This window comes from Abramis brama, assembly GCF_963993115.1.
Source record: "Abramis brama genome assembly, chromosome: 2".
NCBI lineage: Eukaryota > Metazoa > Chordata > Actinopteri > Cypriniformes > Leuciscidae > Abramis > Abramis brama.
The window spans coordinates 14,734,312-14,806,400 of NC_139964.1; the positions used below are offsets into that span (position 1 = coordinate 14,734,312).

The 72,089-nt window shown below is 38.4% G+C and overlaps 4 protein-coding genes and 1 long non-coding RNA gene across 8 annotated transcripts in view; 4 read left to right on the plus strand and 1 right to left on the minus strand.

Moving 5' to 3' along the window:
* The first annotated feature begins 3,611 nt into the window (after positions 1–3,611).
* LOC311077750 lies at positions 3,612–4,399 on the plus strand. Its single transcript, XR_014604967.1, has 3 exons — positions 3,612–3,980; positions 4,137–4,217; positions 4,377–4,399. It is a non-coding gene; the product is annotated as an uncharacterized lncRNA (long non-coding RNA).
* A 2,018-nt stretch (positions 4,400–6,417) lies between these two features.
* LOC311077708 (B-cell receptor CD22-like) lies at positions 6,418–42,989 on the plus strand. 4 transcript variants are annotated; one of them, XM_084106308.1, is made up of 11 exons: positions 6,418–6,938; positions 19,910–19,978; positions 20,062–20,418; positions 20,508–20,756; positions 20,844–21,098; positions 21,212–21,460; positions 21,550–21,619; positions 41,287–41,332; positions 41,483–41,563; positions 42,374–42,433; positions 42,563–42,989. In XM_084106308.1, the coding sequence occupies exons 2-11, from the start codon at positions 19,918–19,920 to the stop codon at positions 42,581–42,583; spliced, it is 1,449 nt and encodes a 482-aa protein (XP_083962434.1). In that variant the 5' UTR covers positions 6,418–6,938; positions 19,910–19,917; the 3' UTR covers positions 42,584–42,989. The 4 variants fall into 4 exon arrangements, with proteins under 4 accessions (XP_083962434.1, XP_083962433.1, XP_083962435.1 ...); XM_084106307.1 differs by lacking the exons at positions 41,287–41,332; positions 41,483–41,563; positions 42,374–42,433; positions 42,563–42,989 and adding exons at positions 25,933–25,978; positions 26,129–26,209; positions 28,478–28,537; positions 28,667–29,244 and having other exon boundaries at positions 6,427–6,938; XM_084106310.1 differs by lacking the exons at positions 41,287–41,332; positions 41,483–41,563; positions 42,374–42,433; positions 42,563–42,989 and adding exons at positions 25,933–25,978; positions 26,129–26,209; positions 28,478–28,537; positions 28,667–29,244 and having other exon boundaries at positions 6,471–6,646; positions 20,345–20,418.
* A 5,003-nt stretch (positions 42,990–47,992) lies between these two features.
* On the plus strand, positions 47,993–54,600 carry LOC311077717 (B-cell receptor CD22-like). The gene is made up of 9 exons (XM_084106327.1): positions 47,993–48,315; positions 48,720–48,827; positions 48,985–49,332; positions 49,431–49,679; positions 49,767–50,021; positions 50,113–50,361; positions 54,122–54,169; positions 54,291–54,330; positions 54,437–54,600. Exons 2-9 carry the CDS (start codon positions 48,773–48,775, stop codon positions 54,456–54,458), a joined length of 1,266 nt encoding a protein of 421 aa, XP_083962453.1. The 5' UTR covers positions 47,993–48,315; positions 48,720–48,772; the 3' UTR covers positions 54,459–54,600.
* Positions 54,601–54,896: 296 nt separating this feature from the next.
* Positions 54,897–62,972, plus strand: LOC311077686 (B-cell receptor CD22-like). The gene is made up of 12 exons (XM_084106270.1): positions 54,897–56,860; positions 57,088–57,153; positions 57,607–57,951; positions 58,050–58,298; positions 59,010–59,264; positions 59,400–59,654; positions 60,090–60,344; positions 60,441–60,680; positions 61,559–61,646; positions 61,737–61,779; positions 62,023–62,231; positions 62,410–62,972. The coding sequence occupies exons 2-12, from the start codon at positions 57,096–57,098 to the stop codon at positions 62,456–62,458; spliced, it is 2,046 nt and encodes a 681-aa protein (XP_083962396.1). The 5' UTR covers positions 54,897–56,860; positions 57,088–57,095; the 3' UTR covers positions 62,459–62,972.
* A 7,576-nt stretch (positions 62,973–70,548) lies between these two features.
* metrnlb (meteorin like, glial cell differentiation regulator b) overlaps positions 70,549–72,089 on the minus strand; it is an 11,531-nt gene continuing 9,990 nt past the window's right edge. The window contains exon 4 of the mRNA XM_084106786.1: positions 70,549–71,075. Coding sequence (XP_083962912.1) covers positions 70,762–71,075 — 314 coding nt within the window. The 3' untranslated portion in view covers positions 70,549–70,761. The remainder of the gene's footprint in view (positions 71,076–72,089) is intronic.

Consider the following 72,089-nt stretch of genomic DNA (forward strand, 5'->3'; position numbering starts at 1 on the left):
CTGCTCATATTGATTATGCGTGTTGTCTGTCAGTCTCACCTCACCCTGTTGGAATGGTTGTGTTGCAGGTGTTGCTATGGTGATGTCAGTCAGAATGGCTCCTCTTCCTCTGCTCTTTCTCCTCGTGATTCAAGGTAAGTCTCTAATGTTTTTCTGCATGTTGTGTTCAGTGCTTTGCTGTCTCGTGTTTTCATTTGTTATTCTTTAATAAAGTGGAATGTTGTTCGTTGCTCGTTGGTATTTAAAATGTTAATTTAGTTTGATTAATTATATTCAAAAAGGAATAATAATGATTTTCCTGCCATTGGAGCAGTATAAGCATGAAGTATGTCCATCTTTGTCTTTCCTCATTTATGTAATGCTAAAATATCATCATTAATTGTAGCATAATATCTAATTAATTTGATTCATATTTTCATCTTTAGACAGTCCTAGTATTTTCACTTTCGTTGTTATGCTTCTGTATCAGATGCTACATTCTGCTTTTCCTCAAACACAAGACATTCAAAGACTGAGCAAATATATTCTATTGGTAACTGCTGCTTTGTTTATTATACATTTTGTTTTTAAGGGGTTTTCAGTGATGATGATGATTGGAAAGTGAGGTACAGTCCTTCACGCATCTGTGCACTAAAGGACTCAACAGTGATAATGAGATGCACTTATACATACGACAGTGATTATAAAATCAAGAAAGTGTTCTGGACCAAAACACTAGTAAAAGATAATGGAGAGTATCCAGATCTGTCTAAAGACCCTGAATACAGTCAGAGGCTTCAGTATCTGGGAGATAAACAGCAGAACTGCAACATCAGACTGAGTCATGTGACACTGAAGGATTCACGGATGTACTATTTCAGATTCATCACTAATAAACGTGATAAGAAATGGATTGGTATTCCAGGAGTGACTCTTACTGTCACAGGTGACTTTGATGAGGTTTATCTCTTCTTCTGTGCATTATGTTGAATAATAATCAGTGTATGACAGCAGCACTAGATATAATGTGTGTGTTGTGTTCAGATCTTCAGGTGGAGTCTCCTGAGAGAGTGACAGAGGGAGATTCAGTCACTCTGAGATGTAAAAGCAGCTGCGCTCTGACTGACAGAGCAACATTCATCTGGTACAGAAACTCACAGCCATTAACTGAGAGAAGAGACAGAAACAATGAACTCCTGCTGCAGTCAGTCAGAAGAGAGGATTCAGGCAGATATAGCTGTGCTGTAGACGGACACACTCACATCTCTCCTGAGGTTCAGCTCAATGTCATGTGTGAGTACAGATTAATTTGTTCTTTTTAAAATTAGGATAATGTGTTTGAATTAGATGATTTAAGGTTATTTTTTTTCCTTTTTAGACCCTCCAAAGAGCGTCTCAGTGTCCATCAGTCCATCTGGTGTAATAGTGGAGGGAGATTCAGTGACTCTGAACTGCTTCAGTGACTCAAACCCTCCTGCAGAAATCAGCTGGATTAAAAGAGGAACGATTGTAGGATCTGGAAGAATCTTCAGCATCTCAAAGATCAGCTCTGATGACAGTGGAGAATACAAGTGCAAGTCCATCAATGAACATGGAGAGAAATACTCTGATACTGTGACTTTAAACGTCATGTGTGAGTTTATTATAAAACATAAGATGCTAATTCTCTGTTTTGATTAATTTGGTTCATATTAGTCATTTTAAAAATGTGTAAGAGGTCTTAAATAATTTGGTGATTGTTATTAGACCCTCCAAAGAGTGTCTCAGTGTTGATAAATGGATCTGGTGTAATAGTGGAGGGAGATTCAGTGACTCTGAACTGCATCAGTGACTCAAACCCTCCTGCTCTGAACTTCAGCTGGTTTAAGGAGAATGAAACCTCAGCTGTTGGATCTGGACAGAGTTTCAGTGCACTACAGAGTGGACGCTTCTACTGTCAGGCTCACAATCAACATGGATCTCAGAGATCAGACGCTGTAACTGTCACTGTTAAAGGTAGAGCGGCTCATATACTGCCCAGATAGCAACATTGTTTCGGCCCGGATCTGGCACTTGTGGAATGCGGATCTGGCCCACATGCAGCGTGGAATGACAGCCCTTGGGTGCCACAAGCAGGCCATACACAGCAAAATCCCCAGTGTTAAATTAACACTCCTCAGTGTACATATGTGTCCACACTACAGGGTGTTAAAAATTAACACTGAAGCAGTGTTGACGTTAATGCGACAATTAAGTGATTAATTAAGTGATGATTGGCCATTAGTGGTGACAGTTTAAAGCTTTTATCAAACATGAGATAAAAAAAAATTAGCTTATGCTGACACACACAGATATCAACAATCAGCGTATGAATCTCAACAATGGTGACAATCACAAATATGCAGATAAACAGATCAATTCAGAACATCACTGAAAAGCTACTAATTCACAACAAAAACAACAGCAAAAAATAAAAGCAAATATTTAGAATCAAACAAAATTATAGGACAATTCAGCTGCATAATTTATTCATGTTGCAATGCATGCTGGGAGTTTTGTACTATGCTGGTACCCACCATGCATTACAGCAAAGTACTTTTGATTGTCACCATTGTTGAGATTCATACGCTGATTGTTGATGTCTGTGTGTGTCATCATAAACTGACTTTTTTATGCTCATGTTTGATAAAGTCTTCTAACTTATTGTTATTATATTGCCGGATCTCATGCTGCAGTAACACAGGGTTTGTGATGTGAAAATATTAATGGATCAACACAATTTTTAGATTCCAAAGACATCAGTGAAACAGGTTTCATGATGATTATAAAACCATCAACAGGTAACCATCTTCACCTGATCTCATTTCATTTTAACTTTCTTTGCTGCTGCAAATGTGTTTGACAAACACACTGTCACAGCGGCCAAAAAAGACAAAAGATATAATACGAGTTAAGAGCCCAACTAATGGAAACACTAATCACTCTTATGGTGACTTCAAATTAAACACATTAGAGTTAAACCTCTGATAATTCTCAATAAAACTTCTGTAGACGTCTGCCAGAAATAAAGTCAGTCTGGTTAGTAATAAGTGAAGCTGGTAATGCTGTTTGTGGAGTTGTTTAATCCTCCTCTGCTGAGATCTTCACAGATTTAATGTCTTCTTTTCTCTTCAGTTGATTTCATCTAAGACTGTTGAAGTCAGTTGTAGTTCTTGTGTTTCTCTCCTCTCCTTCAGCGATTCTGCTTGTTAACAGGTTATTAAGGCTGAGATGACTCCATATTTAATATACACAGACTTTGTGGCTCAGATAAGGTCCATTTCTGGTTTATTTCTTTGCTCTTGGCTGACATGTGGCATTGCTATGGCCTGCTTGTGGCCCAGATCTGGCAAACAGGAGTGGGCCACCCAAGGGCCGTCATTCCACGCTGCATGTGGGCCAGATCATCTTTCAACAAGTGCCAGATCTGAGCCGGATCCGGGCCAAAACAATGCTGCTATCTGGGTGTACTGTACTGACTCAAATGAATCTGTTCAGATGTTTTACTCTTTTGTCTCAGTTGTAGGACGTCTGGTGATATTATACATATTCATTGGAGGGGTTTGTGGAGCTGCAGTGATCATTTCGATGTTAGTGATTTGGTAAGATGTGTGTCTGTGGTACTCTCTCGTGTGTGTGAATGAATGACTGAGTTAGAAAGTTGTGAATTCAGTGAGACGTCATGATGAACGTGAACTGAGGCAAAATTTCCCATCCTATCTTTCCACACTGACAGCTACTCAGTTAGTTATTGAATAATGAAATCTGAAGCTCACATCATTACTGCAGTAAATCCTGAAGATAGACCAGATTTCATCACATTCAAAACGGCAGTGCCACGTCCTAGAGAAATACCATTGGTTCAAATCATATCTGTGTATTAATCATCAAATATGTTCTGATTGGGTGTAATTGTTTCAAATCATTGTCTTTAAAGGGGAACCAGGTGTTTGAAACAGAGAAATGACACACAGGAATCTCAGGTGAGAAAAAAATGATTTGGTTTTCAGTAGTTTACTAAATTCATTTGTAACTAAAAGTGAAAGTCTGAATTAGTGACTTTTTTTTAGTGAGTTGTTTATAGACATTATTTATTTTCTCTTTATTGTTTTTTTTTTTTTTTTTCTTTAATGGCAAAGATGAATCATCCCAGACCTGATCATGACAGACGCGACGCTTATGGTGTTGAATTGAATGATCCTGTGTATGAGAATGTAACGGTAAGTGTTGTAAGTGTTTCCTACAAAAGACTAAACTCTCTTCACCTTTAGTCAAAAGGAATTAATCGCTCAATGTCAGTGTGAACATATCTATATTGACTAAGAATATGGGAATTTAAATAACACACTCCTGTTTTTACTTTGTCTTCATTCATAAAGGCTGCTCAACTTGATGATTGTAAACCCGAACTGGACTCGTCTCTGTATGAAAATGTTTGAGCAAGTAAGAATACCCACTAGATAGAGACAAAACCCAATCTATTAGCCTTTCCTCTTGACACATGTTGTTGGTGCTTTTATTGACATATTTCAGTATTAAAGTTTTTACTTTCTTTCTTATTCAGACTAACAAGAAGAGGCTGTAGTGTTTTGGACACAGTAAATATTACAGCCTTTATTCATCTCTTTGTGGGAGGAGCCCTGAATGATTGACAGGAGTGCCATGATGAGTGTGACTGAAGTAATAAAGGGATCGTTTTATAGATGGATGTGTGATAATGAAAGTAAACGGTTAATGATTTATGTATGTTTCTCTTTATGCTTTTTTGTCATGTATGAATCATTGAGATTATTAATGTTTTTGACCGTGAGTATCTGTATTGTACATGTTTCCAATAAAAGGCAGAAAAAAATAAGGCTCTAGTGTAAATTTCCACACTTTTCTGTAATTCAATAAATCAAGAATAACAGCATAATAAACAAAGACCATTACACTTAGATATTGCTAGAGAGAAAAAAAAATAGATCAAACTACATAAGATTATTAATATAAGGATTACTGCACAAAATAACACTCGCAATCTTGCTGTTGTTCGGAGCAACAACATTTCTATAAAAAAAGTCCTTAATATACATCAACTTACGTTTCAACATATTCCTTCTACGATGTTGAAAACGGTTCCTGTGAGTGACTGCACGAGGGTCAAATGTTAATGGGGAATCAAAGATAACTCCTAGATTCCTTAATTTCTTCTGAAACTCAAATACAGAACCATCAGAACCACAGAACCAACCAAACAGGCGGCTATAAAAGTCATGTCATAAAAGTCATAAAGGCACACTTGTATTTAACGTTACTGTCGTAAATACCACTCACGCAGAGCCGTCGTTTTCTTTTCCTTGACTCTTTCCAAACGCGCTTTCTTCGTTTTCTTCGTCGACTCTGCCATGATTCACGTCTGAAATGTGTGCTAGTGTCTTCCATAGAGGCTGCTTCATATGTTGTTGATGTACGAGACGTCGTGCTGTAAAGCAAGTCGTGATTCTCGCGAGATTCGTCGGGGCGCCACCTCTCAAACCTGATACTGCATGATAGCCCCCCCCACACACACACACTTTGCTAACGGGATAATTCGCCCTAATAGTTCTTTTACCATCAAAATGATTTTGATGGTACAAATCTTGCATAGTGTGCCTTTAAATCATCCAAATCTAAATTTCGCTTCTTGAGTACAGGACTAACAGCAGCATTTTTTTATGCAGCTGTGACAACAGCAGTACTTAAGGATTTATTAATTATGTTAAGCACTGCAGGACACAAATTTCTGAAAACAGGGCACCCAAAAAACTTGCCGCACTAGCATTAGAACTAAAGGAGAGGAAGGTTGTTGTTATACAAAAGGAGCAGAGCGAGTATACTTGATTTCACGGACATTGCGAGGAGCAAATAAATCCAGTTAATAGCCAGCGCATTATTTAGCTGTGAGATGTCATCATCCAAGGGCGTTGAGCCCATTTCAGTAAGAGATGAGACAACAACAGTTGCAAATACTGTCTGATCAGTTGATTTCCACATTTAAACAAGCGCTTGCAGCAGCAAACTATGAGATCCAGAATTTATTTGTGACATGGCCTTCCTCACAGATTATATGACTGTGCATCTGAATTATCTGAACACACAGTTAAAAGGTCGGTCTCAGACTGTTTCAGACCTCTATGCACATATGAACGCTTTCCAATGTAAACTTAACCTTTTTCACAGCGGATTTTCGTCCAATCCGGCAAATTTGACACACTTCTCTGCCTGTGAGGAGATGTGCAAAGATGCTCCCAAATGCAAGATGTGTTTCGCCAAGTACAGAAAAGAAATTGAAAGTCTACAAGAACAGTTCAGAATTCACTTCCAGGTCTTTCACGTCATGCAGCCTTGCATGTGTCAGGGTATTGTAAAAGTTGTGTTGTTCTATCCAGCCCACCAGGGGGACTCAAGGAGAACTGAATGCACAAGTTACACACGAGTAAGTGTGTTCCTGATATAAACAAGCTGAATACAGTGTTGTTCCATGCAGCTCTTCAAAAAACCTCAAGAGTGATTTAATGCCTCCTTGTCAATGCATCCTAGAAAGCATAGACCTCTTCGCAGACCCTCTAAATGCAGCTGTCAGTGCAGAGCCTGAAGAGATGACGCTAGAACACTGGTCACACCAGTTGTAAGTTTGCAGCTAGAACTCTACAAACTTATATTGCGAGCCTTCGATCCCTCCATTACCATTACTCCAAGTTTAGAGGCGAGTATTATTGCTAGTTTTAATTTAACACGTATGCAGTGCAGTTGGCCTTCAGTCTAGATTATTGCCATATGTGCAGTGGAATGACAAATCCCTTTCCCAGTTGTAACTGTCACAGGTCGGGGTGGACACTTAAGTGACCGGCCGTCACCCCTGACTTACACACCACCGTGAGGAGCTGCACCGCAGGACACATCAGGCAGGACAACAAAAGGTAAGTGCAAATGTCTCTTTATTTAATTAAAAAAACCCTTTAAAACAATTACTGTAGTAGCTTTGACGTTCGCCTCAACAGGATTCGAATGGAAGAAGAGTAGGATATGCTTTGCAGCTTTAGCAGGCTCTTCACTAGACTCAGACAGAGAATGGAGGTGAGTATACCTTACAGCTTTAGCGTGCTCTTCACTGGACTCAGACAGAGAGGAGGGTACGCATACCTCGCAGCTTTGGTAGGCTCTTCACTGAACTCAGACAGAGAGGAGGGTACGCATACCTCACAGCTTTGGTAGGCTCTTCACTGGACTCAGACGGAGAGGAGAGCATGTATACTACACAGCTTTAGCAGGCTCTTCAGCAACTGGATTCAAACAGAAAGAGAGGTGAGTATTTTCAACCACGTCAACAGGCTTTCACAGCTTTTAGCATCTCCCGCAACGGGATTCAAACAGAGAGAGAGGTGGGTATTTTGACTAGAACCACCAATGCCTTCTGCAATTCACTCCCACACAAGTAATCACACATGAATACATAGTTCCCACATGACGTCACAACATACGGGCATTTGCCGACCCGGCGCCATTTCTGTGGGCATGCTGTGGGCAGAACATTAGACGAAGAAGCTGAAACGAGTTAATTTCGTGATAAAAAGTGAAAATGGTCATCTCCTGCTGGGTCAATGGATGTTCAAATCGTGCTGGAGGTTCAGTTAAATTTGGATTTTACAGTATACCCCTCATTAGACTTCATGAATGTGACAAGACGAAGCTTTTGTCAGAACAACGATGGAGGTTATGGCTGGCGAGGATAAACAGGAAAGAAACTCCCTCAAAACACGCAAGAATTTGTTGTTTTTTATTGCGAGTGTACACAAATATAAGTTAACACTTTGCAGTTTGAATGATGTCCTATATGTACAAAATGACGAGGTATTAAAAACATACAAAAACAACATTGTTTCCACTGTTCGATCGCGCCCGCGACTCTCTCACTCACAAACACAGACACAGACTGACGCACACACACACATTCCAGCCTTGCAATCTCAGATTATGTCCCTAAAGAACCCGCGTATAAAGTAGTTCCGCATTAACTGTTACATTAATTTGCAAGCGAGTTTTATTTATTTTCATACCGTGTATATTCATATTCATGCACATATTTCCAGGCTCGGAATTGCTTACATGTGTTAAAACTCCTAGCCAATACCAGATAATGGTACACATGGATAATACAGTATCTGAGCCAAAGCTGCAAAATCAGTGCTCAGTTTAGCGCATACGGATCCACACCATTTCTGACTGAAATTTTCGCATTGTACCTCTCTCTGTCTTGTGTTAATAGAGTGTCTTTATAATCTCTGTCACTTTGTCTCTTCATGATTTTCGTAACATTATAAATAGGAAGAAATCTTCGAAATTTGCTTGTAAAACTTTGTAAACACAGCAGCTTATGCCCTCAAAGATGGCGTCTCCGGGGAGGTCACGTGACATTAATTGGCCTGTGGGAACTATGTATATATATATATATATATATAAATATATATATATATATATATATATATATATATATATATATATATAAAACACTGCAAATCTCACAACTCACAGAGAAGGCGCTGTTGTAAATTTTTTTCTTTCTTCAAAGCAGAGACCAGGAGACGTTGTTGCACGTTCAAACAAAGTTATTCTTTATTGAGGACTTCGCGTTGACGTGGCTGCAGGAATCCAACATAATCTGACTCAAACATTATACATTGTAGGTTATATACCTTCCAAGAGGGAGGGACTTACATTGAGGTTGAACAAAGCATGCAAATGAAGTATACAGGTTTAGGTAAAACACCCTAGACTGAATGTCTGGCCAATCCTAATTCAATCAGCATAACAATCTATTGCATTGCAAATTGCATAGACGAATCATTCGTGTGCTAATCCCATCAGTCTGAGTGATACTGGGACTCAAAGAGCCATTAAAGACAAAAGGTGCGTCTTGGGGCTACTGGCTCGAGCCATTAACGACAAAAGGTGACTTATAATAGAGAAAACAGGTCTGGCAGAAACTGTTGATACCATTATCCTAACCTAACCTTAAAATGCTAACTTCAATATACTCAACTTTTACTGTTGCAAACTAAATTAAACATTTAATAAATTTGTAATCCAACATTTCTTCCTTTGAGGGTTCTAATAACTCTCACATAATATACAAATTTATACACTTAAAAGTTAATTCTTGTAAGTTACAGGCACATAGCATATGTTCATTCTTGTAACTTGTGTAAATTACAGGCACGTATAACTTATTCTGTGTTGTGTCCTTGATTTACATGAGTGTCATAGTTCTTCTCAAAACCATAACTGTTGAAACCTGTGACGCAGGGTGTAAAATGTCATATAAACTACATGATTACACAGAAAACCATGTAGCATAAGAGTGGAAGTCTTGAAAGTCCATGGCGCCTGAATAGCTGTGAAGTCTGTTTCCTGTAGAGTCCATTTCCCACGTAGAGTCACTCTGATGACTCGTCCCTCATGAGGCTTGTTCATGGAAATCTGAGGTGATGCTTTATACCAGTATGCCGCTTGTGATGACATCATGGCATACACACATACCTGTAACATAATAAAACAAAGAAACGGCAGACCAGCAGTATTCATGCATGGACTTCATTCTTCCATAAGTCGCACATGTTCTGTGTTGATTTTCTGTAATTGCATGTTGACACAGAAACAAACATGCAATTAGGGTCCGTGAAGTCTCTGTGTTGTGTATTTTTTTTCGAACCATGAAGAATTATCTTCAGCCATCTGGTGTAATTTTGTTGAAAGATCAAGATTACTTGTTGGTTAACCTGACATTAACCCGGTGCAGCACTCATGTAATGGTGCAGGTTTGTAGTCTTGATCATGTCGATGGATGACTGAAGGTTTCGTATGTGAGTCTCTGCGTTGTGTATTTTTTTCTTTTTCTTTTGTGATTGGCTCGTTCAGCAGTTGTCATCTTGAGGTTGTGGCTTCATATGCAGGTGAGACGGTCGTTGCACATGGGTCTCGGGACAAGTGTTTATCTGCACAGAGTAAGAAAGAAAACAAAACAGAGCAGTATTTCTTTAAACACTAGGGTTGTATGGTTTTTAGAGTCTGCTGTTGTTGTTTCATTCTTTCCCTATTTCTTAATTTATTTGACACCTATAGACCAGTGAGGTGGGGATAAGAGGGGGGATGAGGAAATCTTCACCACAAGGTTTTGCCCCCGATGCCTGTTGCACTTCGGTTCTTCCCTGGGCTCCGCACTGGTCTGTGTGTCCTATTCTGTCCCTGTTGTGTGTACACTGTACAGTGTGTGAGAAAATTGGCACATTTCCATTTTCCAGTGAAACATCAGTCTTAATATACATCATAATACTAGAGCATGGGTGTCTGACTGGAATATTTCTGTGGTATAACATTTAAGGCTGTGAGTTTACTGAATGTCCCCCAAAACAAAGGCTGTGACAGTCAATAAGTCTTTCATCTTTGTTGTAAGTTACTGGGGAGATTAAGCAATCACAGCCCAAATGGTTAACACCTCAAAAAGCTTACCCACGAGTCCAATGACGAGGGGAGGGGTTGCTTCAAAGTAGCCAACAAATGTAGTAAAAGCTGCATAACATTGTTAACTAATTGTTAACTGTTATTTTTGTTTTTTCTACATTCTTTTCCAAAATGTCCGTGCTTGCCACAGTAAGAACAACTGGCTTCTCTAGGACTTTTGCGTTTCTTTTGCTTCTCTGAGTTGCCCAGAAACTGCTGCAATTCTTACTCTCTTTTTGACATCAGAGTCTCTTTCCCAAGTAACTAAACTATTCAAGTTGTCTTGCAGGGTTCTCGTACACCATGTGATGTTTAAGTAAGGCAACGCCTTTCTGTGTTCTGGCAAAAGACAATGAAACCATGTGCGAACCAAAGGACCATTATCACCTAACACCTTCTCTGGAGTGTCTGCAATTCCACTGTATGCTGCAGCTGACTGACAGAATCGTTCTGTGTACTCACAAACAGTTTCACCCTTCTTCTATAAGCAATTAGTGAGCTTTGACCAGTCCACGTTCGGTCCAACAATGTTTTTTTAAATTTTCAAAACACCTTCTCTCAAATCACCTTTACTGGCCTGTTGCAGTTCAGAATTGCTTACAGCACTTTCAAAATCATTGAATTCTGACTCAGTCAAGATCTGTGATATTAGCTGAGTGACTTCAGCTAGAGACATATCGTAGAGCCGCATCTTTTTGGACAACTCTCTCCTAAACTCAGAAAAATGTATTTGCACTGATGGCAAACTTTCAGCAATTCTCTCAATATCTTTAGGACCTAAAGATGTTTTGACTGCTTGTGGCTGCAATATGGGGGTTGCAAATGAAATTGTATCAACACCTTTTCCCTGAGGCTTTTGTCTAGCTCCGCACACTTCAACTGCATTTACATCTGAACTCAGACGGAGAGGAGGGTACGTATACTTCACAGCTTTAGCAGGCTCTTCACTACACTACGACAGAGAGGAGGGTACGTATACTTCACAGCTTTAATCCAGTTAGTAGGCTCTTCACTACACTCAGACAGAGAGGAGGGTACGCATACCTCGCAGCTTTAGCAGGCTCTTCACTGGACTCAGACGGAGAGGAGAGCACGTATACTTCACAGCTTTAGCAGGCTCTTCATTGGACTCAGACGGAGAGGAGAGCACGTATACTTCACAGCTTTAGCAGGCTCTTCAGCAACTGGATTCAAACAGAGAGAGAGGTGAGTATTTTCAACCACGTCAACGGGCTTTCACAGCTTTTAGCATCTCCCACAACGGGATTCAAACAGAGAGAGAGGTGGGTATTTTGACTAGAACCACCAATGCCTTCCGCAATTCACTCCCACGCTCGTGCTTCACTGCAACCCACACAAGTAATCACACGTGAATGTATATATATATATAAAACACTGCAAATCTCACAACTCAGAGAGAAGGCGCAGGCATGAGGTCTCGTCCACCACTCGCTGATGTTAAGCTAGATGGAAAGCAGCTGTGAGGCACAAGTCTCTCAATGCAGTTACTGGTTCTCCAAGAGAAGTTTCAATCATCATACGATTCCATACAATTCACAGGAACGTCAATTGTTCCATAATCCAGTTAGAGTTCAACACTTATCTCACTTAAAGTGCTGACTCCACTTTAGCTTCTCCCTTTCTCCTTCAGCCCATCCTTCTCCTTGCCCATCCTTCTCCTCCTTCTTCCACACGAATAACTCGAACCCCCAAGTCTGACATAGTGGAAAAAGTGCAAATCTTCTTTTGGAAGTAGGCTTGTATGAGCCAGCAACTTGTAAACAGAGTGTGCACAAGTAGAACTAGGCTCATGCATGCTCTCTCGTGCACACATTTAAAAGGCGTTCACTCTCGGGAGCAGGTAGAGTGTTGCGCATGTGCATTTTTTCAAAAAGTGGAGAGGGCGGTTCTTTTCTAAAATTCGGTAAAATCCTCCACTATACCTTTAATTTGAAGAAAAAGGATCACGGTTGCATTTGTTCACTCAGCAGGAACTCAGTATGTGAACAATCCTGTCTGTGAAGAAATAAAAAGTTTCACTGCATGTGAAAATCACACACATCTGTGGACTGGTTTGTGTGGTTGTGGTTTTCTATAAAATAAACAGTAACAGATCACATGGTCAAGGTTTCTAGAAGTTCATTGGCTGAGGGAAGGTGCTGTGTATGCATGTGCCTCAAAGTACAGAAGGAGAGATTTAATAGAGAGAGGTTAGAGATAGAGCAAAAAAATAAAAAATAATTGTTTACAACTGCCCCTAGATTTCCATAAGGAAATATGTGCATATACAAAAAGGCTTCAATTATTTTATGGAGTTTACAATTACTTTTATCAGGAATGGCAGGTAATTGTATAAGGCATGCAACTGGATAAGTGTATGATTTTTCTCCCACCTGAACTTTTGCTGTCCTCACTCTGGTGTCAGTTACGGAGAATACTTCTAACACCTTTCCCACAGGCCAGATATCTCTGGGTAGCTGAGGATCCATGATCAGCAATGTAGGGCCAACTCGGATGTCATTTTTGACGACTTTTGAAGTCCAGGAAGGCAGAATTTGAGGTAATGTCTCCAGAATTGGTTGGCAAGGATCTGGCTGTGACGACATCGGCTGACCGGCTCAGACTGGGGGAATACTGTCAGGGGGAGTGAAGCATCTGGCCCCCCCATTAGGAGACAATTTGGAGAAATGAGGTCAGGATCAGAAACATCGGATGGTGTATATCCCAGATTCCTTCAATCTCCACCAGCACAGTCTGAAGGACCTCAAAAGTCACTGATTGAGTTCCTAGAGTATCCATCAATGCGTTTTTCAAAAAGCTAATTTCTCGCTCCCAGCAACATCCAAAGTGTGGTGAGTTGGGAGGGTGAAATGGAATTTAATCTGCTGTTTAGCCAATTGTCTCTGCAGATCTGGAACAAGAGCTGTAAAAGCTCAGCTGTGATAATACTGCCTCTTTGGGTGCTCTGAGTTTGGCCATGTTCTTGACAAGCAAGAGAAGGGTTGCATATCGCTTGACACCATCCACCTCGACTCTTATGGTCTTCCTTTCCAGGAGTTCCACAACATCCTGGTCCAGTCTGGATCTGATGCAAATCTTTTTATTGCGCCAGGGCAGTGCGTACATCTACCATTATATATCCATGTACTTAACTGCTACCTGACTGTTCGAAACAGAAGGTCTTCAGGTTGACCTTTGAGGCCCAACCGCTGAGCTGCACTGTGGAGGAGGATAGCTCTGTCAGATCCATTGTCCTGGATTGCATATGCATTCATTTTTCTCTTTCCATTTCTGAGAATCACTTTGCTTATTTTAAGCTGATTTCCTCTTGTGATGTCCCTCAGCGTCTCTCATTGGCATATGAAGGTCACGTGATCACACTGTGATGAGGCTGTCAGAGATTCACAAGTTTGGTTTTCTCACCCACAAAAGAGGAAACTGTATTTTTGACCATGTTTAGAGACGTGATCATTCAAGAAGAACAAGGCCACTGACTGAATAAAAAGCTTAGTCGTTTTCATGATAAAAACATTCAGATTAATGAATTCTGCTTTATCTGCATGTTTTAAGTTCTTCATTTAACTTCCAGATTGCTTCTAATAAATCAGTAAATTTGCACATTTGGCGATGCTGGAGATGAAATGTGTTTTTTGACGTCACTGCCACTGCAATTCCTTCCAGTGTTTTACAATCCCGGATCCAGCAGTTTCCATACCAGGATAGTTGGTCACCATTCCCTATATGTAGCCTTGTGTTTGCTGTGTTCATGGTCAGACCGTTCTGGTGTTCATGTCTTGCCGTCTTGCTTTCATCAGCACCTCTCTAGTCTACTATTCCTGCTCGTGTCTGGATTACTTACTGCCTGACTGTGTCTGTATTGCGTCGAGATCAATGATATTTCCTCTGCTCGATCTGCACTAGTTGAGGTGTCATAAGCTCATATTAAAGTATAAGGTACTTATAAGTATAAGTAACAATACTGGTTTCATCCTGATCATTTGTAGTGCTGTCACTGGTCACGGGTGTTGGTGAAACGGGTAAGAGCATGATTTTAAAACTGTTCTGTTAAATATCTTAAGTGAGAGGGATTAGTTGGGGCTAGTTGTCACAGGGCTGTGTCCGTAACTATATGGTTTAAAATCAAAAGTCCAATTGCACAAATTTGTTTTCTCAAGAAGTGATTTGTTGGCGAAAAACAAATTGATAAAAAAATCCTTTTTAATATTTTACACAACAGATAACTATATAATGAAGATAGATTATAAAGTCTTATACCCAAGACTTAAATATTAAAGTGGCTTTTAAAAATAATCCTGCATATTCACCAGAGTGACAACAAGCTCCAGAGTATGTTTTGTAAACATAAGCAATGCACTGATACAAAAGTCAACTAAGGTGCTTTATATTCCTGAACATATTCCTGTTTCGAATGCACATGCGTCGCGTCTGAACGCGTTGTTGTCTTTGGAGCTCCATCGATTGATTTATAATTCTTGATTTCTCTTTAAACTCACTTACAACGAACATTTTCTATTTTTCCTCACCTCATAGTTACAACGCGGACTGTTGAGCAGACGCGTCTCAAGCCTATTAGTGATCCAACGTCGGATACTCTTATAGGTTACTCCTGTGGATCACGGCTGAACGCGTCTTCTCCACACTCACTTACAAACAAACATTTTTTCGCCTATCGTGCGTCTACTCTACACCTGTACCACTAAAAAGACGGATTATATCCAAGACTTCAGTCATAAATTAGTATTAATATTGATAGCATCACTGGTAGCGTCGTTGCTAACTTAACTTACTGTCCATCTGTTAAAATGGCGAATATATCAGATGTAAGTAGTCTACCTTTTGGTGCAGGTGAGGACACATTTGAGCTACACGCGTTGCAGTCTGAGCTGGAAGCTGTTGAGAAACAGATCCACGACCTTTTAGTGAGAAAAGCCGAGCTGATAGACCGGCGGTTAGCTCTTGAAACATCACGCGCCGATGCACACAAATCAGTGATCAACGTTACTAACCCGCTGACTCCGACCTCGTCTACTCCGTGCGTTACTCAGCATCGGTCACGAGCGTCGAGGCCGCGATCAGCTATGGTCTCGTTTACGCCGGCTCCAACATGCCACCACGAAGCCTGGATATTTCCGCAGCGGAAGACGCGAGTCAGGTCTAGACCAAGAAAACTCTCTCCGACCCTCCCGGTTTTCGAGATATCCACACAAAACCGCTTCTCCCCTCTTCGCGAAACAGAACGCGATGCTGTGATCATCGGTGATTCCATCGTTCGACACGTACAAGCTACGTTAAATAAAAGTAAGGTGCATAGTCACTGCTTTCCTGGTGCTCGTGTTTCTGAAATCGCTGCTCACGTTCCCGAGATTCTGAACGAGCGCGTCGGAACTGTGGTCCTGCACGCGGGAGGGGCCGACATCAGGCTGCGACAGACAGAGGTTCTGAAGAAAGACTTCAGGAATCTGATCGATACGGTACGCAGCACATCGCCTGATATAACGATCATTGTGTCAGGACCGCTTCCCACGTACCGACTAGGTCATGAAAAGTTTAGTAGATTATTCGCGCTAAATGAATGGTTAATGTCATGGTGCAATGAGCAGAAACTGCTCTTTGTAAATAATTGTAATCTGTTTTAGGAGCGTCCTAGGCTTTACCGTGCTGATGGTTTACACCCAAGCAGATTCGGATCGGATCTTCTGTCAGATAACATCTCCAAAATGTTAAATACCTTTTGACTAGTAACCAAAAGTTCAAATCATAGTCTCTGCTGCACCAAATTAACAGATATAAATAGTGTAGAACATTGCATAGAAACTGTGTCTATTCCTCGTTTAGTGAGATCAAATAATAAATCTACTGCAGGATCTAGAAAAAATCTAATTGTTATTAAACCAGAAAATGTTGCTATTAGTAACCAAAAACAATTTCTAAAGCTAGGTCTTCTAAACATTAGATCACTCACACCTAAGGCAGTTATTGTAAATGAAATAGTCACGGATAATAGCTTCGATGTACTTTGCCTTACTGAAACCTGGCTTAAACCTAATGATTATTTCGGTCTAAATGAGTCTACTCCATCAGGATACTCCTATAAGCACGAACCCCGTCTGATTGGTCGTGGCGGCGGTGTTGCAGCGGTCTATAGAGATATTCTCAATGTTACTCAGAAAACGGGTTATAAGTTTATTTCGTTTGAAATACTTGTACTAAATGTTACGCTCTTAGATGTTAGAAAAAAATCCATATTATCTCTAGCCTTGGCTACCGTATATAGACCGCCTGGGCCTTACGCTGATTTCCTAAAAGAGTTTGCAGATTTTCTCTCAGATCTATTGGTCAATGTAGATAAAGCATTAATTGTTGGAGATTTTAACATACACGTAGATAATCCAAATGATGCGTTAGGGGCTGCGTTTATAGATTTATTAAATTCCTTTGGGGTCAAACAAAACGTCACCGGACCAACTCATCGTCTTAATCACACACTCGATTTAATTATATCATATGGAACCGATCCAACCGATATAGATATCATTCCACAAAGTGATGATGTCACTGACCATTACTTGGTAACTTGCATATTACGTACTGCTGTAATATGTCATGCGGCGCCGCGTTTTCGACCAGGCAGAACAATCCTTCCATCCACCATAGATAATTTCTCGAGTTGCTTGTCTGATCTGTCTCAGCTGCTGCCTGAACCCAAACAAACAGATGAACTAGAAGAACTAACTAGCACTATGAGCACCATTCTCTCTAGAACATTGGATGTTGTTGCACCCGTTAGATTAAAAAAGGTCACAGAGAAAATTAAAGCACCATGGTACAATAATACTACGCATGTTCTAAAGAGAGAAACCCGTAATTTAGAGCGTAAATGGAAACAAACTAATTTAGAGGTCTTTAGAATCGCGTGGAAAGACAGTATGTCACGTTATAAAAAGGCCCTAAAAGCGGCCAGGGCTGAGCATCTCCGCAAACTAATAGAAAACAACCAAAACAATCCTAGGTTTTTATTTAACACCGTGGCTAGACTAACAAATAAACAGACGTCACCCGAACAAAATATCCCGTTACAGTTTAGTAGTAATGATTTCATGAACTTCTTCACTGAGAAAATAGAAAACATCAGAACCACAATTGTAAACGTTCAATCCTCAATCGCACCTTATAATTCAGCCTCAATTTTCCCCCCGCAAGAACAATTACAGTGCTTTACAACTATAGAACAAAAAGAGTTAAATAAACTTATCACTTCATCTAAAACAACAACATGTTTATTAGATCCTATACCAACTAAACTACTGAAGGAAGTGTTACCTGTAGTGGAAGAGCCTCTCCTCAATATTATTAACTCGTCTTTATCTTTAGGTCATGTTCCAAGAACATTTAAACTGGCAGTGATAAAACCTCTCATTAAGAAACCACAATTAGACCCGCATAATCTAGCAAATTATAGACCCATTTCAAATCTACCTTTTATGTCTAAAATACTAGAAAAAGTTGTGTCCACTCAACTGGGCTCTTTCTTGCAAGAAAATGATATCTATGAAAAGTTTCAGTCAGGATTCAGGCCGCACCATAGCACTGAAACTGCGCTCGTTAAAATCACAAATGATTTACTCTTAGCTTCTGACCAGGGCTGCATCTCAATACTAGTTTTACTTGATCTAAGTGCTGCGTTCGATACTATAGATCATACAATACTCTTAGATCGACTACAAAATTATACTGGTGTTCAAGGACAAGCATTAAGCTGGTTTAGATCATACTTATCAGACCGCTACCATTTTGTCTATTTAAATGGAGAAAAATCGATCATAATTCCAGTAAACTATGGAGTGCCGCAGGGATCTGTGTTGGGCCCTCTGTTATTCTCAATATATATGCTGCCACTTGGAAATATTATAAGGAAACATGGAATTAGTTTCCATTGTTATGCTGATGACACTCAAATATATATTTCATCACGGCCGGATGAAAACGCTAAATTATCCAAATTGACAGAGTGTGTTAAAGATATAAAAGATTGGATGACGCGTAATTTTCTATTATTAAATCCAGACAAGACAGAGGTAATACTTATCGGTTCAAAAAACCGCCCACAGAACCTCTCACAATACAACTTTGACATCGTAGGATGTCCTGTTACTTTATCCTCTACAGTAAAAGACCTGGGTGTTATACTCGATTGTAACCTGTCTTTTGAAAATCATATTTCGTATGTTACAAAAACAGCCTTTTTCCACCTTAGAAACATTGCTAAGCTACGTAATATGCTATCAGTTTCTGATGCAGAAAAGTTAGTTCATGCATTCATGACCTCGAGACTAGATTACTGTAATGCTTTATTAGCCGGTTGTCCTGCATCCTCAATAAACAAGCTACAGTTAGTCCAAAATGCAGCCGCTAGAGTTCTTACTAGATCAAGAAAATATGATCATATAACACCGATTTTATCATCACTACATTGGTTACCTATAAAGTTCCGTATTAATTATAAGGTATTGCTACTGACTTATAAAGCCCTAAACGGCTTAGCTCCAGTCTATTTAGCGGATCTTCTATCACCCTATAATCCATTGCGCTCTTTAAGATCAATAAATTCAAGGCTTTTGGTCATACCTAGGATATCCAGATCAACCAAAGGAGGGAGAGCATTTTCACATTTGGCTCCAAAACTCTGGAATAGCCTTCCTGATACTGTTCGTTGCTCGGACTCACTCTCCCAGTTTAAAACTAGATTAAAGACGCATCTTTTCAGCCAGGCATTCATATAATATTGTTAATCTCACAGTTTCAAACTACAATCCGGCCTCTAGTTCATAAATGCCAGAGGAGAACTGGCCCCCGACTGAGCCTGGGTTCTCCCAAGGTTTTTTTTTTCTCCATTAGGTCACCTGATGGAGTTTTAGGACACCATTAGGCCGCTTGATGGAGTTTTTTCGGTTCCTTGCCACTGTTGCCTTTGGCTTGCTCAGTTGGGGATATTTTGGGGATATTTAATTTTATTCTATCAATCAATAAATTCCACTAGAAACAAACTTTGTTGTATTATTTTATTTTAATACTGTGAAGCTGCTTTGATACAATCTGTATTGTGAAAAGCGCTATACAAATATACTTGATTTGATTTTGATTTGATTTATAGCAGTTTCTCAGTATGAAATGAAAGGGCATCGTTCTGGCAGGGTCCTACTGTCTATGATGGGCTGTCAATCAAAATGGGGAAGTGAAAGACGTTGGACAGTTACAAACTCATGCAGTGCAAAAATGACTGTTGCTGTCATGTTCTTTGATAAATAAAGTAGCAGTTGTTGTTATGTTTCATGCTGACATTAAAGCTGAAAATAAGCCACTATATTTGTTGCAGATGTTGCTATGGTGACGTCAGTCAGAATGGCTCCTCCTCTTCCTCTGATCTTTCTCCTCATGATTCACGGTGAGTCTCTGCAACCCTTGCTCAGGAATTTTTGCATTCTGCAGTTTTTAGCAGCTAATTTGTTCAGGATTAACTTTTTTTAGGGGTTTTTAGTCAGAAAGAGGGTGTGATTTACAGTCCTTCACACATCTGTGCAGTAAATGACTCAACAGTGATAATAAGCTGCACTTATACATACCCTACTGGACATCAGATCAAGAAAGTGTTCTGGACCAAAACACTGGTAAAAGATAATGGAGAACATCCAGATCTGTCTGAGGACCCTGAATACAGTCAGAGGCTTCAGTATCTGGGAGATAAACAGCAGAACTGCACCGTCAGACTGAGTCATGTGACACTGAAGGATTCACACATGTACTATTTCAGATTCATCACTGATAAACCTAATGTGAAATGGATTGGCACTCCAGGAGTGACTCTTACTGTCACAGATGACTTTGGTGAGGTTTATCTCTTCTTCTGTGCATTATGTTGAATAATAATCAGTGTATGACAGCAGCACTAGATATAATGTGTGTGTTGTGTTCAGATCTTCAGGTGGAGTCTCCTGAGAGAGTGACAGAGGGAGATTCAGTCACTCTGAGATGTAAAAGCAGCTGCGCTCTGACTGACAGAGCAACATTCATCTGGTACAGAAACTCACAGCCATTAACTGAGAGAAGAGACAGAAACAATGAACTCCTGCTGCAGTCAGTCAGAAGAGAGGATTCAGGCAGATATAGCTGTGCTGTAGACGGACACACTCACATCTCTCCTGCTGTTCAGATCAATGTCATGTGTGAGTGCAGATTCATTTGTATTTTTTAAAATTTGAAGATTGTGTTTGAATGAATTTATTCAAGGTTTTAATTTTTGTCCTTTTTAGACCCTCCAAAGAACGTCTCAGTGTCCATCAGTCCATCTGGTGTAATAGTGGAGGGAGATTCAGTGACTCTGAACTGCATCAGTGACTCAAACCCTCCTGCAGAAATCAGCTGGTTTAAAGGAGGAACGATTGTAGGATCTGGAAGAATCTACAACATCTCAAAGATCAGCTCTGATGACAGTAAAACATACAAGTGCAAGTCCATCAATGAATATGGAGAGAAATACTCTGATACTGTGACTTTAAACGTTATGTGTGAGTTTATTATAAAACATAAGATGCTAATTCTCTGTTTTGATTAATTTGGTTCATATTAGTCATTTTAAAAATGTGTAAGAGGTCTTAAATAATTTGGTGATTGTTATTAGACCCACCCAGGAACGTCTCAGTGTTGATAAATGGATCTGGTGTAATAGTGGAGGGAGATTCAGTGACTCTGAACTGCATCAGTGACTCAAACCCTCCTGCTCTGAACTTCAGCTGGTTTAAGGAGAATGAACCCTCAGCTGTTGGATCTGGACAGAGTTTCAGTGCACTACAGAGTGGACGCTTCTACTGTCAGGCTCACAATCAACATGGATCTCAGAGATCAGACGCTGTAACTGTCACAGTTAAAGGTAGAGCGGCTCATATACTTACATTACTCTTTCTATAGTGAAGCAAATTATTATTATTTTTTTTATGTTTTATACATTTGTGCTATTAGGAAGTCTGGTGATATACATATCCATAGGAGTGATTTGTGGAGCTGCAGTGATCATCATGATGCTGATTTGGTAAAACGTGTGTCTGTGGTCTTATGTGTGTTAATGAGTCAGAAGGTTGTGAATTCATGCTAACAATTAATCAACAATCGCTTATTTGTCAATTATTTAGTTATTTAATCTGTAAAAAAAAAAGTATCGATGGTTGAATAAGCAAGTCGTCATTAGAGGTAAACATGAAGCGAGCCTGCAGTAGTTACATTTTCTAAATGTATTAATGTATTCAAGCCATTAAATGGGTTAGGTAGGCTAGGCGTTTATTTCAAAACATATTTAACCAGGGATAAACAAACTCTTCAAACAAGTGATTTTACTGAACATAAGATGTTTCTAATGTGTTTCACTGTGTGCTCCTATTCTATGATGTATATTAAATAAAGACCTGTCAATCTGAGTGACAAACCAATCTTAGCGTGCTCCTGCTGTAAAACAGTGTCTAATTGGTCTCTACTAGGCTTGCTCTGATTGTCGGTGTTACCGTTGTTTAGCCGCAACAGTCACATCACTTGCCCACAGCAGCACCGCCCCCCACGTCGTTTTGATGTTTTATAGTAAAAATCATTTAGTTCAGTTAGAGAACAGACACTACAATTAAAAACTGAACGTGTCTTCTCAATGCAGCGTGAGCCGAACGAGAATCTCAGCACAGATCAGCAGCAGGAGTCATTTATCACGAGAGTGAGGAGCTGACTGACAAGACGATGTCGGAAGATTTGGTTTCAAAGCGAAATGTAAAAGCGCCTATTTGGCAATATTTAGGATTTAAAGGAACACGCCGACTTTTTGGGACTTTAGCTTATTCACCGTATCCCCCAGCATTAGATAAGTCCATGCATACCCTTCTCATCTCCGTGCGTGCCCTAACTCTGCCTGACCACCGCTAGCCTAGCTTAGCACAAAGACTGGAGGTAAACGGCTCCAGCTAGCATACTGCTCCCAATAAGTGACAAAATAACGCCAACATTTTCCTATTTACATGTTGTGATTTGTATAGTCACAGCGTGTACGAATAACAAGGTCACATGAGACACAGCCATCTTCTAACCGTATACATACTGGGAAATATATTCTCAGAAGGCGAAGCACTGCTACTTCTGTGGAGTGATTTACTCCAACTCTGAGCGAACTCTCTGCTCCTCACCACGGGGCTTCACAGGTGTTGCGAGCAAATCACTCCGCCCAAGTAGCAGTGCTTCGCCTTCTGAGAATATAGTTCCCAGTATGTATACGGTTAGAAGATGGCTGTGTCTCGTGACCTTGTTATTTGTACACGCTGTGACTATACAAATCACAACATGTAAATAGGAAAATGTTGGCGTTATTTTGTCACTTATTGGGAGCCGTATGCTAGCTGGAGCCGTTTACCTTCAGTCTTTGTGCTAAGCTAGGCTAGCGGTGGGTGCGTCAGACAGAGTTACGGCACGCACGGAGATGAAAAAGGTATGTATGGACTTATCTAACTCTGGGGAATACGGTGAATAAGATAAAGTCCCAAAAAGTGGGCATGTTCCTTTAAACCCAATGCTAATAGGGAACCTGCAAAGGATTAGTTGCGTTTTTCATTAAGGATAATAATTAACTATTTAAAAGCGAGGAGCAAAAGAGGGAAAAACTCCAACATCCCCCACCCTTGTGATATTAACGGTGTTGTAACACGTCGATTAACTGATGGGAAAATGTCCTCACCGTCACATCCCTAGTCTTTACACATCATCTGTGTCCACTATACCCACCCACTACACCCAAGATCCAGTTTCCATTAGCTGAACTTTCAAATGCGTTGGAAAACACTACGTCATGATCGTGACTCGATCGGATCCCGGAAGTCCTATAGCTTTAGCCAAGCTGCATGTCAATCAATGTAACTCTGTGATCTACGCATTGTCTTATGTTGTGTTTGAGTTGTTAGAGATCACATGCTCTAAATAAAGATGTGTGATCTACTATGGTTTACTAATGTTTCATGAAGTTACAAACCAAAACGTGGCCCAAAAGAATCACGTGTATACTGTTTACATGTGCATCTGCTGCGCTTTTTCATACACATACTTTTGGACTCTAACTGAAACAAATATGCTTGTTGTATTCTGCTATCTGTTATGTACGATGATTTCAAAGATCAAATTTTCATGTAAAGCAATTATTTTTTCATGCTATGAAAATAGAGCACTTTTAATGTGTCAGCAAATTTAAAAGCACTTGTTAAGTGATAGTCATATTCCCTATATTCATTGTAAAGCCAAGCTTAAAGCCAAGCCAAGTTTTAGGTGCCTGCAAACGCAAACTTTTGAAAACGGGTTGAAAACAACAAAAACACGAATTTGTGAAGACGATGCGTATTACATGTTTAGTCTATAGTGTTCCATCGCCATCTAATGGCCTGGCAGCAGAATACAGCGTTTTTAGTCGTTTTCGCGGATCCGTGTGAATGGGGACCGTTTTGACAATGGTGCTGTCTGTACGTGGAAAACTCAAAGGAAAAACTTCTCCATTTTAAGCATATTGTTGTCGTGTAAACGTACCCATAGTAGCATTCCCAGCTTCGGAATTAAGAGGTCAACGATTAATCGATTAATTGATCATTACTTTAAAGTAATGATCTTAATTACTTTATCATCATTAAAGTAATGATGATACTTATCGGTTAAAAAAAACGCCCACAAAACCTCTTACAATACAACTTTAACATCGTAGGATGTCCTGTTACTTTATCCTCTACAGTAAAAGACCTGGGTGTTATACTCGACTGTAACCTGTCTTTTGAAAATCATATTTCATATGTTACAAAAACAGCCTTTTTCCACCTTAGAAACATTGCTAAGCTACGTAATATGCTATCAGTTTCTGATGCAGAAAAGTTAGTTCATGCATTCATGACCTCGAGACTAGATTACTGTAATGCTTTATTAGCTGGTTGTCCTGCATCCTCAATAAACAAGCTACAGTTAGTCCAAAATGCAGCCGCTAGAGTTCTTACTAGATCAAGAAAATATGATCATATAACACCGATTTTAACATCACTACATTGGCTACCTATAAAGTCCCGTATTAATTACAAGGTATTGCTACTGACTTATAAAGCCCTAAACGGCTTAGCTCGTTCTAGGATATCCAGATCCACCAAAGGAGGGAGAGCATCTTCACATTTAGCTCCAAAACTCTGGAATAGCCTTCCTGATACTGTTCGTTGCTCAGACTCGCTCTCCCAGTTTAAAACTAGATTAAAGACGCATCTTTTCGGCCAGGCATTCATATAATATTTTTAATCTTACAGTTCAAACTACAATCCGGCCTCTAGTTCATAAATGCCAGAGGAGAACTGGCCCCCGACTGAGCCTGGGTTCCCCAAGGTTTTTTTTCTCCATTAGGTCACCTGATGGAGTTTTTCGGTTCCTTGCCACTGTTGCCTTTGGCTTGCTCAGTTGGGGATATTTAATTTAATTAATCAATCAACAATACTATTGATCAGCATTACCAAACGTGGACATTTTCCACTAGAAACAAACCTTGTTGTATTATTTTAATTTAATACTGTGAAGCTGCTTTGATACAATCTGTATTGTGAAAAGCGCTATACAAATATACTTGACTTGACTTGACTTGACTTGACTTAAAGCTACAATATGTAATTTGTTTTCGCCGCTAGGGGTCGCTAACCTCTTACAATAACAAAGGCGTAGGTTGATGACGCAGTGATAAGCGGAATAATGGGACTTGCTGTCATGCTGATAGATCTAATAATGTTTATGGATGAGTGAATGCATTGATGTTTTTAACATGACTGTGGTATGAAGCAGGGCTCGATTTCTAATGAGAGACAGATATCAGCTCCACACGCGTCTGTCGCCATGGTTACTATGGCAGTACAAGCGGAAACCAGGGATAACGCGGATAATACGTCATTGACAGGCGACAAGTGAACAGGGACGGGCACTTTTTAAAATTGTGAATTTCTCTGAATTTACAAATTCTTGTACACATTTAGGATAATGGAAGTACACAATTTAAATATATAACACTGTGCAAGTGGTTTTCGGATATTTTGATACAAAATTCTTTCATATTGTACCTTTAGACAACAATCAATTATGGGAACATAATTTATTATAAAACATATCTAACGTGAGCCACGGCAAACTTTCCAAATTATTGAATAAGGAAGTCTGAAGCTCACATCATTACTGCAGCAAATCTTGAAGATACACCACATTTCATCACATTCAAAACAGCCCATCCTATAGATAAATCTCTTTACTCATAGCTGTGTATTAAACATCAAATAAATTCTGATTGGTTGTAATTGTGTCAAATCACTGTCTTTAAAGGGGAATCAGGAGGATGAAAAAGAGAAATGACACACAGGAGTCTCAGGTGAGAATAATTATCAGAAGTTTACTGATCAGGGAAATTAATTTGTATCTAAAAGATTGAAAGTCTGAATGTAGCAGAGACTTTTTCTAGTGAGTTGTTTATAGACGTTATTTATTTTCTCTTTATTCTGTTTTTTCTTTAATGGCAAAGATGAATCATTCCAGACCTGATCATGACAGACGTAACGCTTATGATGTTGAATTGAGTGATCTTGTGTATGAGAATGTAATGGTAAGTGTTGTAAGTGTTTCCTACAGAAGACTAAACTCTCTTCACCTTTAGCCAAAAGGAATTAAACACTCAAACACTCAATGTCAATCAGTGTTCATTCGTTCAGTCGTTTTTTTATTTAAAGGTGCTCTAAGCGATCCCGGGAGACGCAACTTCTTGTTGACGTTCGAATTGTTGTCAAACAAAACGGAGGCTAGCTGGACCCTCCCTCCTCCTCATCCCGTCTCCTCCCTCCTTCCCTCCCTTCCGACATAAAGGAAAGTCAAAGTAGTCACTACAAACAAAGTTAAGTTTTACTGATACTTCATTCAATGTGTAATGTCGCCAAGTTAGATAAATGCTTTTATATATTGCAGAACAGAATGCAGAAAAAGAGAAACATTATCTTAAAAACGTCTCGCCACCTGAGGTTATAACTATAGCCTCCCATACAAGGATGCAATAATAGCAAGATAACGTTAGCTTCGCGTTTCCCAGTCAGCATAAACAACAGCAGCGTCGTAAACAAATTTAGTCAAAGTTGTCAATAACCTATAAATGAACATTCAAATTCATAACAAACAGTGAAAACAATCATTCACATAAATTGTCGCCCTACTGTGAATTTGCTTGATCATTTACAATAGAGATTGATTGCTAACTGCTAGAAACATACATGTTGTATTCACCAAAGTTAACGCTGACTGCATAGTTCTAGCTAATTACATCCTTGTGTTGGTTTGGCGAACATGAACGTCAATTTAGAAAGAAAAATGGATTTACCCACCAGTTCTGCAAAAACAGAGCAAACTGAATGTCGGATTGGAAGCCCTTATGCCGGTGGAGTTCTCGCCACCTTTCGAAGGCTTTTCTGATGTAAATTCGGTACTTCGCGCGTTTCTTATCCTTGTCCCTCTTCTTTGCAATTTGTTCATCGGAACGTCGTCTCTTTGGTCGTGTGTCGCCCTAAAATTCAAACTTCCCTCTTCATGCTTCTCTCTCCTCCACACCCGCCTTCATGTGCACACGCACTAACCCCCCAGACCCCACCCTCAAATACTTCTTGCCAGTGATTGGCTGGAACACTGTTTGTTGTGTTTCGTGGTGCGGGTGAGCCCAGTTTGTTTTTGTTGCCGTTTGTGGAGCCTGTGGTGTCTAGAGAGACCGCGTTTTTTTACAGTGTGTTCAGGGGACAGGCAGCTAGCGGATGGTGAGGAGATGTCTGCTGTGTGTGACAAAAAATGTTTTGGCCTAAAAAACGCGTGACATCACTTAGAGCACCTTTAATATTGAAAGCAGAAAAATGAGAAAAGAGTTCCTTTTTCATTTTATAATTTTTTCCAAAAAAACGAAAAACAAGAATTCATATGTATTTTAATATCTCTGTTCTCCGGTTGTTAGATAGTCAGTCTGAATGACAGTTCATGCGTGAACGTTAGGCCTATTATATAGGCTAGTCAATGCATTATTATTTCCTTTTTGTATTAGTGTTTAAAATATTTAATTTACAATTAATTGTTATTTTTTTTAACTTACTGGGCGAGGGAGACCATGCTAACAGCCGTCATTTACCCTGCCATACCAAGCTGATGCAAAGCATAGGTGAATTTATATCTGAAGAAAGCCCAGTCTAGGCTCTTCCCCGGTACGGGTTGTGTCGAGCCATTCGTTAGTCTGGTTGTTTGATGAGAAAAAGATGAAATGTAGTTGCAATAAAACGAGATAAGAATCCGCACATCAGCAGCAGCAGCAGAGGACTCTTATTCTGCAGTGCAGAACTGAGGAACAACTGATGACGGATCAGTATGATCTTCGGCTGACAAATCAGAGGAAAGGGGCGTTTCATTCCCGCACACGTGTAGAAATCGAATATTCAAGCTGTTTATAATTCATTTTTCTACCTCAGAACAAAAAACGAAAAATCAAGCTGAATTCTTGGTTTTCATTCTTTTGGAAAAAACTAAAAAGCTTTTCTCATTTTTCTACTTTCAATATTAAATCAAAAAAGGACTGAACGAATGATACACGGATTAATGTCATTGTGAAAATGTCAAGTCAAGTCAAGTCAAGTGTATTTATATAGCGCTTTTCACAATACAGATTGCATCAAAGCAGCTTCACAGCATTAAACCAAAATAACACAACAAGGTTGTTTCTAGTGTAAATTTATTGATTGATAAAATTAAATTAATATCCCCAAAATATCCCCATGTAAAATGTCTATATTGACTAAGAATATGGGAATATAAATAACACACTCCTGTTTTTACTTTGTCTTCATTCATAAAGGCTACTCAACTTGATGATTGTAAACCCGAACTGGACTCGTCTCTGTATGAAAATCTTCCAGTAAGTAAGAATACCCACTAGATAGAGACAAAACCCAATCTATTAGCATTTCCTCTTGACACATGTTGTTGATGCTTTTATTTAAATATTTCAGTATTAAAGATTTTACTTTCTTTATTTCTTATTCAGACTAACAAGAAGAGGCTGTAGTGTTTTGGACACAGTAAATATTACAGCCTTTATGCATCTCTTTGTGGGAGGAGCCCTGAATGATTGACAGGAGTGTCATGACGTATAACTGAAGTATATTAAGGATCATTTTATAGATGGATGCCTTGGCGAAAATGGAAGTAAAAGGTTAATGAATTGATGCAAAGTTTGTAATCACTGAAGTGTATTTTTACTTTATGCTTTTTTATCACGTATGAAGCTTACTTCATTTAGAATGTTTTTAACCTTAATCATCAGTATTGTTTATGTTTCAAATGAAAGGCAGAAAAAAATAGGCTCTTGTACAAAGTACATGTCTTCCACACTTTTCTGTCATTCAATACAGCAGATTAACAGCATAATAAATATTAAAGTGCATTACATGCTAGAGAAAAAAAATATCTAGTCAGATTAAGCAAACTCTGAATCAACATGCACCAATGCTATATTTTCTTAATGTCATAATCATTTCTTCAGTAGTATTCATTACTTCAATGAGCTCATTGTATCTGCATTAAATGCTCTACATTGTTTAAATAAATAACACAAATTAAGCTAACTGTGGTTTTGTATAGGCTACATTTCTGAAATACATAACATAGACAGTTAGGGGAGAGTGGGGTGAGTTGTGCCAGTTTTTACTCAAAGTGACTTTAAAGTGAGGCCATGGCAGTAATGCCTTCAACTTAAGGATGTACATATATTTCAGGATGTGGTGCATCCCTGAGGTGCATCCAATAACTTTGGATCTGAAATAAATTGTTTCAGAAATATAGCTCTTGGGAAAAAAGTGGTCTCATGGCACAACTTGCCCCTGGTGCGGGGGAAGTTGTGCCTTTGGGGGAATACATTGGGGGTAAATTGTGCCAGTGATTTCTGAAGTAAAACAGAACATTTTAATGTTATGAACCGTAATGCTATATGAAAGCAAGATAAATTCAATACAAAATTACTCATTTAAGGTTTATTTAGATATTGTCACCCTGGAATACCATAGCATGCGTTTTTCCTACTATGGTCAATTGCATAGGGATTTTGTGTTGAACATAACTCTGGATCACAGTGTCATAGAGACAAGGGGGTGGGCTCATTTTACTCAGACAACCAATCAGTCTCTCAGGATCATTGTGAAGCTATCAAGCTACGCCCTAGCAACCATTTAGAGCACCATAGCAACACAATATATGATATTTGTGAATCATTTCAGGCAAAAAGGCTTTGGCAATAGATGCCTGTTGGCATAGCGCTGTCTGTCAATTATGTAACATATAAGAATAAAGTGACTAGGCTAATTTCTAAACATCCTATTGTGACATAGGCCACTTAAAAACGGAATAAAACTTCTCTTTAATAACATATTGCAAACTGAAAACTGAAATCAGTGTTAGCTAAATTAAACAAATAGCAGGCAGGCCTAAGTCAAACAATGATGAGGCATGCCCATCTCCTCACTTCTCAAGATTATCCCCTGTGAGTATGTAGGTCTAGGTGGTCTGGATCTGGCACAACTTAACCCAGGCCCTTTGACACAAATCACCCCAGACCCACAAGTTTGAAAAACTAGCATGATCCAGCAGTTAAGAGCTAACATCATGCTAACTGTATAGACTCATTGTGTAGCCTACTAAAGCAGTAAAACATGTGTGAAATGTTTTCAAACTTGTCTATAATTGTTCAGACACTACAATCAAAAAACCTTAATCATAGAAATTTTACTTTGAAAGGGAAAAAACATTTTTTTGCACTAAAATGTGCTTAACTCTCATGCCATGTGTCTCTCTTCTTTGGAGGACGAGTAAAAGTGTTTGCTTTTCAAAATTATGTGGTCACATGACCAATTTCTTCTATGGTTTTCCAGAAACAAGGGTGGAACTACTTCCCCCCCTGGCACAAATCACCCCACTCTCCCCTACGTGATAACAGAACACCTAAATTGTAATATGGACTCATGCACTTTCTGTGAAGCTGCTTTGAAATTCTGTGAAGCTGCTTTCCACCGCTCGAGCTCCACTTCGGGTTTTCAATCTCCCGCTCGGATCGAGACTGCAGCTCGCCAGAGAAAACGCGGGCGAAATTACTTTAAAAACACTCTTCCTACAAATACGAGTTGATTATTATCATATTTGTGGCGTTCGCGGGAGGAGGAAGAGGAGCACAGCTATGTAGGACGTATTATGAACGGTCAGTTATACAGTGTTGTTAATGTGCAACGGTCGTTATTCAGAAATATTATGGGTGAATATCACATTTTGCCAATCACAATCAAGTAAGGTATTCCAGCGACCCCTGTCATGATAAAAGACAAGATGCTGAGCTGGCCATTTTTGAAATTGAATACAAAACTTTTCAATAAGTACTTAAAGTCCAACTGAAATCAAAATTGAGCCTATTTACTTTGTTAGCGCATATTACTAGTCTTGCGGTGAACAATTAATCCATGCAAGTTAATACACAGAAAAAAATTGTTTGCCGTCGTAATCTTTAATCAAAGTCTGAAAAGTTACTTCCGGTCTGGAATTGCTGATGACGTAGGTTTGACGGCTTGGTTTGGGAAACGCTTAAACACTCCCCTCAAACCGTTAGTCTGCTATGAGTGAGAGATGGAGAGGAGGAGCGCTAGAGTAAAACCCTGCCCTCTGTTCAATATTCCGTTTCACTGGGAAATACGTCACAACACTGGAGAAAAGTCGTTTGCAACATCCGGTTCACGCGGACTTTAAAATCCACAACATACTTGACACTTCAATAATTTAGAAGACAAACTGTATCCAGATTCTAGAGATTTTACTTTATTCTGTAAATAAATTGCCCAATAAAATGAATATTGCAAGAACAGCTAACTAGTGGTATATCATTTACCATGATAATTGACCGTTCGCAAAGACCCGCCCCCCTTAGTTACTGTCGCTATGTCCGACAAGCTACACTGCTCTCACGCCACACCATGTTCTCACGCAGTGAAAAATACATTGCGGAGCAGAGAGGAGACTGACAACACGCTGACACACAGGACAGACCAGGTTACTTTTCGGTTACGTTTGATATTAAACATATTAAACAAAGTCTCACCTTTCAAATTTGGTCATTTTTTAAAAGAAATTTAAACAATAAATACCGTTTTGTGGCTCTTAAATGTGTCTGACAGATCGCTGTAGAGCCTCAGTTAAAGCTGCTCGTGAACCGATCATCTCTTCCTTCTAGTTCATTTATAGCCTCAAATAAACATGAACAAACATAAGAAGGAATGTTGTTTTAACCAGCTGGTTGAGATCTTTACAGGTCATCCCCTGTGCAGCTTTGGAGTCTGCCTGAATGAGCTCTCGTTGCTTGTTGGCAGTGAACAGTTCTGTGGTGAAGGCCTGTGACGTTTTGGGTTGTGGCCATTCACTTCTTTCCCTGTATGCCAGTTCTTGGATGGAGGACTCTGTGCTGCTCAGCAGGGGTGATGCTGAGGGAGGTCTCTCCCTTCTTGGCTCTGGTTTCTGTTGGAAAATGTGCTGGAGTTCATCTCTGACCGCGTAGAGCTCGTCGTTGGCGTCATCTCGCTGTTGGGTCAGATGGTCAGTGTCAGCACTGCACCTTTCCAGGTGGTCTTTCAGAGCATTCATTTCAGAGTTCTTGTCTTTAATGTCAGCTTTAGCTTTCTCTAGCTGATGTTCAGCAGACTGGAGTTGGTTTACCAGGTGCTTCTGGACAGTCTTTATTTCTTGTTTGTCACGTTCAGTGACTGCAAGGGCTTCTTGGAGTTTGTCAACTTGTTTCTTTGTTTCTTGCTCCATTTCATCGGGCACTTGAGCTTTCGCTTTGAGCTGGTCTGTGCAGTGTTGAGTGTGCATCAGCTCTCTCAGGAACTCAGTGGTCTGACGCTTAAAGTCGTCCTGGACTTTCACTTCCAGCTTGTCTATGCGGCTCTGGGCACGTGTCAGCTCCTCCTGAAGGTGGGTGATGTGCTTGTCGCTTAGTGTCAGCTGGGCTGTGAAGGCATTGCTTAAGGAACAGATAATCTTGATCAGTTCCACGTGGTTGTGGTTCTGGCTTGAATCATGTGTCAGAAATCTTCTCAGAATTATGATTATTATTAAAAATAATAACAGTTCAATTGTCTTTGGTGTGAGGCAGTCTGTAATGCTTCTGAGCAAGGCTTCCACGTCGTCCTTTTGGGCAGTGGGGTTTGTTGTCCACGACATGTTGGCACGCTGGGGTGAAGAGACTGACACAGATCTGTGAGGGGTGTAAGCCTATATGTGGTTGAACAGCTAAGTGTCGTTTCAGTGACTGTACACCAATAGTGAAGTGTCGCAATGTCTAAGTGTTGGTCTCAGTGTAGACAGGTAGGCTAGTGATGTGGACACTTCGTCACTCAACTAAGTGAGGGAAAGAGGGAAAAAGGTTAAAACAGATCTCAATTGAAAGGAAATTTCTTTTCAATGGGAGAAATATTTATAAATATTTTCTATCAATGAAAAGCTGATTTCAACTTGTGAGGTGAGGATTATGTCACTCAACTGAGTAAGGGAAAAAGAGAAATTTCAATAAAAACAAGAAAGAAAATTCTTAACTAGGAGAAATATTATGGTTCTTGTAAGTGCTTCCTGTCAATGAGAATCTGTTTCCAGAAAGGTAAACAATATTATTGTTTATGTTTACAAGGAAAAATAATACAATAATAATGCTGATACCTCTTTTCTGAGTTTGACAGGATTAACACCACACACACCGTCAGTTGGACCGCTTACAGCTGGGATGCTTTGAAGGCGACGGTTGCTCAACATTTGCCTCTGTTAATTGATCTTGGATAAGATGTCAAATTGTAAATTGCGTTTACAAATGCAGGGAGAGAGTATGGAGAACAAGAGAGGGTTTGATTACAAATCAAATACCTAATGATTGTTTTCTTTGGAAAGATTATTGATTTACTTCTTTTTTTAGAATCGATTGATGGTTCTTCCAGGTTTGTTCCCTACAAATGTGAAGAATGGGATGGAATAAAGCAGGACAGAACAGGAAAGAGGTGTAAAGGAGGAAGGAGATTGGGTCCACAAATGGCTCTGAAGCCTTTGTGTCGAACTACGAGTATAGAATTGATAGTTGCCAAACAACTAAACATCCAAAAATAAAACTTTGTAAGAGGATTAACTCTGATTTATTTGAAACTCGTAGTGAGATACCAATGTCTCCTATTGAGGCTCAGGTGTGTTACTCCCAAGCTAGAATAAAATGAAAGAAAGTAATAATGATAATGGACAAAAATAAGAAAAGGGAAATTAAATAAAGAGATAAAGAAGTAGAATAGAATGGTTAAGTTTATAACCACAACTTGAAAAGGAGGATACAACGCAGTAACAATAAATGAGCAAGTATGAGTCTAACAATATTTGTAATAGGGAAAAATGTTGGTGGAATAAGTTCTTAACTTTTACAGTTCAAGTCTTATTCACCTGACGTGATTAGATCTAAAAGAGAAATTTAGAAATTATGAAAATTATGAAATTATATTTATTAAAAATAAATCTAGAAATCATTAGAAATTACCTGTTTAGGAAAATAACTTCAATAATAAACTTCAATCTTAATTTAATCTTTCCTTTTTTAAAATTAAATTTGACAATTAATAATCATAAACCAGTATTTCCTTTTCAAGTAAAATGCAGGTAAACGAAATTAATAATTGTGAACCGAAATTTCCTTTTCACAGAAAAAAATGGGTAAAGTATAATATGAGACAGGTAAAATAGGAAAGAAGAAAAGACCAACAGGTGTAACAGTTGAGGTGTTTAAATGGTTAAATCACTTTAACGTTCTTCAAACAGAAACTGTATTTAACCACTGATGTTACTACTAATGATAACCGGAAATAATGCTTAAGGCTTTAGCATATAGACCTCAATAGATGGAACAATAGCGATCTCGGCGGATCGTCTCAGTGCAATTCTATCTGAGCACACAAAAACAACAGGGTTTCTAACTGTTGGTTAAGTTTCAATGTCAAGCTTTACTTGAACACGACTTTAAATGACTATTCAATTTAACTGTTACACTTGGACGCGCAGTGTTACACGAGAATAACATTATATGAACAGACACAGACAGATAAGCTTATAGTTTATTACGGGGATTGCAATGGAACACGCACTGTAATCACACCAATATAACTTGTATAACGTTAACTTAGATGAGGAACACGCCCATCAATCTATAAGGAGAATATTCGTCCTTGCAGTGGAACTCGCACTGGCAATCAGATAAGGACTAACGTTAGACGAGGAACACGCTCATCCGTCCTTTACATGGTTATTTTAATTACTGCAGTTTTAATTTCATTCAGCTCTCTGCCTGATACAAACACACATAACGTTATAGCTATTTGAAAGACTCTGGAACACGCAGACGTCTTAAGCTATAATTATGTCAGAAATTGGGGAACACGCCCAATTCTTACCTTATCGTTGTGTGAGATTTTATATCTTAACTTAATTTACTGCAGTTAAAAATAAACTAGAAATAAAATAGGGAGGCAGACTAGACTAGAGTAACGGCTCTGTGTTCACTCAAGCAGCAGACATTCATTCAAACAGGGCGCGCGCTGCATACGTCTCACACACAGACTCTCAGAGGTTCGGATCTCTCATCAGGGCAATAATGAAAAGATAAATTACTTCGTATATGCTTACAATTTAGGTTAAACTTCCCGCATTATCCTCCACCAATTAAATATGTAGCGTTTATACGCCCGTATAAATATCATTAATTATTATTCATAACGAATTATGATCAATAATTAATAACTTAATTATTTTCAGAATTTACTGTAGCAGAATCAATAGTATGATTAGTTTATCAGTTTATCCAATGAACAGAAAGCATAACCAATTATTAACTCTAGGAAATATAATATCTTCCTGGCCAAGGAAGAATAATCCCAGCTAACAGTAAATTAAGAAATAGCTAAATCAAGGGTAAAAGCATAGGTAACTTAGATCAAGACAATTAACGAAGTTCAAGACAATAAATTCGTAAGCAGATAACACAAGTAATCTCTTTTCAAATACAAACAATACTTTATTGATTATATAGGCTACTAACACATAAAACTAATATCTAACACAAACACACGCGCACACACACACACATTCATATGCGTTGCAGGAAGGGATAGAGTGAGGAAAGAGTGGGTTTAAGAGTGAGAGGATGAAATCTCAAGATTCCATATGCACTTAGACATGACCTGAACGAACCATCAAACATTAATTTAACCCTTCTATCGTTTTAAGCAGGTTATTAAATTTATATCAATACACCAGTTCAGCTTTTAGTCTGGAGGTTACTTGCTTGTCTTGGGGATTGCCTTCATTGCATAAAAGGGGTTTTTCCGGGTTCGTTGGCTGGTCTCCTTGTGCCTGGGTCTACGGCGGCCAGTCACGTGGTGTGCTGGAGCTGCTGGCGGATGGATGAAAGTCTTTGTCTGAAGCTGGTTTTGCGGTCGAATCGGGACCGAAACTTTGCCGCAAAACTTAACTTAGAACCGAGACTCACAACGGAAAAAGAAATGATAACTCAGAAAAGAAAGAAAATTGAGAATAGAGTAGGCTAGTAAGATGGCTTGAATAAAGCTGTTGAACCCGTTCTTCTGATCTTAATTTGGGTTCCTTCGTCTGCGCGTTTGTTACATGGTTACTAGCCTGTCTTAGATCTTCATCTCCCGCTGCATTTTTGTTCTGCACCACACTTCTTGAGAGTGATAGCAGAGAGTTTCTTGAGCGAGAACACAGAGAGCGAGAGCACAGAGAGAGAGAGAGCTTTGTTTCGTGTCTAAGATTTTAAACTCAAAGTTTGTCCCCCCTCCTGAAGAGATCGGACCAATTAGACACTGGCTTTATTTGTCTCATCGTAAATCATGCATTATCTGGGATCTCCTTACTTTCCAAGCTCTAGCAGAGAGTACAGAGGCCACAGTCTAGACATCATTTCTATTATAAGAATACGAAACATTTTACACAGATTTCAATCAAGCCATCTTTTGAATCACGAGCATACGATCCTACTGATATGAAACACAACTCACTTTCATTCAAACATCTAACAGTTATAACCATTAAATGACTTACATGGGATATAACCAAGTGTAGACACATACACACATATACTAGGTTGTAGACAACAAAGAATTATGTACGATAGTCTGATCACTGTAAAAAATTGCTGTAAAAAAACGGCCACATTTTCACAGTAAAATGCTGTTTTCCATTAAAACAGCAATATTCCGTTGAAAAAATGCATTCTGGGTGATATATGTCGTTTTCGAGAAAATAGCCTACAGGAATATACTGTGAATTAACAGTGCTCAAAGTCGACACTCAGAGGCTGTGTTCCAAATCACACCCTATACCCTCATTCACTATTCCCTACATTAGATCACTAATACAGTCCACTTGACTGAGTGAATAATTTCATAGTTAATTGAGTTCAATTTCGAAATTAATTCAGACACTGATGAACACCTGCTGTTTACAAGCAGAATCACTGAAGGAAAGAGGAACAACAAGAACAGACAAAAGATCAAATCAACTGAAGAGAAAAGAAGACATTAAATCTGTGAAGATCTCAGCAGAGGAGGATTAAACAACTCCACAAACAGCATTACCAGCTTCACTTATTACTAACCAGACTGACTTTATTTCTGTCAGACGTTTACAGAAGTTCTTATTAAAAGGTGAGAGAGGTTTAGATGTAATTTTATTTTAATTTGATGTTACCATGAGGGTGAACAGTGTTTGCTTTAGTTGGGCTCTTGACCCTTCACTTTTGATCATTAGTTTTTATTTGGCTGTGGTAGCTGTGTCTTACATTTGCTATTTCTAAAAAGCTGAAAGAAAACTGTATTAGATGACAGTGAATATTTGTTAATGGTCACAATCATCATCTAGTGGTCCGATGCACTGATCTTTTCATTGTCTAATGTATTTGTTTTGGTGATGTGTTGTATATTATCATATCATTGTGATTTTACATATCGAGAGCTATCGGAAATTTAACAATCAGAAAATATTTAGGATTTTAAAAAGTGAATAATTTTAGAATATTTTGAACTTCAATATCAGACAGACACACACAGACAACAAGAATCGGCATATGAATCTCAACAATGGTGACAATCAAAAAAAGTGTCATGCTGTAATGCATGCTGGGTACCAGCATAGTACAAAAAAATTGTGCGTGACTCCCAGCATGCATTGCGGCATGAATAAATTATGCAGCTGAATTTTCTGGTTATTTTCTTTAATGTTTACTTTTATTTTTGCTGTTTGTTTTGTGTTGACTTTAAATAGTGTGTTTTGTAATGTTCAGATTTGATATCTTTTTTGTTGATTGTCACCATTGTTGAGATTCATTGGCTTATTCTTGATGTCTGTGTGTGTCTAACTGAAACCGCAGTTCAAATTTTTTAGTGAATGATGAGTTCAAAAATCCTTCATAACTGATTGTGCAGGATGCTTGATATTTTGCTGTAGCTTCACAGTGTAGAAATATAAAATTAATCTAATAAAAAACACATTTTAGATATATGATTAGACTCCAGATGAGATTGGTGATCCAAACATTATGTGATGATGAAACATTCAAAACATAACCAGCAACACCTGATCTATGTTTTGTTGGGTTTGTTTCTGCTACAACAAATGTGTCTTAATAACACAGTTACAGCCAAAGAGAAACTAATGTTAAAGTCAAGGGTCAAGAGCCCAACTAAAGCAAACACTGATCTCCTCAATGGTAACATCAAATGAAACAAAACCACATCTAAACCTTTGTTAATTCTCAATAGGAATTTCTGTAGACATATATGAAAAAATAAATAAAGTCAATCCGGTTAGTAATAAATGAAGATAGTAATGTTATTGTTTTAGAGTTGTTTAATCCTCCTCTGCTGAAATCTTGAGAGATTTAATGTCTTCTGTGGCTGATGTCAGTTGTAGTTCTTGTGTTTCGCTTTTTTATCTTCTTGTTGTTTCTCTGTCCTTCAGTGATTCTGCTTGTAAACATCAGGTGTTCATCACTAATGCTCAATCATCAGTTAATTAATCACTGAATTATATCATTAACTTCAACACTGCTTCAGTGTTACTCCAACACTCTGTAGTGTGGACACACAAGTGTTCATTTAAAACTGAAGTGGGTTTGAAAGGGTTAAATGTGTCAAATAAAAAGAACACAGAGTGAAGTGTAATTTAACAGTAATCAACTGTAAATTAATTTACGGCATAAAACTGTAGAAAAACAGCAATTTACTGGCAACCCAGCTGCCAGTAGATTACCGTAAAATCAAGTAAAAACAGTAATATACTGTAAAATGCAACATTTAGATTTACTAAACAAAAGAGGATCATTTCACTGAAATATTAGTAAATGTTTATAGAAAAAAGTTAGGCAAAGTCAATAACTGATAAGGAGAGTAAATATTAAATTGAAGTGTTTTATGTTGTTTTGCACAAGATGATACAGAAGAGATCTGTTAGTTTAATTCATTAGTTTTGTGTGTCACCATTGTCCTGGAGAGTAGAGCCTGTGCTTCAGTCAAAGATGAGCACGGAAACACTGATGTTATGCTGCCGGTTGCTTTATTTAAAAGCAGTAACTGTGTATTCTTGATGCAGTGACAATCTCTTTGCTAAGTACTTTAGCACATACATGTATGCTAATGTTCGCTAAATGCGAACTGCAAAGATTTTAGTTAAAGTCATTTTTTTAATAAATTCACTATTACACATTAGGTGTTTACAGTTCAATATTAAGAGATATTAATTTTCAGTGGACTCAAATGAAGTAACTTCACAGTACTATCAGTATAAATAGTAGTTTTTAAACTCGAACTGTTTGAAGCAATCGGTTACCCAAATGAGTTACCTTCTTTGGTATTTTTACGGTAACATACTGTAAAAAAGGAGAGCTGTATATTAACGGTAGAGGGCTGTAAATTAACAGTACATTGCTGGAACCACAGCTGCCAGTATATTACCGTTATTTTACGGCGCAATTTTTTACAGTGTAGGTCAGTCAAGAATTGTTCTGGGATGAGTTTTATGCATTTTGATATGTAAAGTCTCTTGGTGTGTAAAGTTTATGGGGCTCACGACATTCCAATCTGAGGTCATGGACAGGGTTCGAATTATGATTTCATCTTTGTGGGGGTCTCTTTAAAAAAAGAAGAAAAAAAAGTAGCCTAAGAGCAGGCGCGGTAGCTTAATAATGTAATATAAAAATATAAAAATTTGTAAATATAATACAAATTTAATAAAAAAAAGCGTTGGTAAAACAATTCAATTTAAATAGTACATTTGGTTTAATTTGTCGTTTTTCACGTGAGTAAAGAGATAGATCCGACAGATTCGACCATGTACTTAAGTGGTCCAGTGGTAGAACATTTGTCAAACGCGTCAGAGTTTCTTGGTTCGAATCCGCACTTATAAAAGTTTTGTTTTTTTTCCATCAAATCCGATTATGTTTATAAGTGGTTCTATATCAGGCAGAGACACGTTTGTGTGCATTTTGTTTTGTAATTTTACTGGAACGAATAGAGAGTCTCCACAACGGATTGAAGCGCGCCTGAGTGAAGACTGTGCGCGAGCCACAAACAAACACAGTATCCGCGCCAATGATCGCAGCGGCACTTTTATCACTTGATTTAAGCATAAGGATGTACCGTAGTGTGATGACGATCCGAGATCCCGCGAGATCCATGTGTTTGGCATCTTGTCCTATCTTTTAAGTCATGCTACAGTAGTCTGAAGGAAAAAGTGCTTTATTTTTAATTTAAAATAATGGTGCTGATGATTTTTAGAGACCCCCACAGGTGTATGATTTTACTGATTTCATGGGAGCTCATCCTCTCTCTATGGGAGCTCAGCTCCCACTGGCTCCCACGTAATTCGAACCATGGTCATGGATAATTCCTGCTGAAAGTTGTTTTTGTTCATTTCTCATGGGACCTTGGTCTAGGTCATTCTCTTAACCCATCAGTGTTCGGCCACAAAGCTAGCATTGACCAGTTATTTCGTTAGTGCTGGGGGGGGCTCTTTTAAATAGCCAGACTGCCCGGCGCCTGGACCCCATGACAAGATTGATGAGGATACGAAGTCCTGACCAAATCTTCCCCTTTGTTCGGCAGGAAGTGGAAAGTTTGAACTAATTTTCTGGAAGAAGATTAGTTGGTGGTTGGTTCCTTCTCATTGTCGCTACACACTCCTACGAGTCTACATCCCTACCAGAAGCCTACGATCGGCCAACGAGCGACGTCTCGTGGTTCCATCACAGAAAGCCACAAAATCACTCTCCAGAACATTCTCAGAATTCTCATTCTCATCCGGAATGCAGAAAAAAAAAAAACATAAAATAATTATTTCCTTTTCCTTTAATCCTCCCTTATCGGGCTTATGCTACTCTGAACAATGCCTGAACTTCATATTTTAATCACTTCTTGCGTTGTGTTTGCCTTTTCACGATGACTCGCTTAATTTAGTCCTAATTTGTAAGTTGATTTGGACAAAAGCGTCTGCTAAATGACTAAATGTAAATGTAATTGTGTCAAATCACTGTCTTTAAAGGGGAACCAGGTGGATGAAAAAGAGAAAAGACACACAGGAGTCTCAGGTGAGAATAATGATCAGAAGTTGATATAGTATCTAAATGAATTGGTATCTAAAAGATTGAAAGTCTGAATGTAGCAGTGACTTTTTCTAGTGAGTTGTTTATAGACGTTATTTATTTTCTCTTTATTCTGTTTTTTCTTTAATGGCAAAGATGAATCATTCCAGACCTCATCATGACAGACATAACGATTATGATGTTGAATTGAGTGATGCTGTGTATGAGAATGTAACGGTAAGTGTTTCCTACAAAAGACTAAACTCTCTTCACCTTTAGCCAAAAGGAATTAAACACTCAAACACTCAATGTCAATCAGTGTATCATTCGTTCAGTCGTTTTTTTTTATTTTGTTTTTTTTATTGAAAGTAGAAAAATGAGAAAACAGTTCCTTTTTCATTTAATATTTTTTTCCAAAAAAACGAAACAAGAATTCAGCTTGATTTTTCATTCTGAGGTAGAAAAATTTATAAACAGTTTGAATATTCGATTTCTACACGTGGGCGGGAAGGAAACGCCCCTTTCCTCTGATTTGTCAGCCGAAGATCATACTGATCCGTCATCAGTTGTTCCTCAGTTCTGCATTGCAGAATAAGAGTCCTCTGCTGCTGCTGCTGATGTGCGGATTCTTATCTCGTTTTATTGCAACTACATTTCATCTTTTTCTCATCAAACAACCAGACTAACGAATGGCTCGACAAAACCCGTACCGAGGAAGAGCCTATGATCAGTTTGATCTTCGGCTGACAAATCAGAGGAAAGGGGCGTTTCATTCCCGCCCACGTGTAGAAATCGAATATTCAAGCTGTTTATTAATTTTTCTACCTCAGAACAAAAAACAAAAAAATCAAGCTCAATTCTTGTTTTTCGTTCTTTTTGGGAAAAAAGGAAAAAGCTTTTCTCATTTTTCTACTTTCAATATTAAATTAAAAAACGGCTGAACGAATGATACACGGATTAATGTAATTGTGGAAATGTCTATATTGACTAAGTATATGGAAATTTAAACAACACACTCCTGTTTTTACTTTGTCTTCATTCATAAAGGCTACTCAACTCGATGATTGTAAACCCAAACTGGACTCGTCTCTGTATGAAAATATTCCAGTAAGTAAGAATACCCACTAGATAGAGACAAAACCCAATCTATTAGCCTTTCCTCATGACAAATGTTGTTGATGCTTTTATTTAAATAGTTCAGTATTAAAGTTTTTACTTTCTTTCTTTCTTATTCAGACTAACAAGAAGAGGCTGTAGTGTTTTGGACACAGTAAATATTACAGCCTTTATGCATCTCTTTGTGGGAGGAGCCCTGAATGATTGACAGAAGTGTCATGACGTATAACATGACGGATAATTTTATAGATGGATGCCTTGGCGAAAATTGAAGTAAAAGGTTAATGAATTGATGCAAAGTTTGTAATCACTGAAGTGTGTTTTTACTTCATGCTTTTTTAACACGTATGAAGCTTACTTCATTTAGAATGTTTTTAACCTTAATCATCAGTATTGTTTATGTTTCAAATGAAAGGCAGAAAAAAATAGGCTCTTGTAAAGTACATGTCTTCCACACTTTTATGTCATTCAATACAGCAGATTAACAGCATAATAAATATTAAAGTGCATTACATGCTAGAGAAAAATAAAAACCTGTGAATCAACATGCACCAATGCTATATTTCTTAATGTCATAATCATTTCTTCAGTTGTATTCATTACTTCAATGAGCTCATTGTATCTGCATTAAATGCTCTACATTGTAAAAAAAAGAAAGAAAAGTAACTAACTGTGATTTTGTATAGGCTACATTTCTGAAATAGCCTACATAACTTAAACAGTTACGTGATAACAGATCACTCTAAATTGTAATATAGACGCATGCACTTTCTGTGAAGCTGCTTTGAAATGATGTGTATTGTGAAAAGCCCTATACAAATACACGTGAATTGAATTGATTTGAATCATTTAGCCTAATTAATATAATACTAAACTAAATTATACTCGCAATCTTGCTGTTGTTCAAAACAACAATATTTCAATTAACAAGTCCTTAACTTACGTTTCAACTTGAAGTTAGTTCGTATTCCTTCTACGACGACGAAACTAGTTCCAACTTCCAACAGAAGCAACTCATTATGAGAAACACAGACTGAAAGCCGGACTGGAATAGTATAAATTTGTTGGGGGAAGCGACTGATATTCCCCTCCCCTCTCAAAGCGTCATGTAATCCACCGCTCGAGCTCCACTTCGGGTTTTCAATCTCCCGCTAGTGATGGCAAAATCGAGGCCTCGTGAACCAATGAAACAGTTGAACCAAATGTGCCATATTGTTTCGAGGCTTCGAATCAATCCGACACCCGTCTCAACGGTGACACCTAGTGGTCACTTGCAGGTGTTGATCTGAAACAACCTTGACGAGCCATTAAAAAAATGTGTTGTTTTTTTATTATTATAATGTCCTAATATGTGAAGCTTGTAACCTATAGGCTCCTCACTGTGCATAATGTTATTTTGGTCATGAAAAATGAATATTAATAAAATAAATCAAGCCACAATGTCTCACTTTTTTAGAGATTTTTATTCAAAAATATTAATTTATCTGCTGTGGAAGGACTTAGCCTACTTCTTTTTTTACAGATAATTTCTCCAGCCTTTGAAAAAATCCTCTCACAAAAACCCACGAGGTCAAAATGCGTTTATTTCACTTTTATACAGATGTGCGATTGTGTGGTCTGTTCCCGACCGTTCCAATCAAACGCTGATTCGGCGGACCACACCTGATGAAACACTTAGTGAAACACTTCGAGGCTTCGTTTGGTCATAGTCACGTGACATGGGTGTTTCGAATCACGCTTCGGATCAGTGTTTCGACACATCTGCGCTTCGGGATCTCGCAAAGCTTCGGAACGACTGTTTCGCTTCAGCCATCCTTATCTCCCGCTCGGATCGAGACTGCAGCCCGCCAGAGATAACGCGGGCGAAATTACTTTCAAAAACACGCTTCTTACAAATACGAGTTGATTATTATCATATTTGTGGCGTTCGCGGGAGGAGGAAAAGGAGCACAGCTGTGTAGGACGTATTATGAACGGTCAGTTATACAGTGTTGTTATTGTGCAACGGTCATTATTCAGAAATATTATGGGTGAATATCACATTTCATGTAAGGTATTCCAGCGACCCCTGTCATAATAAAAGACAAGATGAACTGGCCATTTTGAAATTGAATACAAAACTTTTCAATAAGTACTTAAAATCCACAACATACTTGACACATCCTTGTAATGTTCAATAATTTAGAAGACAAACTGTATCCAGATTCTAGAGATTTTACTGTATTCTGTAAATAAATTGCCCAATAAAAATTAATATTGCAAGAACAGCTAACTAGTGGTATATCATTTACCATGATAATTGTGTACAAAAGTAAGTACATTTAGTAAGCTGCAAAAATGGAAATATTTATATAGTTTTTTATATATATACATAAAGTTAAGTAGTTTTAATATGTTACGTGAATCAGTGATTTTGTTCTCCATGTCTTTGCACCACCTGCTGGTGACACTTGTTTGCACTTCTTTTGACAGACGTTTCTTCGTCTAATGAGTGTGTATGTCTTCACATGAGCAGCAGTGGAGGTGTGAAGTGCTGGTGGAGGTCATGTTCCTGAAGTTTAGAGGAGACTTTTATTGCCAGGCCTTCAGTCTAGTTTATTCCCTCTTGCAGCAGGGGCGTGTCTACGGGGAGGCTGGGATAGGATATATGATAAGCCCTGCCTCCCCTGAGAAACGATCTGTCCATATGATGATAAATTAAAAAAGAAAAATGTTTGCTATTTTTTCGCTAATTCTGACCTAATGCTGGGTACACACCAAAAGATTTTTTACATCTTATAAGATTTTCAAAATGTGATAGACCACAAACATGAGGACAAAAAATCCTAGATTTAAGCGTTTTGCTCCTATAGTGTGTGGTGTATGGAAGGCAAACAGATTTTCAACCAGAGTCTCGACTGTGAACACAGGAAATCTCGCAAAATACCGTGAGACTTCAGAATAAGCATGACCGACGATATGCAGGAAGAAATTGCGAGTGTTTGGAATGATTTTCACAGAAAATTCACGTGAAAAAAACCATTGTACCCACCATTATAACCTATACAGAAATATATTCATTCTTTATTGTCTTTATTAATTCTTTATTGGATTTATTGTCTCTTTAGAAAAAGTTATTTATTCCCTCTATAGAACCTCACGGAACCCTTAACACTCAGCTTCTTCTTTTTTTTTTTATCTTTTTTTTATTTTTTTATTGATTTTAAGAATTACAATTACAGTCAGGGGGGTACAAAGAGTAAGCCGATAAACAAACATAAAAAGACATATACATAATCAGTGACAAACTTAAAAGTTAAACAAAAATTTGAAAATGTTTACGGATTGAAACGCACTTTGCAGCTTTCTTATTTTTCAAACCCAATATTGTGTTTCGGTATTGTAAAATTTCTGCTCTTAAAATGAAAAACAAAGGCTTGTTTCCTCCAAATTTACACTTATGAATACTAAATCTTAACACTCAGCTTCCTGTGAGTGTGTGTGTGTGTGTGTGTGTGTGTGTGTGTGTGAATGACCGTGTCTTCCATCATTTCGCTTTCTGATTGGATATTGTTCTGTTTCACGTGATAATCTCCAGAACGTGCGCACGTTTGTCCTCGGAGTTCCCCCCACACATCAGGATTTCTGATCGTAAATATTAAACATGTTGAATATTTACGATTCGTGATCGGAGCGGCTCCGATGTTCTTCCGAGCAGGTTTGGACACTCTTAACACACCTCACACCAAGGGAAAATCTGATAAGATAATCTGTTGAACCGTCAAGATAATCAGGACATAGCTAGGATTGTCGGAAGGGGGGAAATCGGCCCAAAATCAGCCCGATTATCTTTTGGTGTGTACCCAGCATAAGGTGATGTCTTGTGTTCTCCTTCAGATAAAGGTTCATAACCAAAACGTTCATTAAAAAAAATGTAGCCTATTGCTTTTCTATTGGCTGTTTTGAGTGGAGGTGTGTCAGCCACGTTTCCACTGTCGGGCCAGGGCCAGGCGTTTTAGTGCGTGCCAGGGCCAGTCGTGCTTACTCGGAGCCAACGGCCAGGATTTCTGGCCCGTCGAATAGCTCGGGCCAAAGCGGGCCAGCTCGGGCTAGAGGAGTGGTTACGAACAGAGGCGGAGTTTACCTGAGTCTGGAGACGGCAGCGCCGGATGATTCTGTCAGCATTAGACTTTTAAAATAATTTAACTCACTTTCATGTTTGAATGCCTTCTGTTTGTGATCCGATGTGGATTCTGATCACCGTATAAGGTAGAAATATTTATACGCGATTCAAAAGTCTGTGCACCCTAACCATTACCATAGTAAACATAGTAACGTAGGGCCTACGCTTGGATATATCGCATTGTAAAGAAACAGTGAACGCTTGAAAAAATCAGACCAATCATAATGGCTATCACAATCATGTTTTTATTGTATCTGTCAGTAGCCTACGTCTCGTCTCTTTATAGACTATCATAAAATAAAGCACTTTTTTTTCAGGAGCTTCCTCTGTTTCTCTGACTGAAAATATAACTGTACTGGGAGTCGAGAGAGTGCTAAAGCTCCTCAGGTCGTATTTTTGGTGGCATATATTTGTAGAAATGATCATTCTTTCTAAATGTGATGTAAATATGTCCTGTAACTACCAAATAAACAGAGACAGACGTGACTGAATAAGTAAGTGTGTCCTCTTTCTTTTTCTTCAATTCTTATAGTTTCACAAAAATAGCTTTGATCTCCTGACGCCCTGTAGCCTAATATGTTATGTTTCCTTTTATCTAGGCCTACTGTTTCCATTTCCATTTATTCATTTTGCAGACACTTTTATCCAAAGCCACTTACAACAAGAATTGCTCGTAGAATAACATTCAAATACTGTTCTCATTCTGTTCAAATGAGCATATCAAACTGGGGCACAAATAATCTTACAAGACGCTACAAGTATAGCTCCTAACTGGCGAATTTAAGAGAAACTCCTAAAAATAATGGGCGTGTCACTCATAACTTTAGACTCTTAATGTGTTTTACTAAGAGTATTCACGATATTAATCTGTCAGTAATTATAATAATAATAATATCATCATCATATTATTAATGTTGACCTGGTTTAACTAACTTTTATGTGATAGCCTTATAATGGGAATGCCTGTCTCTGGGTTACTGGCTTAGAAAAACATCTGCATTAAAACAGATTGTGTGTAGTATAGCTTAAACCCACACATCACCCCCCACCCCCCCCATCCCCACCCACACACACACACACACACACACACAAAAAGCCAAAAGCCCCCCCAAACATGACATCCTGGTAAACCCTCTACTTGCAACCAATCCCTTTTTTGGTTTTCATGAATTATAAAGTGGTAATGTTGTGGTTTTAGCGTTGTGGAACAAGGAAAAGTGAGTGTCTGTGTTGTACAGGATACAGCTTCTGCCAGGTCAGGATTTGCATAAAGGTCAAATGCAGTTTGTAGGCCTCTTGTCAACTCAAAAAAAGAGGAAGTGAGAGTCAAGGGTTTTAGTAAAGATGATCTAATAAAGTCCCATCAAACTCAATAATGTGTTCACTCGGCAGGAACTCACACACGTCTTAAAGAAATGCTTTGAAAATGTGTATAACTTTGCATGTTCTCGACTCTTTTCACTTCCTCTTTCTTTCTCCGTTTGGCTAATTCTCGAGCTATGAAGGATGCTGCTTCATTTGCCCTGTCCATTTTATGATGAGGTATTTTCTTATGTTACAGAAAGTATTATTTGAGTAGTTTTAATCAAAGCTAGTTTTGAAGCAGCAAGTAGGGGTAAAATGTAAAGAGGAAGATAAAGAGTTCGTCTTCAAGGCTCATCTTATGGTTATAAACCTCTGATTCACTGCATCGTTTCATCGCTGAAAAACGGTAAGGGAATTTCTCTGTTTGTAGTATGTAACATTACATTTTAAAAGTAAAATAGGAATTATCCTTGTTATCTGCATGTTTTCATACTGTATGTTTAAAAAAATGCAAAGGTTAAGACGGTGCATCAATAAAATATCAGGTTGGAAGTTTCTTAGATTTTTACTGATATCTGAGATGGAAACTCTGCCAGTATTTATCAGTATTTTTATTTGTTGACTATACTGATTAAATGACATCTTCATAAAAAAAAAAAATTAAAAAAAATTGTTTTACTCAATTTAGACCTGTAAGAGACCTGAAAGCAACTTGCACATAAAAATCTTGTTTTTAAAGACTGTTTTAATTTTTCTGTCATGAAAACTATCTCACAATAACCTGAACTTGTTCTTGCTAAATTTCAAAAGATTCGCCTTCACAGAAGCTAAAATAAGTGGCTTTGTGATTGTGATTCCTGCTCATGTCAGTCAGAATGGCTCCTCCTCTTCCTCTGATCTTCTTGCTCATGATTTCGGGTAAGTCATGCCTATTTCTGCTTTTCAACATTTGCAAGTATTCCAGATGCAGTTAATTTGAATAAAGAAAATCATTTCAGACTTTTTCAGTGAAAAAGGTTGGGAAGTGGCTGGTGATCGTGATGCTAAATTGTTCAGGATGAATTCTGTGTTTCAGGGGTTTCTGGTTATTATTGGGGTGTGAGTTACAGTCCTTCACACATCTGTGCACTAAAGGACTCAACAGTGATAATGAGATGCACTTATACATACCCTACTGGACATCAGATCAAGGAAGTGTTCTGGACAAAAGGCCCAATACTAAGGGGTGTTGAGCTTCTAGATCTGTCTAAGGACCCTGAATACAGTCAGAGGCTTCAGTATCTGGGAGATAAACAGCAGAACTGCACCGTCAGACTGAGTCATGTGACACTGAAGGATTCACACATGTACTATTTCAGATTCATCACTGATGACCCTGGTGGAAAATGGACTGGTGCTCCAGGAGTGACTCTTACTGTCACAGGTGACTTTGATGAGGTTTATCTCTTCTTCTGTGCATTATGTTGAATAATAATCAGTGTATGACAGCAGCACTAGATATAATGTGTGTGTTGTGTTCAGATCTTCAGGTGGAGTCTCCTGAGAGAGTGACAGAGGGAGATTCAGTCACTCTGAGATGTAAAAGCAGCTGCGCTCTGACTGACAGAGCAACATTCATCTGGTACAGAAACTCACAGCCATTAACTGAGAGAAGAGACAGAAACAATGAACTCCTGCTGCAGTCAGTCAGAAGAGAGGATTCAGGCAGATATAGCTGTGCTGTAGACGGACACACTCACATCTCTCCTGCTGTTCAGATCAATGTCATGTGTGAGTACAGATTGACTTAGTATTTTAAAAAACTGGAGATTGAGTTTGAATTAGATGATTTGAGGTTTTAATTTTTGTTCCTTTTAGACCCTCCAAAGAGCGTCTCAGTGTCCATCAGTCCATCTGGTGTAATAGTGGAGGGAGATTCAGTGACTCTGAACTGCATCAGTGACTCAAACCCTCCTGCAGAAATCAGCTGGATTAAAGGAGGAACGATTGTAGGATCTGGAAGAATCTTCAACATCTCAAAGATCAGCTCTGATGACAGTGGAGAATACAAGTGCAAGTCCATCAATGAACATGGAGAGAAATACTCTGATGCTGTGACTTTAAACGTCATGTGTGAGTTAATAATCATATGCACATTGTTTAAAATGTCCAAACACATAATTTTGTAATAGTTATTGTGAATTTTCATTTTTGTCTGTTTTAGACCCACCCAGGAACGTCTCAGTGTTGATGAATGGATCTGGTGTAATAGTGGAGGGAGATTCAGTGACTCTGAACTGCATCAGTGACTCAAACCCTCCTGCTCTGAACTTCAGCTGGTTTAAGGAGAATGAAACCTCAGCTGTTGGATCTGGACAGAGTTTCAGTGCACTACAGAGTGGACGCTTCTACTGTCAGGCTCACAATCAACATGGATATCAGAGATCAAACGCTGTAACTGTCACAGTACATGGTGTGTACCATATGCACTTTTGACTTTGCATGTTATTTGGAAAGAAAAGGGGGAGGGGGAGATCCGAAATTATAATAACAATTGAAAAGTTATTGTTAATTTTGTGAATGTATTCATAAAACACCTAAAGCCATTTATGTTTGGTGGAGGCTCCGTTTGGACTTTAAGGTTCAGTGTAACTTAATGTTTTTTGTTTCATTTTATGTAGTGGGTAAAAAAGAGCATAAACAAAAAGCAATACTACAATATTCTGTTATTATAACAATACATTATTTTTTAAAACCACTTCAAAGTCTAATCTAGATTATGTGAATTTTGAATTACTATGTATGAAAAATACAATAGTACTGGAAACAAATATTTCACACAACGTAAGTCACCCATAGTCACCTTTTTCTCTGAGCGATAGTCAACAAATCCTTGATATACACTGCAAGCAGGATTACTGGAGTAATGGGCGTGACAAAAGGTAGGTGTAGCCCCTCCAGTTCACACCACCCAGCTCTTAGTGGGACTCAAACCCACGCCCATTCCCATGGGAGTAGGGCACTCTAACAAGGAGGCTAAAGACTGCGGTCTCTAGTGTCAGTGGCTAGAGCGCCTCTTGAGATCAGGGGAGTGAGGTTTACATGCACAGTTCCCACTAGCCTACGTCTGTTACACTCAACCCCCTTAACATCACTCCCATCAGGGTCTGTACAGGGTCCAGTGTGGCCCCTCCAGTTCGGACTTCCCGCTCTAAGCGGGATGCGAACCCGGTCCCTTCCACATGGAAGGCGGGTGCTCTAACAAGTCTCTGGAGAAAGGTCTTCATCATTGGTCATGAAAGCTATCTGTCAGGGTGTGGGGTAGGATTAGGGGTTAATTTCTGTTGTAGCAGTTCACCTTTTGGCACGCCTCCTTTTGGCACACCCATTACTGCAGGGTTCCTCAAACTCGGTCCTGGAGGGCCACTGTCCTGCACAGTTTAACTCCAACCCTGATCAAACACACCTAGCAGTGAGTTTCTAGTGATCCTGAAGACATTGATTAGCTTGCTCAGGTGTGTTTGATCAGTGTTGGAGCTAAACTCTGCAGGACAGCGGCCCTCCAGGACCGAGTTTGAGGAACCCTGCATTACTGCATCCTGTAGCAATCCCTGTTTCAGCAGGGCTGCCAATTCTCAGGCATTCAGCATTAGACTCATGCAATTGCTCTCACCGCCACACACCCATTTTCTTACGCAGTAAATAAAACTTGTGGGGCTAAGAGGACACTGACAAAGCGCCAACAGACAAGACAGAGTAGGTTATTGTTGATATGAAACAAAGTCTCCCCTTTCAATTTCTGTCAGTTTTATTACAAAATTCAAACAATAATTTCCGTTTACTGATCTGTCACACCTTAATGTGTTAATGCACCTCAGTTAAAGTGGCATGTGAACCGATCTGTCTTCCACTAGTTCATTACTAGTGTCCATTACTAGTTATAGCTCCAAATAAACATGAATGGACATCAGAAGGAATTTTGAAAGATACAATACAGCTTACTGAAATGTATCATGCCTCATGTAATTGTTGTGTTTGAGTGTTTCAACCGAAGAAAGACATGAATAAAAACGTTGCTGCTGTGGGAGGGACAGAAAGCTCTTGGATTTTATCAAAAATATCTTAAGTCATGTTCCGAAGATGAACGAAGGTCTTACGAGTTTGGAACGACATGAGGGTGAGCAATTAATGACAGAATTTTCATTTTTGGGTGAACTAACCCTTTAATCTAATAATCCACACAATATACAGGAGAATCATAGGGAGAAACACAGGGCTTATATGGACAGGTAGATTGACTGAAAGAGAACAGGTTTGCAGGACTAATTAACAAACAATGAAACTAACTAGAGACCACAGGTTGGCAAAACGGGAACAGAAAGCATCAAAAACTAAACCAAATAAGAATACACTTGACATTACACCCCTATCTCGAAAGGCGCATCCCCATGCCGTAACAAATGGTCCAACTGAGGAAGGGGGATCTGGTGGTGGATGTGGAACATGAGAGTAACGTAACCAGACAGGGTAGGCAAAACAGTCCATGGAGGAGTGGGAGGAGCAGGAGTAGCCAGGCGGGGAACCAGAGTGCAGCCAGGGCGATGTCCCAGAGTGGAGTCGAGGGAGGGAGGAGCCAGGTTGGTGGCTTGGCTGTCAACACCAGGGGAACAATGGAAGGAGATGGAGCCGATGGAGGTGGAGCTAAAGATCCGATGAGCCCATGCAACATCTATGGCCCTGGAGAACAAGGCAGAGCCGCAGCGATGAAAATTTGAGGTAGAGCCAGAGGACTGAGGTGAAGCTGGTGGAACTGAGGACCAAGACGGAGCCAGAGGGATGACGGAGCCAGTCGAGGGGAGGAGAGATGGAGCGCAGAGGCTCAGAAGTCCATTGTGCAGGCAGGACTATGTCTGACCAAGGCAGAGCCCTAGGAACAAGTAAGCCTGGTGGAGCTGTAGGGACAATGGTCTCTGGTGGAGCCGAGGGAGGAAGGAGCCAAGGTGGAACCGACAGGTTGACGGACTGAGGTGAAGTAACAGGATCAGTGGCTGGAGGCAGAGCCAGGGGATTCACTTGCCTGGGCGATGCTGAAGAACTGAGAACTCCAGGCGAATCCACACAGTGTAGTGGTGTCAGAGAAGGAGCCGAGGGACTGGTGTGAATCAGTGTGAACCCTGTCTCCGTCACACCAGGGACTGGTGTGAACCAGAGGAGGCAGGACTGACAAACTAGCTGCCTTTGGAAGAGGAGGTGGAAGAGGGAGGCTGACTGGGAACTCTGGCGACACAGGATATTACAAGCTGGGCGAAACCAGTGGGGACACAGGAGACTTTGTACTGGACGAGACCAGTAAGGATGGGAGAAACAGGAGGGAAACTCAAATTACTCTAAAAAACAGTTAGCAAAGGCCAGCTGCAGATCGCCCTCAATAGCTGGAATATGGACGGGGCCTTCCTCCATTCCCTCATATTCAACTAGAATTCCCACGTAATCACACAATGCAGCCGGCTCACGCACCTTGTTAGACATTTCACGAAGCTCGGCCTCCGGGGTGATGTTTGGCTCAGTCTTTGATCCCTCTGGCTCTTTCATCGTTGCAGGCTCAGGCTCAGTCTCATTGTCTTTGGTGGGCTCTAGTATATCTTCCGTGCAGTGGGGTGATGGCTGGCTGTGCTCTGGATCTGGAGTGGGGCTAGTGTCCTCCATGGGGCAGATAGGGAAGTCCGATCCATCATTCACCAGCACCCACACGAAATCCTCTCTGGGACCGTGCACAGGAAGGCTAACTCACTACCCTGTCTGCTCTTGTGCCGAATGTACTACCCTGACCGTTTGCTCTGCGTTTTTTACCTCACCTTATGAAAGTGTCAAGATTTTGTGGGTGAGGTGGTTACTTTATTAACGAGTCTGCCAGTTGGCTAAAATGAATCACCAAGGAATCACTGGTGGTCGCTGTTGGACGGTGCTACTTTACAAAATTGCTGTTTGATTTCGCAACAATCATATTTTGTAGGATAATCTTGTTTTCTTTTGCTTTTGTATTGTCAATTAAACAGTATTTTGTATGAGGTGGTACCGTCTCCCCTGCCTCAGTCACAAGATCTTTGACCATGGAGATAAACATGAGTGTGTTGAAATGCAGCCGTCCTCCTGCTGTACACTATGTTTCATGGTTTGGTTCTGTCATTCTAGACAATGATAAAAACAACATCCTGTCGCTTGTCTTGTTGTAGGACGAAAGTTGCTCTATGCATTTGCTGGGTTCGCTGGTGGATTGGGAGGTATGGTCTTCATTTTCATCATTGTGTTCATGTAAGTTCATTCTGTCTGAAAGCACATTAGTATATCAAGCTGACTTGTTTTATAAACAAAATAAACATTTTAGTTAATTATTTATTACAGAAGGAAAAAGCACAGAGCTGAACACATCAGTCAAGAGCAGGTAAATCAGATTATCAAATTAGTATTAAACAAATGCAAACACCACCCTGTTATACTCAAAGCTTTTCTTTAATAAAAGTGTAACAAGTCATTTTCTCTCATTTTAGGATGATCTGTATGTCAACTTAACAGGCGGAGGAGTATCAGCTCATGATGGGGTTCAGTCTGAATCTGGTGCCACAAATCAAAACGATGCCCTGTATGCCTTAATTACCCTAAGCAATTTCAGTGGAGATCAGACTAAAGGAAAAGCTTCTGATTCTGAAGATTCAGATGAGATCCAGTATGCAACTGTCTTGCATCACATGAAGGAAGAGAGCGAAAGCCCGTACGACAACATCAGGACATACCAGCCTGATGCTGCCATGAGGTGAGAAACAGAATCAGGACATGTTTAGACATTAATCGGAGGCACTTTTGAGCCTCACTCAGTTTTAATTTAGCTCCTGTATTTGTAGGCAGTACTGATCTGTAAAGGTCATTGATGCCTTTATCTCTGAATATTTTGATTTCACAGATCTGATCAGATCGTGGAGGATCATTCAGTGATTTACAGCACAGTCAAATGATCAACAGATCAGTTTTGTGAATTTACAGCGCTGCCGGGATTACTTTTCTTGGGAAAGCCGATCTCCATGATAACAACTCCCTCATGTGGTGGGACTGTGGCACTGATAGTCTGATGCTGGGTTTTCATTTCTCCTGTTTAGCTTTTATTAAGAGCTGTTTTGACTTAATGCTTTTTTTCTCTCTCACTATGCTCTGGTTCTCTGATCGTGATTTTGCATGAGGCCTAAATTCTCAATCCAGTTTGTAAAAAGTCCAGAAAAATCTTGTGTATAGAATTTTGATTTGTCGAATTCGTCTGTTCAGGATATTTTTTTGCAATATAATTAATGAATGTATGTATTTAAATCTACATTCCTGTTGTCTCGGTCTGTCGGTCACGTGGCTTCAATTTTTCACCCATTTGAGTTGTCAGAAAATCCTTTAAAAATAATTAAATCTTCATCCGATTTATATGAAATTTGGCATGGCTCGCGTAGAGACCCTTCTGACAAAAATGTGCAAAGAGAAATTACTTATCAAAGCCATTGGCGGAAATTATAAAAAATTTATCCAAAGCCCACCTCTATACTCTGTGAGCACATTTATCTTAAAGGGTCATGAAACCCAACATTTTCTGAGATTTTCCGAGTTATCTGTGTTGAACATGTTACCATCCGTTAGTTTGAAAAATAGGAGAAAAAAATTCCTGGGTTTAAATTCGTCTTCATATCAACATCACAGGACATGATCTTTTCTTGTACTAAAGTACATCGATGACTCATCAGTTTCTCATAAGTATTCATGAGACTGCGTCACCTTATCCTATGAGAAGATGCCTTGCTTAATTATTCAGGACAGCACATGTTGTTTTCCTTTGACATATGCTTCAAACTGTGAGATCATATACAGAAACTGAGAGATACATTACTGGGTCAAAAATGAATGGGGTTTTTTTGTGCTTTGTAAAAGTAATGCTTTGCATAAGTTCTATTGAATGTAAAATGTGACACAAATGTGATTCATCCACATTGTGAGTGGAACCCTGTCAGTTCTGTTTATTCTTGATTTGGAATCAAGTATATTGTGTATATTGTGTTGTGTAATGGTAAATTGCAGCATACATTTTTGGGAAGTAGCTCACCAGGCCCACTTTTGTAGCATTTGTCAAAACTGTGGTGAGAACTGACTGGTTTTATAGAGACATGCAATATCTTTCCCTAGTTGACCTGACTGAATCAATAAGGATGTTATTTGTACACATCACATGGATCCTTGCAGTAGTTTGAACCAGCAAACGTATGAGCACCTTAGTGGCCATTTCTCCTTCACATCATCTCGCAGTAATAATAACATCAGACGACTCATATCCGTTTACTGTCAAACTGATGACAACACATGGTCAAGCACCTAAATTAGTTACCCAAAAAGAGTAGAAACATCAAGTCTACCTGAGATAACCGTGCAGATGATAACTTAGAGTTTTCTATTGTTACATGAAATGAATAATTTCAGACCTTTCAGGCCCATTTTTGTTATTCGAATCTATAAATAACTTCGTCTGCAGCGCGAGTCAGACTAAATTCTGAGATTTCACAGCTTCTATTAATAATAGATCTACGTAGGCCCTTGCATGTCAGCAGACTTTTATTTTAAGACTATAGGGAGTTTTTTTTTTTTCGTGTGTTGACTATGTGTCTTGAAAGTCAAGCTTATATATATGTGTTGGAATCTTGGATTGGGAATCGAAATAAAACCTGGAAATAAACAGGATGTTTTTACGATTTAAAAAAAATATAAAATATAAAATTGGTTTAAAAAAATAAATACATTTATTTAAATGTAATATCTGTATGTCACTAATCAGAGGTAGAAAAGAGGAAATGACGCAGTTCTGGTTATAAATGAGGATGGTGGACTTGAAACCTTCCTTATTTCTCCTCAAGTGTCATTTGGTTACAGCTGATGAGGTGTCCTGCTCTGCGGTACCACCAGTTTATTATCTATTTATTTTTTGTTTTGTTTGTTTGTTTGATTGATTATAAAAAAAATATTTTTTGAATGATTCTATATGTGGTCTCATTGATGTCACATTGACAAAGACAGTCTTGTTAATGATAAAGAACACACATTGAGCATAATTTCTGCTCATATTGATTATGCGTGTTGTCTGTCAGTCTCACCTCACCCTGTTGGAATGGTTGTGTTGCAGGTGTTGCTATGGTGATGTCAGTCAGAATGGCTCCTCTTCCTCTGCTCTTTCTCCTCGTGATTCAAGGTAAGTCTCTAATGTTTTTCTGCATGTTGTGTTCAGTGCTTTGCTGTCTCATGTTTTCATTTGTCATTCTTTAATAAAGTGGAATGTTGTTCGTTGCTCGTTGGTATTTAAAATGTTAATTTAGTTTGATTAATTATATTCAAAAAGGAATAATAATGATTTTCCTGCTATTGGAGCAGTATAAGCATGAAGTATGTCCATCTTTGTCTTTCCTCATTAATGCAATGCTAAAATATCATAATTAAATGTAATCATCATTAAATGTAGCATAATTTCTAATTAATTTGATTCATATTTTCATCTTTAGACAGTCCTAGTATTTTCACTTCCGTTTTCATGCTTCTGTCTCAGATGTTAAATTCTGCTTTTCCTCAAACACAAGACATTTAAAGACTGAGCAAATATATTCTATTAGAAACTGCTGCTTTGTTTATTATACATTTTGTTTTTCAGGAGTTTTCAGTGATGATGATGATTGGAAAGTGAGGTACAGTCCTTCACACATCTGTGCACTAAAGGACTCAACAGTGATAATGAGATGCACTTATAAATACCCTACTGGATATCAGATCATGAAAGCGTTCTGGACCAAAAAGTCTATAAAGGGCAAAGAGCCTCCAGATCTGTCTGAGGATCCTGAATACAGTCAGAGGCTTCAGTATCTGGGAGATAAACAGCAGAACTGCACCGTCAGACTGAGTCATGTGACACTGAAGGATTCACACATGTACTATTTCAGATTCATCACTGATAAAGACAAATGGACTGGTAAATCTGGAGTGACTCTTACTGTCACAGGTGAGTTTGATGAGGTTTATTTCTTCTTCTGTGCATTATGTTGAATAATAATCAGTGTATGACAGCAGCACTAGATATAATGTGTGTGTTGTGTTCAGATCTTCAGGTGGAGTCTCCTGAGAGAGTGACAGAGGGAGATTCAGTCACTCTGAGATGTAAAAGCAGCTGCGCTCTGACTGACAGAGCAACATTCATCTGGTACAGAAACTCACAGCCATTAACTGAGAGAAGAGACAGAAACAATGAACTCCTGCTGCAGTCAGTCAGAAGAGAGGATTCAGGCAGATATAGCTGTGCTGTAGACGGACACACTCACATCTCTCCTGCTGTTCAGATCAATGTCATGTGTGAGTACAGATTCATTTGCCATTATTTGAATTTTGACTTTTATTATATCATGTTTACTAATATTATATCATGATTAGCACATCACCTGTGACACTTTATAAATATGATTCCCACATCTCTGGGTTCAGGACAAATACTGAGCCTGGAACACTGGAACACTTTCCTCGGACAGCATGCCCAAATATGTACTCTATGTAACTTATTTGTAAGTGTTAACTCGTAAAATGATGTTTCATTAACAAAGTTCGGGAGGAGCACGTTCAAATAATCTGTCTATCAACATGTCATGAGAAGAGAGAGAGGCCTATATGCACACAGTCGACTCACCTACATTCCTCAACAGTTTTCAGCATCCCTCCACTATCCCAACTCCTCACTCTTGGCTTGTTCCTATCACAGCCAGGAATATGGGAGAGTACTCTGGGTTCGGGCCGAATACCGAGCCTGGAGCCCTCTCCTCGGACAGCACGGTGGTTTTACAGAGGGGATGCTTTTTGTAAATGTATTTATTATTTTTTATTTTGTAATAAAAATATTTTTTGCAAAATTGAGTGTAACCTAACAGCAACCAAAATGCAGTGTTGTGAAAACAGAGGATCCTGAGTTGTTGTTATTGATGTTGACAACACATTTTCTAAATGTACTGTAGTCTGTGATCAAAGACAAAGTTGCTTAGTTTATTTTATGCCATTTTTGATTTTCATTTTTAGATCCTCCCAGGAGCGTCTCAGTGTCCATCAGTCCATCTGGTGTAATAATGGAGGGAGATTCAGTGACTCTGAACTGCATCAGTGACTCAAACCCTCCTGCAGAAATCAGCTGGATTAAAGGAGGAACGATTGTAGGATCTGGAAGAATCTACAACATCTCAAAGATCAGCCCTGATGACAGTGGAGAATACAAGTGCAAGTCCATCTATAAACATGGAGAGAAATACTCTGATGCTGTGACTTTAAACGTCATGTGTGAGTTAATGAATCATATTTTCATTTTTCATACCTTCTACGTGACATAGATCCTCCAATAAATCCTGTGATTGCATCAGTCCATCAGGGGAAATAATGGAGGGTGATTCATAAGTCTTTTTTTCTCTGTTTTAGACTTACCCAGGAGTGTCTCAGTGTCCATCAGTCCATCTGGTGTAATAGTGGAGGGAGATTCAGTGACTCTGAACTGCAGCAGTGACTCAAACCCTCCTGCAGAAATCAGCTGGTTTAAAGGAAGAACGATTGTAGGATCTGGAAGAATCTACAGCATCTCAAAGATCAGCTCTGATGACAGTGGAGAATACAAGTGCAAGTCCATCAATGAACATGGAGAGAAATACTCTGATAATGTGACTTTAAACGTCATGTGTGAGTTTTTTTTTATTTACATATATATATATAGACAAGACATCCACTAAACATCTGTGATCCAACACTCTCATGACAATTCGTAACTATCTTACATTTTGGAAAATATGTGAATAAAAGTTTACATGAATTGGTAGTCTCATTTATACGGTTTTGTATGACCTGCTCATGGGTCAGGTTTAGGGGTGCAGGTTCCTGCTTATTTTTCTTGCAAATCCTTTTTTTTTTTTACAAATCACATCATGATGACTCCTGATGAAGGTCGTGTGACCGAAACGTTGTGTGAATAAATATTACTTCTTTGCAAGTTACGATAGTGTGCGGGAATTGCTTGTCTATTGAAACAAATCACATCATAAAATGCTTACTATTTCTCATGAGATCGGGCTGTGAAATTTATTTTGTAGATTAATAATTTCGCCTTTTTCATGATAGATCCTCCCAGGAGCGTCTCAGTGTCCATCAGTCCATCTGGTGTAATAGTGGAGGGAGATTCAGTGACTCTGAACTGCAGCAGTGACTCAAACCCTCCTGCAGAAATCAGCTGGTTTAAAGGAAGAACGTTTGTAAGATCAGGAAGAATCTACAGCATCTCAAAGATCAGCTCTGATGACAGTGGAGAATACAAGTGCAAGTCCAGAAATGAACATGGAGAGAAATATTCTGAAGCTGTGACTTTAAACGTTATGTGTGAGTTAATGATGGTTCAGTCACTGTTGTAACAAACAAATTAGTGGATTAACAATCGCAAAACATGGATTTAGAGTTTTATTTTGTCTTTTTTAGACCCTCCCAGGAACGTCTTAGTGTCCATCAGACAGTCTTGGGGGGGAGATTCAGTGACTCTGAACTGCATCAGTGACTCAAACCCTCCTGCTCTGAACTTCAGCTGGTTTAAGGAGAATGAAACCTCAGCTGTTGGATCTGGACAGAGTTTCAGTGCACTACAGAGTGGACGCTTCTACTGTCAGGCTCACAATCAACATGGATCTCAGAGATCAGACGCTGTCACTGTCACTGTTAAAGGTAAAATCATTTAAATATTTGAGCAGAATTTTTGAGAGAAAAAAAAAAAGATGGTACAGGTTTTGAACAGCAAATGTGCTGGTTGTGACTAAGTGGCAACCTTCCGGTCTCTCACTTAAATCCAACACGGGAGTGACTTAAACTGCAGTTCATCAACTGGCCACTAGAGACAGACTCCAAAAGTGAGTCAATCCCATAGACCCCCATGTTAAAATGCCCAACTTTACATCAGATAAAAAATATATTTACAGTCTGGTGCAAAAAGTGGTTTTGGTCTATATATCTAATTTTGCCCTTCATGACGACTGTGAGGGGGGTGAATTTTTTTTTTATAACTCATCCATTTAAATTATATTAAGCCTTAAAGTTCTGCATAATTAGGGGCGTGGCCACTTGAGTGGCAGGTGGATTGCCACTGATGTCACAGTTAGCATCACGTCACCTCAGCTACGGGTGACGTCACGGACATTACATCCATTGTTTTATACAGTCTATGGTTGTGACATGACATAATATAGAGATTGGATCTGTAGGAGAAAATTGCTGCTCTCTGAGACAACATCAAAATTAAAATATCAACAATGTAACTTCAAAGTAAAACTAATTTGTGCATAATAGTTTAAGCAATTAATTTCACTTAATGAATTGAAATTTAAATACTAACATTTTCTATACATTTTTTTAAAGTGCATAAAAATGTTACAGTTTTATTAATTTATTTCGTCATCCAAAAGCCTGCCAGAATACACTGGCTTGCGTAACATATTTTTAATGCAAGGCAACACAGAATATTTTCTGATTTCTGCATCCAATAAACGCTGTCAATGCTAAAACAATGTTTGCAGATGTGAAAACATAAGTATTCATTATTTTTCCAGGGTCTTCTTCAGGAGGGCTTTTCGCAGTTATTGTGATCGCAGTCGGATGTGCAGTTTTACTTCTTGTCTGCATCATCATGTTCAAGAGGTGAGATCTTTTGTTTAAATAACACACATTGGGGTAATTACTAATAATTATAATTATGTGTGTGTGTTTACATGATTATCTGTGCTACAGGAAGATAAACTGTGGTGGAGTGTCTGACGTCAAGCAGAATCAGGTCAGAACATAGAGTTATGCATCTGTTTCTGTCTAATAATAATACTAATAATTAAGAATCAGTTATTTTCTGCTGTGATATAAAATATATTTATAATTGTATTGTATGTGATACCAGCATGTAACCAATGAGAAAACATTAAGAAAATGCTAAAGTGTACAGAAACAGAAAGCTCTTCGCTCACTGTAGATGATTTATAGTTAATAGTTCAATTTTCTGAAAGGTTTTGATGTCTTTCTCCAGGTTCAACAACCTTCCAGCTCGGACAGAAACCACAATGATAACGGTCTGTATGCCAGAGTTTCACCCAGCAGAACCAGAACAGATCGGCCGGCGGGAAAAACTGAATCCACAGATTCTGAGAAGATCAAGTACGCAACTATCCAACAAAACGGGAACAATGAAGCCAAGTATGAAAATCTGAGGAGGCTCCATCATGACCCTGCTGTGAGGTGAGAAACTAAATAGGTTTGACACACATTTGCTCATTTGATTTTGAAACTTATTTTTATGTTACATAACTTACATGATCTGGTTCTCATACTGAGGACTTTGATGGACTCCTGCAGTACTTTTGGTGGATCTATAAATGGTCATTCACACTTTATCTCTGATTATGTTGATCCACAGACGCGGTGCTGTGACGGATAATTTTGTGATTTACAGCTCGATCAAATGATCCAGGACCCGTCAAATGGACTGAAAATGAAGCTGATAACGGTCAGATGTTTATAATAGTGATTTAAATGCGTCACATCAGGAGCATTGCACTAGTGAAGTCATTTATTTCTCCTTCGCTGTTGGTCGTCTGTAGGAAGTTCTGGTCAGATGTGCCAATACCACAGACAAAAAAAAAAAAAAAATGTCCATGCTGGTTATTTACATCATTGTATCTATTCTTTGTAAGACTGCGGTTTGACGCGTGTGTGTGTGGGAAGTTGCAGAATCTACGTGCTGAAATTAAGCGCTGTCGAAACTTTTTCTGTAAATAGCATGTTTTGTAACATTTCCAAAGTTTTGTAATTTTCCATGAATTGCAGTCTGTGTTATTTTGCCATTAGTCACTCTTCAGTGAGCATCAGACATATTTGTGTCTGTATCTTCCCACTCTTTATAAATGTAAAATCTTTTCATAGAACATGTTGCTTTGACACACACACACACACACACACACACACACACACACACACACACATATATATATATATATATATATATATATATATATTCATGCATGTTTCGTATATATTCTTGTATCTGTATATTTTAACATTTAAATAAAGATTATGTAATAAAATGGGTTTTTTGTAATATGTAATTGTGTGTTTTAGGTGAAGTCCTATAGTGACACATGATGTCTGACTTTGGAAATACGTTAGTACACATCAAAATCACATCTGATGGACAGTAAATTCAATATTTTTTTATGTTGAATGTTGATATGGTTTTGTCCTTGACAATAACATGCAAGTTTCACCTCGTAAAGAAAAGAAAACTCTCCTGCGCAAGTGCAGAGAAAAAGTGCACAATTGCAGTGTGCGCTTTAAAGTCAAATGGATTCTGATTGGCTGTCAACTCTTTTTGAAATTATGACATACAATTTTTATGTCAGAATTATGACTTAAGGCAAAGAGAATAGGGTAAATAACTAATAGCCACCATACTTCCCCAGTTACATTAAGCATTGTTAAGATTTTTTGTAGTACAAGTTTTCTGATATTTAGTTTAAATATGCAAATGAGGCATTATATTATAGCAGTACTTTGCATAAATGTCCATTAAAGAAATCTGAATATGTAATAAAGCCAGATTCAAAATTCATATTTTATTTTGTTGACATATTAGTCAAGTTTTTACAGAAGGGATTTGTATATCTCTTTTTATCACTCCATAAATCAGAAAATAGTCTCAACAGCCAGAAAAAAAAAGCATTTTTAAAAGAATAAAATGTTGTAAATTACATACACTGAAAAAAATGTGGAGTGACATTTACTTAAAAAAAGCTAGGCAACTTTTTCCACACAGAAAGTGCTTGTAATCTTTACTCGGGCTATTTCAATTAGTAATTAATTGTAAAAGTAATTAAATTGAACAAATTATAATTGAGTAATAATTAATCAAATTAATTCCTTAAAAGTTAACCATTTAAAATGAGTAAAATGTACAAAATATCTTTTATTGCCAACATTGAAGACACCTGGTGTTAACAAGCAGAATCACTGAAGGAGAAAACCATAATTAAAGTCACCATTGTGGAGATCAGTGTGTGTTTTAGTTGGGCTCTTGACCCTTAAATTATTAACTTTAAGTTTCGTTTGGCTGCTGTACATGAGTTATAACAGCCAGATGAACAAATAGAAAAGGTGATCTGATGGTGTTGGTTGTGTTTTAACATAATCATTATTTCACAATCATTAGACCTGAATCACTGAACTCATATAGAGTCCAATTTAGTTATATTAATTATAGCAGCACTGTCCTTGTACAGCAGAATATTTGTAACTTTTACAATGTAAACAAAAATAATTTCCAAAAAGTTTCTCTTATACAAAAAAAGAGACACACAGACATCAATAATCAGCCTGTGAATCTCAACAATGGTGACATTTATAAAGCATGTTGCAGTGCATCCTGGGTGCCACCAATCAAAACTCATTCATGGCTCCCATCATGCATTGCTGCATGAATAAATAATGAGCTTATGATCAGAGGTGATCTGTTTGTCACCATTGCTGAGATTCATACGCAAAATCTTGATGTGTGTGTGTGTGCCTAAAAAAAGTGTGTATATATATATAATTTTTTTATTTAATTGATTTTTGGATTTCATTGAACAGGCTATACATATAATGCTGCTATAATTAATATAGTTCACCTAACTCATGAATTGGACTCTATATGAGTTCAGTGATTCAGGTCAAATGATTGTGAAATAATGATTATGTTAAAACACAACCAACACCATCAGATCACCTTTTCTATTTGTTCATCTGGCTGTTATAACTCAGGTACAGCAGCCAAACAAAACTTAAAGTTAATAATTTAAGGGTCAAGAGCCCAACTAAAACACACACTGATCTCCACAATGGTGACTTTAATTATGGTTTTCTCCTTCAGTGATTCTGCTTGTTAACACCAGGTGTCTTCAATGTTGGCAATAAAAGATATTTTGTAAATTTTACTCATTTTAAATGGTTAACTTTTAAGGAATTAATTTGATTAATTATTACTCAATTATAATTTGTTCAATTTAATTACTTTTACAATTAATTACTAATTGAAATAGCCCGAGTAAAGATTACAAGCACTTTCTGTGTGGAAAAAGTTGCCTAGCTTTTTTTAAGTAAATGTCACTCCACATTTTTTTCAGTATATGAACAAACCCCTTTGTAAAAACCTTCAGAATATAGATAAGAATAAAACTGTAAAGTTTGGTGTATGCAAGAGATTTCTGGCTCAGGAGAAAACCTAAAAAATGTTGAGAAAACGGGTTTAAAGATATAATAAAATTTGAAATCTACAGTCGTAAACAGAAAAAGTCAAATAAAATAAACATTTAAAAGTATATTTTGATGCTTTCTTCCCACAAGTCTGAGAAACAACACATTAGGAAAATCCAAATAGCCCAAAATCTCAAATTGACCAGTGTATGAAAAAACAATGTTTCTGCTTTTACCTTAAATCATAATTTAACAAATACCAATTTTATATCATAATTGTAATGACTCAACATTTTATGTCATAATTATTTATGATTAACAAAATCATGTTTTGTTGTTATGTGGAAAAACTCAGTAGCAACTCACTGCAGTACAGGAGATCCAGGGGGCGGAGTTGGATCCAGATCTAAGGGGTGGAGATTGGTAGGTTTAGGGGTGGGTTTAGGGATCAGGGGGTGGAGATGGGTAGGTTTAGGTATATGTAAGGTGGGAGGAGTTGGATCTGGATTTCGTGTTCTGCAGTGAGGACCATCTCAAAAAACTAGGCTTCCACACATTACCTATATCATCCACCAGGGTGCGCTATATTCTAAGAGTATAATTATATTGCATGTAGTCATGTTTAGCTTCTCTTTGCTCAGCTCTTCTCCAGCTGACCACAGGCCACACATATGTTGCTGATGACCTGAGGTCTCACTGACCCCTGACAGCAGAGACTCGCCCTAATAAATGAAGCGCGTGTGCCGGAGGGAGTGTTGGGTGTCCGGCTCTGGGATGTGTGTCCGAGGTGTTGGGTGTCTGGAGGATCAGGATAGCGTGTGCAGGGCGCGTGTGCTTCACTCTGAGCAAAAAACAGACACACATGAATATCCACCTCATTTTCAAAGCTGTTTCCTGTGAATGTATCGGCCGCTATAGGAAAATAATGATAACAAAGTGAAACGCTATTTTGTGCTGTGACGTGTTTATGATTACTACAACAAAATAAAATGATATAACAAATACCAATCTAATAATAGAAACCATTGGTGTACTAATATACAAATTACTTTTTACAGACAATTGAGCAGTATGAAGCCCCTAGGATCATGGTGATGGGAAAAAAAAATATTGGTAATGATCGCTAAAGTTTTGAGTTCCCCTGAGAAACTTTGCGTTTGCTCGCAAAGAACTCAAAAGGCTGGAGTTCCTAAAGCAGGGATCTCCAACTCCAGTCAAACACACCTGAACAACACAGCAAAACCCCAAGTGTTAAATTAACAAGTCAAGTGGTGATTGAGAATAACTGTGCGTTCAACTGTGGCGGCGAGCTCCGGCAAGGGCGGCGGCTTTTAATTGGTTTATTTCGTTAGCAAACATGTCACTATAATTGTTAAGTTCTATAATTGTTAAGCCCACATCTGGCACACGTGGATTCCACACTATGTTGCTGTCTGGGAAGCATGTCATCAATACAGAAAATATGCGAACAGTGCTCAATTACAGAACAACACTGTACAGTTAAAACACAAACAATTAGTCGTGATGATTTTACTGGCTTCCAGCAGAGACTCAGACAGAGAGGGAGGAAAGAGCGGAAAGAGCAGCGTTGTTAATAATAACCCGTCACACACTCAGAGCCGTGTCTCAGTTATCTGTGCTTTCATTCCAGACGTGCTTGAGACAGCTGAGCGGGTGAAAGTCTTAAGACGACGAGCATTCGAGACATTCACACGGATCAGATGATAGTGCTGGACTCATGTGTTCACTCCGGCTGGAGATCAGCCCACTTCTGGCTGGATACATTACGGGAAATCTCCGACAGATAGGGAGTTTGCAGAACTCTGAACAATGCTGGAGGAATACAGGATCAAATACAAAACAAAAGAACAACAACAACAAAAAACAATAGGTTTACTTGTTCTCTAATTGGGCTGAAAACAACGCTGATTTGTAACATAACACTGATTTGTAACAATGCTGATTTGTAACATTACGCTAATTTGTAACATTAAGTTGATTTGTAACATAACGCTGATTTGGAACAATGCTGATTTGTAACATAACACTGATATGTAACAACGCTGATTTGTAACAATGATGATTTGTAACATTACGCTGATTTGTAACATAACGCTGATTTGTAACAATGATGATTTGTAACATTACGCTAATTTGTAACATTAAGTTGATTTGTAACAACGCTGATTTGTAACAATGATGATTTGTAACATTACGCTGATTTGTAACAACGTCAACGCTGATTTGTAACAACGCTGATTTATAACAACGCTAATTTGTAACATTAAGTTGATTTGTAACATAACACTGATTTGTAACAATAATGATTTGTAACAATGCTGATTTGTAACAATGATGATTTGTAACATAACGCTGATTTGTAACTACGCTGATTTGTAACTACGCTGATTTGTAACATAACATTGATTTGTAACGACACTGATTTGTAACATAACATTGATTTGTAACGACACTGATTTGTAACGACGCTGATTTGTAACATAACGCTGATTTGTAACAACACTGATTTGTAACAACGCTGATTTGTAACTATGGTGATTTGTAACATAAACGCTGATTTGTAATGACACTGATTTGTAACATAACATTGATTTGTAACGACGCTGATTTATACCATAACGCTGATTTGTAACAACACTGATTTGTAACAATGCTGATTTGTAACGACACTGATTGTAACAATGCTGATTTGTAACAATGCAAATTTGTAACATTACGCTAATTTGTAAAAATAAGTTGATTTGTATCAATGCTGATTTGTAACATAACGCTGGTTTGCATAACAATGCTGATTTGTAACAATGCTAATTTGTAACATTGCGCTAATTTGTAAAAATAAGTTGATTTGTATCAATGCTGATTTGTAACATAACACTGATTTGTAACATAACGCTGGTTTGTAACAATGATGATTTGTAACATAATGCTGATTTGTAACATTACACTAATTTGTAACATTAAGTTGATTTGTAACAATGATGATTTGTAACATAACGCTGATTTGTAACAACGTTGATTTGTAACGACACTGATTTGTAACAACGCTGATTTGTAACAATGCTCATTTGTAACATTACGCTAATTTGTAAAAATTTTGTTGATTTGTAATAACGCTGATTTGTAGCATTACTGATTTGTAACAGCGCTGATTTGTAACATAACGTTGATTTGTAACATAACACTGATTGGTAGAAAACACTTATCCAGATATTACTAATCATCACTAGGGGGGCAGAAATGCACCAATCTGGCAATGACAAAACTGACTTTGTTTACTTGCATGTTCTCGAAGTTATAGTGAATGATTTATCGGTGCATGCTTTTCCAAAAAAAAAAAAAAAAAAAAAGTTTGAGAGAACATTCAGTGCAATAAAATGAATGTCCAACACGTCAATAATTTAGGAGTTTATCCGTGGACTCATGCTGGAGTCACACACGGGTCCAACAATTCAACTTGGCAGTAATATGCGGAAAAACAGTAAAGCGCTGAAGAAAGGTTCATATTTCACATGAAGAAACTTTGTTTTCAGTGTCACACACGGTTAATGAGACTGGCAGTGTTGTGTAACATTTTTGTAAACTCTTAACTTATAATAGGCTAAAGGTGGTAAAAAGGTGAACACCATCAACAACATGAAATGGCATCTGCAATGTATTCAGCTTTTGTAATGCAATGCTTTTCTTAGCATTATATTTTTTTAGACAGAAATAAAGTTGGACAGATTTGTTCGGTTACTATTTCAGTGCCCATGTGGCCTTGGTTATGTTTGTAGAAATGAGTGGAAAAATCTGTTACACTTTATGACTCTAAAATAATATTATTTCTTCAAAATAATAACCACTGATGAGCTGCAACTTATAATGCCAAGGCATTTGTTAACCCAGCAAACACAGAAGGTTACTCTAATATAAGAGATTCCCTCAAATGTCTCATTAAAGCGGATGTGAAGATATCAACATGTTGAACCTGCTTTGACAGTAAGGGTTAGATGAATACTGATTTTTACATCACACGAAAGCGAGGCTGTGAGGAATAGACGTACATCTCTTCAGTGGGTTGTGCTGTTATTTAAAGTGTTTATTTTTAGGTTTTTAGATTGTTACTTCAACAATACCTTTCAGTAGACCAAAATCATCTGACAATAAGCTGTGGAGAATTATAAGTGATCTAGGAGCTTTATGCAGCTTTTTACAGCAGATGCCATTGCAAACACGGTAAGTCTGTCCCTCACAGCCTCGCTTTCATACCGGTCTCCCCAGACAGCAACATAGTTTCGGCCCAGATCCGGTCCACATCTGGGCTGTGTAGAATCCAAGTGTACCAGATGTGGGCCAGACTTGGGCCGACACTATGTTCTGTCTGGGATGGTGCTGCTCTGAATAAGGTCTATAATGGCGCTTGGGTAACGTTTCTTAGGGCTGGTGAGACACGGGCAGTGGAATGGGGAAAAAGAGCTGAAATTAAGCGCTGTGTTTATATGTGAATGTAACGTGGGATGGGAAAAACTATTACACTGCACTATGACACCAGGCTTGTGTAGCTGGAAGCTTTCGCACGATCATTTGAAAATGTTGCAATTTTCTCCACATTTGAGAAGATTAACAGAAAACACTCACATACAGGTTTCTATAAAGAGTGTTTTATTCCAGACTCGTTCTGAGTCCAAGGAACAGAAAAGGCAACTCAACAAACACACATACAGCATAAACACACACAAACGCACATGTGAACACACTCCAGACGTCAGTCAGAAGAATCGACCGCTCTATAACTATAAACAAAGCTTTTAAGAAAAGCACCGCCATCCTCTCGCAGCAGGCAAGAGCTCATGATACACACACACAGTGTTACGACACACTTTCTCTGTATCGGTTTCAGACGTATGAAATCAGACAGAAAGCAAGAACAGCAACTTTAGGAGGATTCCTGACTGAGATCTGTCCATCTGGAACCACTGTAGATCCCATTCCCATCTCAGAAACCCGCCAACAGCACATCCAGGCCTGAGTTCACCCCAAAATCAACACAGATAAACAACAAATCATATTCTGCATAAACAAAATTACAAAATTAAATTGTGACAATTATCGTCTCATGACAATAAAGACAAATATCCCCAATTTTTATGACAAAAATACGAACACATTCTAATTATTATTTAGTACTGCAAATATATGTATAAATATTTTACTATTTAAATACTGTGTTAATATTTTAATATTATTATTATTGCCTAATAATAATAATTGTAAAATAATATATAATAAAAAAATATTATAATTATAACAGTAATAATATTTTTTTTTTAAAGTATTTAAATGTTGAGTGAAATATTTATACATAATTGCAGTACTGAAAATAATAAATGACAAATTAATCAAAATAAAACATAATTGAAAAAGTAAAACATCTGGATGCAGTGCGGTGCTGAGAATGTGTTTTGTAAGATAAACTGTTTAAATATGATTTCTCTTGATTTCGGGGTGAAATGTTTCCCTGATCTTGCAGTGTGTGTGTGTCTCAGTCTGTGTGTATGTGGCAGGGGTTGGTTCCCGCGCGGAGAGCGGAGCGGTACAGTGTGCTGAAGTGTGTGTACAGCGGAGCACACGTGACCCAGGGCTCTCCGAAGCGCAGGTGTCCTGTGAAGAGGAACTCCTCCTGTCCCGCGCGCGGCTCACAGCGCACCGGCATCTTCACTCGCCCCGTCCAGCGCCCGCGCACCGACACGAACACACCGCTCTTCTGACGATACACACGACTCAACCACAGCAGCACAGACACCTGACCTTCATCATCATCATCATCCTCCACGTGATGAATCCTGCCGCGCACCGCTGACACACACACACACACACAGCATTAACTACACAATGTTTTCATCATCTGAAACATGCACCACTTATATGTGACCCTGGACCACAAAACAAGTCGCACGGGTTTATTTGTGGCAATAGCCAACAATACATTGTATGGGTCAAAATTATCCATTTTTATTTGATGCCAAAAATCATGAGGATATTAAGTAAAGAATGTTCCATGACGATATTTTGTACATTTCCTACTGCAAATATATGAAAAATCGATTTTTGTGAGTGAATGCAGCACAATCGCCAACATAAATGAACAACTTTAAGGGCAATTTTCTCAATGTTTCGATTTTTCTGCACCCTCAGATTCCAGATTTTCAATAGTTGTATCTCGACCAAATATTGTCCTATCCTAACAAACCATACATCAATGGAAAGCTTATTTATTCAGCTTGACCCTTGTGACTGGTTTTGTGGTCCAAGGTCACATGTTGTAAATTTGCTTATATTATGCATTTAATGTCACGCATGCAAAACATTTATATTCATGCCGAATACAAGAGCCCAAGTTTATTGTGTGTAACGCGTTTTCCAGACACTGGTAGTTTAATTTTACAACTATAAAATAAACTTCTCATAATGTTGCAGTAAGTGTTTTTATAATATTTAAACAACTAAAAATAACACAAAAACAGCTTTTTGTAATGGTTATTTTGACTTTCAGCTAGTGGATTATAATAAACGCTGTTATAATGAACGCCACTGTAATTTATGTTTGTTTTAAACTTGTAGTTTTCATTCTTGTTCTGAACATTGTTCAGTTTAAAGGATTTGTTGTGAAGTGAGAGGAGCTAAAATACATGTTTACAGTGTTTAATATATATTTTTTTAAATTAAAAAATTTTTTTATTTACTTACTGGTATTTTACATTATTAATCAATGCAATAATAAAATATGACTTTTATATACCAATGCGAATTATCTGTTATTTTTCTCACAACAATGAGACTAATGTGTTGACAAATATGTTCTAAGAATGT

Coding starts and splice junctions, on each gene's coding strand:
- LOC311077717 (XM_084106327.1), top strand. CDS start 48,773: ATGTCAGTCAGAATGGCTCCTCCTCTTCCTCTGATCTTCTTGCTCATG. Junction 48,828..48,984: donor CTTCTTGCTCATGATTTCGG/GTAAGTCATGCC, acceptor TCTGTGTTTCAG/GGGTTTCTGGTTATTATTGG. Junction 49,680..49,766: donor TGTTCAGATCAATGTCATGT/GTGAGTACAGAT, acceptor TGTTCCTTTTAG/ACCCTCCAAAGAGCGTCTCA.
- LOC311077708 (XM_084106308.1), top strand. CDS start 19,918: ATGGTGACGTCAGTCAGAATGGCTCCTCCTCTTCCTCTGATCTTTCTC. Junction 20,419..20,507: donor TACTGTCACAGATGACTTTG/GTGAGGTTTATC, acceptor TGTTGTGTTCAG/ATCTTCAGGTGGAGTCTCCT. Junction 21,099..21,211: donor TGTGACTTTAAACGTTATGT/GTGAGTTTATTA, acceptor GATTGTTATTAG/ACCCACCCAGGAACGTCTCA.
- LOC311077686 (XM_084106270.1), top strand. CDS start 57,096: ATGGTGATGTCAGTCAGAATGGCTCCTCTTCCTCTGCTCTTTCTCCTC. Junction 59,655..60,089: donor TGTGACTTTAAACGTCATGT/GTGAGTTTTTTT, acceptor TTTTCATGATAG/ATCCTCCCAGGAGCGTCTCA. Junction 61,647..61,736: donor TGCATCATCATGTTCAAGAG/GTGAGATCTTTT, acceptor TCTGTGCTACAG/GAAGATAAACTGTGGTGGAG.